The sequence below is a fragment of the Artemia franciscana genome, chromosome 13 (genome assembly GCF_032884065.1).
Source record: "Artemia franciscana chromosome 13, ASM3288406v1, whole genome shotgun sequence".
Lineage (NCBI taxonomy): Eukaryota > Metazoa > Arthropoda > Branchiopoda > Anostraca > Artemiidae > Artemia > Artemia franciscana.
Genome location: NC_088875.1, coordinates 10214389 through 10271988, shown reverse-complemented (window position 1 = coordinate 10271988; position 57600 = coordinate 10214389). Strand labels below are relative to the sequence as shown.

At 34.6% G+C, this 57600-nt stretch overlaps 2 protein-coding genes across 3 annotated transcripts; one reads left to right on the top strand and one right to left on the bottom strand.

Annotated features, from left to right (window-relative positions):
• The first annotated feature begins 433 nt into the window (after positions 1–433).
• Positions 434–14312, top strand: LOC136034497 (tRNA N(3)-methylcytidine methyltransferase METTL6-like). Of its 2 annotated transcripts, none has more exons than XM_065715711.1 (4): positions 434–885; positions 4490–4720; positions 7373–7561; positions 13595–14312. In XM_065715711.1, the coding sequence occupies exons 1-3, from the start codon at positions 464–466 to the stop codon at positions 7536–7538; spliced, it is 819 nt and encodes a 272-aa protein (XP_065571783.1). In that variant the 5' UTR covers positions 434–463; the 3' UTR covers positions 7539–7561; positions 13595–14312. The 2 variants fall into 2 exon arrangements, with proteins under 2 accessions (XP_065571783.1, XP_065571784.1); XM_065715712.1 differs by lacking the exon at positions 13595–14312 and adding an exon at positions 8995–12580.
• A 6487-nt stretch (positions 14313–20799) lies between these two features.
• LOC136034496 (zinc finger CCCH domain-containing protein 15 homolog) lies at positions 20800–49955 on the bottom strand. The gene is made up of 8 exons (XM_065715710.1): positions 49798–49955; positions 44547–44754; positions 35121–35359; positions 31534–31653; positions 30194–30400; positions 28116–28241; positions 24362–24473; positions 20800–20979 (listed from the first exon to the last, which is right to left on the bottom strand). The coding sequence occupies exons 1-8, from the start codon at positions 49864–49866 to the stop codon at positions 20873–20875; spliced, it is 1188 nt and encodes a 395-aa protein (XP_065571782.1). The 5' UTR covers positions 49867–49955; the 3' UTR covers positions 20800–20872.
• Positions 49956–57600: the final 7645 nt, after the last annotated feature.

Sequence of the window (57600 nt, the reverse complement as noted above, 5' to 3'; positions counted from 1 at the left end):
TTCAATACCTTAAAGAGTCAACCTATCTTGTCCATTATAAACTTTTTAAGTTTGAGTGGCCAAATTATTTAGAATTGCTTGAGTGGTCTTGCCATAACTTTTAGAGCTTGGATAAGCGATCCAAATAAACGGTAGAAAATTAAAAGCCGACATCTACTTTCCCTGAAATCTTAAAAAACCTTGTAACTTCCTTTGTTTTGTGCCAGAGATATTTAGTTTTAGGAAAACTTACATCATTAACAAATGTAAGTCGGTTTATTTTGATTAAATGGAGCAGAATTTTCTTTTTAAATTCAGGAAAGGGTTCTTCCTAAAAACCTTAGGAAGGTTTATATATATATATATATATATATATATATATATATATATATATATATATATATATATATATATATATATATATATAGCTATACAGAAACGTAGGGTGCTCTAAGAAAATATTGAGAACGGTTTGCATTTTAGCATGGGTGACCTGTCAGATGAATATACAAGAGAACCAAGAACTTTGACAGAAGATGAGGAAAAATTACTTGCCAAACAAGATGAGAGCTTAGTTGGGAGCTTCAAAGCAACTAAATTTGTTAAGGAGTCAAAGAAACACTGGGATCTATTCTATAAAAGGAATGAAGAACGATTTTTCAGGGACAGAAATTGGACGTTGCGTGAATTCTATGAGTTGAGGGGAAATAGTTCCAGCTCAAATATGGTGCTCCTGGAGGTTGGATGCGGTGTTGGTAATTTCATTTTTCCATTGATGAGAGAAGGGTTAGCGGATTTCATTTATGCCTGTGATATTAGTTTCAAGGCCATAGAATTAGTAAAGGAGAACAAAGAGTATAATCCTGGGATTATTAATGCTTTCCAGATTGATGTCTCCACAACAAGGTAAGCAACCACAAACAGAAGCATCACCTATGACGGGGGGCAATGTTTTCAGCCATTGCCACTATTGTACTGACTCATTTGCCTTTTTTTCTTTTGCCTAAACAGGCTTTTTGAAATATATGACTTATAGTTGGTGAAAGAAGATCAGGCTCTGTTGGTAAAGAAAGAAAAGAAAAAGTAATTTTAATAGTAATATTATGGAATTCACTCGGTAAAAATTACCAGGCAGCTGGCAAATTTTATTGTTGTCCCTTCTCCTGAAAATTTTAGCGAGTGACACCCTGACTACAAAGTGTGCCTCAGAATTGCTGAATTTGTAATTATGCATGGACTAATATCTTAAAGTACTTGGTTGCCTCAAAATCCTGAAGTTTTTAGGTCAGTACCCCATTGTTGTCAGTATTGCCACGTTGAACCCAAAAAAAATAAAGAAATTAATTAGTTGAATTTGACAACATTTTTTTGTCCATAAAAAATTTAAGTATTATTAATTTGTTGATTCCTAGAGACTACTACATTTTTAGAAAAGCTGCAAATTTTTAGCATGTTTGAAGCCACGTGTTTTCAGCTTATTTTGGCTGATTGTCAATTTAGCGTCTACTTTTATCAAAAACCACCTAACTGCACATGGAGGTCTTTTTGATTGAAAATTAAATATTTTTTCTATTTTTAAAATATAGATGATTATGTAAGTTTTTAAGCTACCACTTCACCAGTTCAAACAATCAGACTTAATTTTCTTGGTCCTTGGTACTTTAAAACCCATGTTTTCTTCTCAGTGTATCTTGGGAAGTGTCCAAAAAACAATCAGGGGGAGTTTCTCTATTTTCCAGTGGCCTATTATACTCTCTGTCTATTGGATTATTTTAAGTTCACAAATTGGTTTTTACATTAGTTGCTATTCTCTGGGTGGTTTTTCTGGCTATATCTATTTCTTCAAGATTTCATCAGTTTATTGTTCTTTGCAACTAGTAATTCATAATAGGTTGAATAGATGCCTCAACAAATATATGGCGTGTTCCTGAGGAAAGACTTGTTTTCATTATCGTAGCAGAAAATTGTTAGTGAGGATTTTCTGATGGTTGGGTTTCTACAGGTCAACATTAAACCGGTATTTTGCTAGCAGTTTCTAATAAAATTCTCCAACAATTTGAGATATTGAGAAAATGGCTAAAGAATTTTCAGACTAAGTTTAACAAACAAGTTAAAATTTACATTTTTTTTCTGTCAGAGTAAATGATTTTGTGTTTTACCGTTCTTTATTTGTTTGAAGTTTGAAATCTTACTTTAATTTTTTTTTATTTGGAGACTTCATTTTTAAATTTTCTATCTATTTATATATTTATCCACATGGTAACTGTCAGTGACAATTTGGGTGACAGAAACATACCTTAGAACCCAAGATCCTCTTGGTCCTTTGATATGTCGGGTCTTTGAATGTTTGTTGTTGAAACATGCCCACACAGGGAGGAATGAGGGAAATCCTCCTTCATTTTTGATTCTTCAGCTAAGGTTTGGGCCTGTGTGCAACAATACTCATCTCCTTCCTATTTAACTTTCGTTTTATATACAATTTATCAAAAAGATACAATTAGTAGTTAAAATCAGGTGATAGAATCTTATCAAAATGTCTCCAATGTCTATCATAGAAATTGTATGAAATATCAGCACTAAACCTTACTCGCAAATTGTTTTTTTTTTTATTTCTGATGTCTTCGTTTCATTTCGGATTGTTACCTTTGTGTAGCAATACTTCTCAAAGAACCTGAACGACATCTGATTTTTGTATAGTTATTATGAGTATTTGTATGAACTGTTAAGTCATACCCAAATAAGACAGAGTCAAGCTTATTATCATGGTGTGTGTCATTAGTTATTTTGTTAAGTTTTACTGTCGTTTACGTTTCATTTTTATATTCATTTTGATTAAATAATTGCTTTTCAACTTCTTTGTTTCTTATTTTGCCTCCCTAAAACTAGTCATAATTATAAAACTGAGATAATTTAACAGTCTTCCTTTTCTCCTTCTGCCTCTTTATTTTTTTTTATTTATTTTTTTTTATGTGTTTGTGCTGTTGCATTGGTGATTTCTCTTTTCATGATATAAAATACACAGAGCTATCTAAAAAATTTCATGGGTTTGTTAATTTCCTATTTAAATGGCGAAAGTTCAGTTGTGGCTCAGTCTACCCTGAGACAGTTGAGGTAGGAGACTGGCTTTCTAAAATGAAAATAAAAACAATCGTAACAAAGTTAAAAACAAATGTAAGTTTTCATTTCGGCTGTTAACATGTAGAACCAATGATGGGTTAACTATAAAATTTTGTAATTTTTATTTTAAATTTTATATTTTATAGCTATATTTTATCAACCATATTTTATAACTAAACTATTTATATATTAAACTGTACTATAACTATTACTATATTATATAACTATTGTACGAATAGATTACAACAGAACATATAACTTGTCTGTCCAATCCTAAAACAGTGCATCAATACTTTTTCTCTATTTTAAGTTTAGGATGGCTTCTTGCGTAAATTCTCGCTTTTTGTGCTGAATCGACCGACATAGGCAGAGTTACCGTGTCTACGGTTTATCTCTAACCATAAGTGGCCATTTACACGGGGCTTAGGCATAGTCGTAGTCGCGCCTAGGTTCCAAGCTTTTTCGTTTACACGGAGCGTTCTTTCTTGAACCTGCTTCGACGAGACCGACCAATCATGGCTTATGAATTTGGTACAAGAATTGAAAGTTGAAAAATATGGATAAGGAGGTCCAGGCGTTTGTGTGAAGTTTTGTCTGGATTGGGACCATATATGCTTATGGCAAGCCAAGCTTGGAAAACAAAAAGAAGGATGTGGACAAGCGAAATCTTCATTAGTTGGCAGAAACCTAGGCTTAGTTGCTGGTGAGTGGATCCGAATTAAACTATTATTACGCCTAGGACTGAGACCCGTGTGAACGGGAGTTTTTGCCAAGATTTGCGACTACGACTAAGTCCCGTGTGAATGGTCACTAAAATACACAACTCTGTATATAAGAATGGTTCTAGTGGACTAAGTTCCGTTGCATATCATCCTTAAATCTAATTAGAGGAAATATATTGAAACGCTCCTTAGCGATCTACCAAAAAGACTATTTTCTTGAGAATCTAGTCAAGATTTTCAAACAAATCTTTCAAAGCAATTCAGCATGAAAAACTAGTCAAAGAACTATTCATTATCACTTTTTCAAAGCAACAAGTCCAGTCTTCGTGCAAAATTATTGAGGCTGTCTTATAGGTTTTGAATATGTCAATAACTGTCCTTGGTGCTTATTCATGAAGGGGGAGGGGGATTGTTTGTTTAGGAAGGGAGGGGGAACAAAATGTATTTTAGAACTCTAAGGAAGAGGAAGTTCCGTTTTTCCTATTTTTTTCAGTGAAAGTCGCAAAAAAACGCTATTTTCCAAAGATACTACCAAAAAAGGTATCTTTTGAAATCCAGGGAAAATGTCCCCCCCCTCATTTGGAATCACTGCACTTTTTTGAAACTAGATAGCTAAATTAATTTCTTGATTTTGTGGAAATCCATGTATTGTATTTAATTTTGTTTCTTAGGTTGGAGACAGTTATACAGCCTGGGCAAGCCAATGTTGCTAGTGTTATTTTTGTATTGTCAGCAATAGATCCAAGTCGCCACATGTTTGTTTTGGAAAACATTTTTAACCAATTGGCTGTTAATGGTCTTCTCCTTTTTCGTGACTATGGGATTACTGATATGGCTCAAATACGATTTGGACGTGGTACAAAAATAGCAGATAATCACTATTTGCGCCATGATGGCACACAGTAAGTTTTTTCCGTTTGGCTTGAGCCACAATTTGACAGAATTTACTTATATCTGGCTGCATTGTGCTTTCAAAAAAATTGCTCTAATTTTTGTTAAGGTAATCTAAAGGCCCTTTCAGATTGAAGTTTAGATTATGACAGATCCCTGCTTAGCAAGGTTTAGGTAATTCTTGAGTCAATAGGATCAGTACATGATAAGATAATTACAGATTTAGGTAGAGCCAGCCACCAAAACTCGTTTTTAAAAACTTTTAAGAGTCTAGCAAATTCTTAGCTGTATAGAACACAACTGTTAAGGATTTAGACATATAGTGGTTGGGGATTTTATTCCAGTAATGAGTTTATGCGGAACCGCCTCCATGCTAATCCAAACAAGAAGAAGAAGAAGAAAATACGGTAGTTCTGTTGTGGCGCAGTGGGATTCGTTCCTGTTGGTAATCCAGGACCCATAGCTCGAAGTGAGCTGCCACAACCCACTGCAAGGCTTGGAATTAGATTCTGATTCTGGGATTGTGCAAAAGTGTCACCATACTAATCCAATTCCCAAATTTTCATATCAGATCATTGAAATTGTTGTTGCTTCGTTTAAAATTTGACAATGTTAGTAATTTTCGAAAAACAATTTGTAAAGTTGCTGATGGTGTCTTTGGGTTGAAAGTTGGGACTGCAGCTAGGAATATTAGTGAAAAAGCTTTATGTTCAATAGAGAGGAGAAGGGGTTTATTTAAGAATTATCTGAGTGCTAGATCATATAGAAACAAAAGGAATGTAAAGAAAGTGGAGAAAGCATTAAAATATGGACTAAGGAGGTGTGAAGTGGAGGCCATGGGTAAAATTGCTGAATGCAGCTAGACGGCATAACAGTAAAATATTGTATTGGCATGCTAATAAATTGAAAGGGAGTAGTCAATCCGGACTTGTCCCAGCTAAAGATAGGAACGAGGCCACAGTTAATGATAAGGGAAGAGTTAAAGAAAGATGGGCAGAGCATTTTCAGAATTTGCTAAACCGAGATAGAGTTGTAAGAAAAGATATAGAGGAAAATGAAAAAGTTTGTGATACCTTGGATGTGAAGGAAGATTTGTTTTATGAGGAAGAATTAGCAACAGTACTAAAACGATTAAAGAATAATAACAAATTATTGAAAAAGGTGAAGTACCTAGCGATCTTAGGAAAATTTTAATTAAACCAGAGTATAAGAAAAGTGACAAGTGGTAATTAAAGTGATAAGTGATAAGAGTAATTAAAGTGATAAGGGTATAAGTGATAATAGTACACAGTATAAGTAATTATCGAGGCATTAGTCTGGTCTTTGTTGGTAACAAATTACTTAGTAATATGATACTTTTTAGACTTAGAGATACTGTAGACGAAGTTTTAAGAGAAGAACAGTGCGGTTTTAGAAAAGGTAGAGGATGTGTTGACCAAATTTAGGCTCTTAGGCTAATAATTGAGATGTGCCTGAGTTGTCAAACACCTTTGGTTCTCAGTTTTATCGATTATGAGCAAGCTTTCGATTCTGTTGATAGACGAGCTTTAGCCAAGGTTTTATGCTTGTATGAGATACCAGGCAAATATATTAAAGTTAATTATTGCTATCTACGGAAATACCACTGCTGCGGCTAAGGTAGGAAATGAGGTTAGCAACTTGGGGACGAAAAACTCTCCTGGACATACATTATGCTGATGATTTAAGCATCCTAGATGAAAGTGTGAGCAAAATGAAAGAACTTTTAGAGGTTTTGCGAGTTCTGGGTGCTAGAATAGGTTCGAAAATTGACGTTAAGAAGACTAAGTCACTAAGACTAGGAATAAGTGAAGATTAAAAGGTGACGTTGGGTAATGAAAAGGTTAATCAGATGGTCAGCTTCACTTACCTTGGTGGCATTATTGGCAAAGAAGGTGGGAGCAGTGAAGATGTTAAAAGTAGAATAGCCAGGGCTCGGGGTGTTTTTCAAGTCGTCAAACCAAGGTTAGAATATTGGAGGCTACAGTGATGACAGTGGTCAAATACGGCCCTGAAGCATGGGCGCTCAAAAAAGTGGGTGAAGATTTACTAATTGTTTTCCAGAGAAATAGCGTACTGATTGTTCTGGGTACCCGGCTGACTGACCTTATTTCAAACAGTAGTTTGTACGAAAAGTGTGGTTCAGTACTACTTTCTAGGGTTATAATGAGAGAAAGGTTGAGATGGCTAGGGTAGGTTCTGTGGACGAAGGATTGCCGAAGATTGTCCTTTTCAGCCAACCGTCTAGGATTAAACAGAAAGCAGGTCATCCTTGTTTTGGGGTGGGAGGATGTCATAAAGAAAGATTTAAAGGAAATGGAAACTTCCTGGGAGGGTGTAAAGAGGGAGGCCTTGAATAGATTGGGATGGAGGAGGAGCGTGTGTAGCTATGGTGGCCTCAGGCGGCTTAGTGCTGTGGTGAGTTGCTGGTTGTAGTAGAAGTAGTAATTCAATCTTGTTACTTTGAGTTAAATAGTCTTCTATTAATTAGGTATTTTATTTAATCTTCTCTACCAAATTTTGCGCCTTTTGTACCCGTGTCTTCTGTCTCAATAGATATTCTAGTCATAATTATTGCAAATTTTTATTTCAAGATGATTTATGTTAAAAAAAAAATCGAATAAGTAAAAAATGTAATTTTTTAGGTCTTACTTTTTCTCAATCGAGTACTTGACGATAATGGCAGAAAGTGTTGGCTTTAAAACTGAAAGCTGTGTATACGTCAATAGAAGAACTGTCAACAAAAAAGAAGAAATAGACAAGCCTCGAGTCTTCCTACAGGCTAAATTCAGGAAAGAGCCTACTAGTTAAATACTAGTTAAGTAGTAAAATAAGTAAGTAAAAAATAAGAAGTAAAGATCCGTTAGTAGGAGCACATAAGTACCATCCTTAGGGCTGGGGAGGAGGGAATTAGTATTTTTGGTCTAACAGTAAAAAAATCTGGTCATTGATTGATGATTCTTTTTAAGTGCAACAGCTCAATTTCGTGGTTTGACAACCGGTACAAATTGGTTTTTCGTGTATTTTCTTCCGTGATTCCATTATTTTTATTCGTGATATCATTCATTGGTGATTCCATTATTTTCTTTGGTGATTCCATTACTTTTCTAGAATTGATTTTCATCTGAAACTTTCGTTCATTAAAACGAAAGTTTTAATTGGAGGAAAATATAGTTAGTTTATTTCGGTATTAATTAAAAAAAAAAAAAGTTTTTTTTTCAAAAGAAAGTGAGGAGAAAAATCAAAACTTCAAAAGAAAACAAATTCTTGGCTAAATGAGAATCCCTGCTGAACCCCTCGCCCTTTGCGCCAAAGTTTTTGCCGAAATTATTTAAAGAAGACTGCTGAAATAGAAAGGTCATTGCACTAGAATATATATTTTTGTAAATATATTAGTATAATTTAATTTTTGATATATTTTTGATGTAATTTTGATATAATTTTTAAATATAATATTTTTTTTAATAAAAATAGTTTTTAATAGAATAAGAAGTGTTTTTGTTCTTAAACCACTGTAAAACTTTGGCATGAAGAGCTGGTACTCAGGAGGGGTGGACTTCCTAAATACGGAAACATTTCTGTTTGTTTTAAGTTTTAATGTCCCCAATTACCATCTATTTCTTTTTAAATCCGATTTCTGATCGTTTTTCCAACATTGCCCAACTCTATCCAACCTTCGCTGACTCTTGTCAAATTATATTGGTAACGTAAAAATTTGCCGTAGGATTGACATTATTTCTCTGGCGCTTAATTTGTTTCGTGTAGTAGTAAGGGACTAAAGCGATTGAATGTATCTAAAAAAAAGGAATGACAAGAGATTAGCTAATATAAATATGAAACTCATTTTAATTCGCTAATGAATTGTCTGAGTTGCTAAGGTTATCTCCTTTTCGTAAATGGAGCAAACTTTCTAAGGCTCATAACTTTTGTTGGTTAACTTTACACTTAACGAATTTTCTATTTTTTAATCCATAAAAATTCGATTCATATAATGCTACCTAAACTTTTTTTTAAGTTCAAATTACTGTAAGTATTAGTCATTCTATACTTACAGTTCATTATCTCGTAACTGTTTATTATATACAAAATAAACATAATATCGAATATTTTCATTTAAACATCAATAAAAAATTTCCTGGTAACGCTTGTTTCCCCCTCCTGGAGAATCCCCTAACGACACTCAAGCTCCTTCTCCACCTTTCAAACTGTTTTGCCACTCAACTTTATTACTATTATTCAGTTTTATTATTATTATTCATTGTTACAGGTATCCTTTTCACCATAGACGTCTACCTACTTTTATTCTTCTTTTTGCACTGAGGAGGTTCGGGTGGAGGTTTGGCATTCTGGCAAATTTGCATTTTACTCCTTTTCCTGACTTTGAATTGTCATATAAATTACCATTTAAGCATGTAAATTTAATATTTAATGTTACAAATAAAAGATTGTACTACAATAAAAAGGAAGCTTTCATCTTATAGCATCTTTATTCGGGCTTCTGACGATGTGGCACCTTAATGAATCGCTTTACGTCGTCTATAATAAACTTTTTTAGTTCGTGTAGCCAAGATATTGAGAATAGGTTCGTGGTCTTGTCATAACTTGCCGAGCTTGGATAAGAGACCCGAATGAATAAACACTTTCCTAGAAATCTTAGGAAAACCAGTTAACTTCTCTCGGCTCATGCCGGAGATAGATATATTCAGATTTAATGAAATTCACATCATTAGGAAGTGTGAATTTAGTTAAGTCAGCAGCCCCCCCCCTTAACTACGCAAAACCCCACCGGCCCTCTTCCGTAATAATTGGTACAAAATTATGCACTACCATAAATACTTTTATCAAACATCAAGTGAATCGGCTTGGTTAAATGTAGTAATTCTCTTATTTGGACTACTCGATTCTTTAAGAACGAATGTTCCCTCGTGTGTTTTTCTTGCCTCAGAAACTTGTATGTTTAAAAGGATTTGAGTCGATGGGCTCTCTCATAGTTTTGAATCGATAGCAACTTGCCCTCTTGGACTTAAAAGAAAGATTCATTCTACTATGACCCACAATTTTCATGTTCGAATAACTAACTGTCTTCGCACTTTCAAGTTTCACAATCTTTTTTAAAAAAAATATTCCAGTTTTTAGACTTAATTTTGACAAACTGACATGTCAAAAGCTTTCCATTTTGAGCTTCTCCACTTTCTTGAGAGCCCCTGATACTGGGAAGCTCAAAATATTGTTTCTCAATAGTTTTAGGCTGATGGGCTATCTTTCAGTTTTCAGTCGATAGCAACTTTGTCCTCTTTGTGTCAGAATTGTTGTTTGCTGCCACAAAGTGCCAAAAAGCACTAGTATGCTACTGATTAATTCAAAGGGGATAGCCTGTTTAGGTCTGTAAAATACGTTTTTGAATGTCATCTTTAGAAAACTTTTAAAAGCTTTTTTTTCGTGTATTTAGGCAGACGATTTCTTAATGAAGGAATAACAAAGTGCATATTCGATGACTTGTTTGAGAGGTCATTATATAATTGAATAATGAATTTACTACTAGTTGAGATTCTTTTGTATCGCCTATTATTGTTCTAGAATTATGATTTTATGTAAATTCTTTCCAATCAGTGTTTTGACTACGATATTGGGGTTTTAACATTTTTGGAAACTAAGGAAACAGACACTGATGATAGAAAGACGAGAGCCCTCACTGACATTAGAAGCCATAAAGGATACGGTCAAAGCCAACTAAGGGGGGTCACATTCTTTTCAAGCCCTTTAACTCTTTCGGCCCTTTTAACCTTTTCATCCTTTTAGCCTTTTGTACCCCTTTTTACCCTTTACTTTATGCAACTACAAATTCTGTGATGAATTAGTATTTTTCTGTAACTATATAATACTTTGTTTACATTTGAACTTTGAAAAAAACTCTCCTTACTTTTAAGGAAACTTTGTTTGGAACTTTCATATTGCAACTGCAAATTATGTAACAATTTTTTTGGAACTTTGGATTGCAAAATGCTTTTATTTCAATATAAGTACCTTTCGTTCTATATCTTGAAACAAATTTTTTATTTTTTGTTTGTTTTCTAGATAAGTATTTTAGTTGGTTTTTGCGGCGCCGAATGGTTTATTTTCATCCCATGCAAGATGGAATTCCATTCATGTCCGAACAGTCATGGATCCCTTTTTGAAAAAAGAAAACAGTTTCAAAGATGAATAATATGTCACATTTCCAGCTTTGTTTCAAATTTCTGCAACCCTTAGAATTAATCTTAATAATATAACAACTCAAAGTCATCAAGTTTCAAAAACTTTAACAATTTTTTCTATATTTTCACACTTCTAACACTTTTAATCTTTATATTCTACAGTACAATAGATTCGTATTTTATGGAAAGTCGACCTTCTTTAATATTCGATAAGTCATAGAAATCCGGTTTAACAGTTTTCCAATTCAAACCTCCACATTTTGCAATTTTTATTAAATTTCGTACCTTCCCGCTTTTGATACTTACAATTTTTTAATTTTGACTGCACAATGCCCTTTTCACACTTCTAAAATTAAATTTTTATATTTTCACATCATAACGCCTTCATATTCTCCAGAATCTTAGCTTTTTTGCAAGTTATACGATTCTCATATCTAAGTCTGATAATTTGACAACTCAAAGCCTTAACTTTTAGGAATTTTGACAAATTTTGTATTTTCACACTTCCGACTAAAAATTTTTATATTCAAATGACACAATGCCTTCACACTATCTAGTATCACAATTTATTTTATTTTGTTTCGATTCTTAGACTTAATTCTGAACATTTGAAAATTTGACACGTTATAATTTTAAGGATTTCACCTTTTGTTTTACAAAATTTCATGAATCCTAATAATTGACTCAAATCTCAAGTTTGATGAACAGATTTCAGAAGTTATTCGAAGGGTAAATTACCAATTATCATGTGAAAGGCACACATTCACGAAGTTCAACCTTCGTTCACTGATATCACTTTGTGTGTCAACTGTAAGTCAGATACCTCAGAAAAGACCTGCGAATATGCACAACATTATCTCTTTCAGAGGAAACTCTTACTGGAGCAAGAAGGGAGATTTTTCTAGAAACAGAACGTGGGGAGTACGGGGGGGGGGGTTAAATGTTCACTAGGGAAAAGAGAAGTTGTACGAGGATTATACGCGGCATTGTGGGCAAAACGCAAGGGAATTTGTGGCGCAAGGAAATATAGAAGAACCTTCATCCCTCACATAGTTGAAATTTTAAATCAATACCCCCCCCTTTCTCACTCCACATTTATCTTATAGGTTTAGTGTATATTTTGCAATTGCGAACTTTGTAATTGCTAGCTAGACTTTTGTTTAAATTTGTTTTCCCTGTTTTAATTTTGCGAGCTTTTATCTTTTTTATTGATTGCTTTTGATTTTATTGATTTTGACTTTTTTATTGATTGCAATTTTATGATTTTATATGACATTGACCATTGCTTAAAATTTTGCTTTTTTGTACTGACACTAAAGTGCGAATTCGGCCCTTTGGGGCTTGTGATAGCCGCTTTGTTGAATTAAACCTAATCTTGCCAAGAAAAAATGCAGAAGAGTATAGGTCTAAGACAACTGTCTTGTGGGACTCCACTTATCACAGGCATAGGGGATGATAAAGCATCACCTACTGCTGCTTCCCGGGTAGTTTTATTTGCAACAAAATATATTATCCATGCTTTTGTTCGTGGGTCAATAGCATATAGATAACTTTTCTTGTTGAGACGTTGGATGGAAAAATTTTCAAATTCTTTGGAAAAATCTTTGAAATGCAATCAAATATAACTCCATTATCTGCCATTGGAAAAAAAAACACAAATCGCTTCCATGAGTTGCGTTTTGCATAAAAATCGTTTTACGAAAGCCGTGCTGAACTGTGTGCCATAAGTTATTTCTTAAAACAAACAGGAAATGTTTCGAAAACCAGTGTCAAGATATCTGACGATAATGGGCGAATGCTGGGGTCCAGTGACGTCAATGCATTTCTCACCTCAATTTGTACCACTTTTCCAGTCGTCACCCCCCCCCAGGAGGAAGCCTCGTTTCTTGATGGTTGCCCCAACGAAGGCACAATAGCACTTGGTGAATTTGAGGCTTATGGCGAAATCAGGAAAGCGAAGACAAACGTATCTCCATTCCCAGGCAAAATCTTGTCTTTATTCTTGTCTTTAAAGCAATATGTCTTTATTCTACTTGCCGGAATCTTCTCAATTATGCAAGAGAAAATCAATGTGAAAATAAAATTAATTTCTATATATTATTCTATCTTTATTCTATATTCTACTATCTTTATTCTACTGTCGTTCTCTCTACTCTCTTTATTCAACTTGCCGGAATCTTCTCAATTATGCAAGAGAAAATCAATGTGAAAATAAAATTACTTTCTATATATTATTCTATCTTTATTCTATATTCTACTGTCTTTATTCTACTTGCCGGAATCTTCTCAATTATGCAAGAGAAAATCAATGTGTCTGAAATTAGTCTGTAATTTTTAAACTGAGAATTTGGAACTTTGTTTTACAATGGCCTTTTTCGACCACACTGCCTTTCTATGACGAACAAATAAGAGTTCAAATAGGGATTGTCCCTTTTATTAGACAGTGAAAAACTTATACAAAAGCTCTGGATGACATATTGATTCATCATTATCAACAGAAAAACTAAAGCTGATGATGATGATTGCTCAATATATCATTAAAATATCCAGTGCTTATGTATATGTATTTCACTGTCTAGCAAAAGGACCTATCCCTATTTGAACTCTTATTTGTTCGTGTGGTGGCAGCTTGGTCTTCGAAAAAATGTCGAAATGATGGTTTTCTTTTTCCAGTTTGAAGGAAAAGCGATCAATGCCAAAACCTTTCCGGTATCAACATTACGAGTCGTCAGGTAGGCTTACTGGACTTTGAGTCAAATTTGGAGAAGTAAATTGAGTCTGCGATTCCGCTAATGTTTGTGTGAATACTGAACAGAGTACACTATTATAAACTTATGATTTCTCATGATCATCATCATTAAGAGAAAGAGCTCTAGGATGTGTAAAAGAAGTGGCTGAAGGGGAATTTGAAGCTTAGTTTCTTATTGAATACGTCGAAAAATTTTTTGATAATCTTTAGACTGATGCAATAACATTTCACTCAACTTTTTGGTGATTTAGACAAAAAAATGGCTGCTCTGTTTCTCGCTCTTGTATAATCTGACAGCCTCTCTCAAAGAGTGACTACTCCGGTATGCTCTTGCATAATTTAACCATGAATAAGCGGTTTTGAATTATATATGCTCACGCCATCTATAATTCCGTTCTTTTGGCATTTGTGTGACATACCGAGAAAGTATCTATCTATTGTTGTAGAACTTTCTATACGTAAATTTTGGTACATATCAATTCCTCCATTCTTTAAGGAGCTGCCTAATCAATTTTTTTTTTTTATCATCAACTTTTAATATATATTTTCTTTTTTTTTTGCTACCTAGAGTTTAATACGTTTTTTTTGTGTTTTCCCAGTTTTATAAAAAAAATTGTGATAAATAAATTTCAACGATTGGTTTTTTTTCTGTCCACCAAGTTTTATGCAACTAGTTGTTTTTTTACCTAAATTTATTAGGCAAATATTATTTATTACAACTTGATTTTATTACTAAGTAATTTTAACACAACTTTTTCTTTTATCCACTAATTTTTAAAACAACCTTTTTTTTGCCAACTAGATATTAAATATTAACTTTTTACAGCGCTCATAACATCATCTCAGGTTGACTTTAAGAGCTCGGATTCCCTGAGATGGTTTTCTCAAGGCTATCGAAAATAGCCCACAAGTCGTAATCGACAGAATATATCTTATTTGAAATTAGAGCGTAAGGCTCAATAATACTGTTGGTCCCCTACACAGGTAGTGGTAGGAGTACCTTATATACTCTGCATTAGTAAAAATCTGCAGACACAGCTTTGCTTAACTCCTGAGAGTATTCTAAAGTGTTATGTCAGGCTTTAAGTTGTATGGAAACAACCCTCAGTGTTCAGATACATAGCAGAAATTATTTTGATGGGATACCGTAGCAGGTGGCTAGAAGCTGAGCATATGGATGTCTCAAAGGGAGAAGAGGGGTAGAAAGGAGACATTGATTTTTTCTTCAAATACTAAATTATGTAAAATTAAAAGGGTACTACACAGACTACTATACCGTAGCAGTTGGCTAGAAGCTGAGTATATGGATGTCTCAAAGGGAGAAGAGGGGTAGAAAAGATACATTGCTTTTTTCTTCAAATACTAAATTATGTACAATTAAAAGGGTACTACACAGACTAATACCGAGCGTGGTACCTTGAAGTGGCGATTAAATAACAGCGGCCCTGGGAGATAACAAGTATGAGGTTTCTCTGGGATGGCTTCTTCACGCCATAAGAAAATACCTACAAGTAGCAATTGGTATATTTTCTTTTCAATTGGGAATGGTGTGTAAACCTCAGTTTCACTTTTGCCCCTATTAGATGCTCCCACAACCACTATATTGCTAAAAAGGCTTCACAATGTCCCTGATAGGAGAATTAGACCTAACTATGGAGTTATTAGGTCCGAAATTGGCAATTCTGTTTGTATGAATGTAAAGCATGCAATAAAATTTTGTCTCCAAAGAATATTTTAACTCGTCACGTGAGGGCTTACAATGGTGAACGACCATATGATTGTGAATCCTTGTGTGATTACCACGCACTCTCATGTGATTACTTAAATTACTACGACCAGAACCCAATTAACACAGCTAAGACTGACACATCTCCCACAACTCCTAAATAACAATAGATCCTCAGGTGGAGACTCATTACCACTCGAAATCTATAAAGCTCTTCCTCCTCATCAGTCCAGGAGCTCCATTAGATAATATGTGGAGTCTGTGAAAAGGAATATTTACAATTTGACAAGTTTTTGAACCAGTATTTAAATGAAGAGACATTGCAGAATACTAGAACAATTGAGGAATATTCTTAATTGATATAGAGGCATAAAGTTTAGTTACTATATTGCTAAACAGTTTTTGTAGTGATAGAAGATATTAAACCTAACCCTGGAGGCTCTAGATCTGGGGTTGGCTGTTCTGATCAGATATTCAGCTTAAGACTGACTCTAGAGCCCAGAATGGCCCTAAGGATGCAAATCATCCAGTAAAATATTTTCTCAAAGGAATATTTTGACTCGTCACACGAGGGTATATAGTGGTGAATAACATTGTATACCTTCATGTGACGAGGAGTCAAAACATTCACCCTCACTTGAAAACGTAAATTACTACGACTAGATTCGAATTACAACAGCTATTGCCGACCTCTGAAGTTATTATATTGTCAGACGACTCCTAGAGAACAATAAATCTTCAGGTGGATATTTGATACCACCCGGAATCTACAAACCTCTTCCTCCAGGAAAAGTCACCAGGAAGGCTTCAAGTCTTAGATTGGGTGCTCTGACCAGATATTCAGCTTAAGATATAACTGGAAGGTCTTTTTTAGATATAAATGTCAACGTTTCCGATAACAACAAATTACTTTTCAAATAACCAATAAAGTGGATTATTTCAACTCTGATTTAATTAATGTCTCGTTTCCAGAAAGTATTCTACATTCGAATGCCACTTACTCAGCCTTTTATCCACAGTTATTTAGGAATGCATGAATATGCAATTATTACGTAGACTGGGGGGGGGGGCTAATTACACTCCATCACTTTTGATTCTTAAAGGGGAACTAGAAGTTCCAATTATTAACTACATAAGTCTCCTCTAAAGTTTATACAGCCATCCCTTCCATAAAAACCTTAAACACCCCCCCTAGGTGTAACTTACAACCCTTACCACCAGGCTCTAGGGTTCGTTTCAACCCAAAAAGCCTTTTTATGTGATACTTAAACTATTTTGAATAAATGGCTATCTCAAATTTTCTATTAGGTGCATTTCGGGACAACACGAGGTGCGTATGTGGGGGGGGGGATAATTGCCTTCCGATCATTTTGACATAAAAAGAGTGCTAAAGCTTCTGATTACCAATCCAATGAGTCCCCTCCAAATTTTATGTGACTACGCTTTCTATAAAAACTTTATATGCCCTAGAGCAGTAGTTGGCAAAGTGCGGCTCCAGTACCGCACGTGGCTCTTTTGTTCCTAAGTGCGGCCCTGGTACAAATATTCACGAAAGGTACAATAATATTTCATTAAAAAAAAAAAATGGTAAGAAAAAATTGCTTCTTATTTTAAAAACTTAAAACTCCTCTATAAATCGAGAACATGTGTAATTTTTGTTTAAGTTAAAAGATTTTAAGAACGAAGTAGATTTTTGAAAGGAATTAAAGAGTTACCATTGTCTTTCAAACCATTAAAATTAGAATAATTCAGATTTGTTTGAATACAAATACACAGCATATAGAAGATCTGAAACTGGTTTCGGCTTTATCAATAGCAGTGAACGAGTCCTGTGATATAAATGATGCAGCACAAGTTCCACTTTTTTTTAGATTTATGTCTCACTCAGACCCCAAAGGAGAGCTTTCAGGATTATTACCACTCAAAGGTCAGACACTTGAGAAGATATCGCAAGTGCTGTAATTGAGTATATGGATAAGCATCACATTCCCCCCGATAAAATTGTTTTTATTATCAACAGAGATGGCCAGAAGTATGACCGGCATAAGAAAAAGGGTGTTACTATTTTGAAAAGAAAAAATAATCACGAAATACTTGTTTATCATTTATCAAGAAGTACCTGGTGCGCAAATATTCTTGGAAGAAATTTGTAAATTTAAGGAATTAGTGGTTAGAATTATCAACTCAATTTTACCTAATGTTCTTAATCACAGCTAATTCCAAGATTTTTTATTTGAAATGGTGAGTGAAAACGCTGGTCTTCTGCTTCATACCAAGTTGGTTATTAAGAGGGGACGATTCAAAACGTTTTTTTTTTCCAGAAATTAGTGCATTTTTCTTTGAGAAGGGCGTTCAATATCCAGAGCTAACCAACGATTAGTATATCCAAAACTTTTATGTCATAGTACCGTTCGGCATTATCATCATCAAAACGTTACGCATCACCAAAATCAGCTTAATGGTAAACTACAAGGGAAAGGAAACTTAATTTTTTACATGTTAGAAGAAGCAATAACATTCGAAAAAAAATCCATTTTTGCTCAGAATATTTGAAGGGAAATATTGTTTCACTTTCCAAGCCTGATGAAGAATTGCCAAGAAAATAGTTCCTCTATTGACAAATACCATTTTAAAACCATAATTTCAAACATGAGGGTAGCTTTTGTCAGCAGGTTTCAAGAATTTAAAAACACCCGAACAACTTTAGCATTTGTCAAAAATCTTCTTAATGCTACGATAACCAAGTTGACATATTCTCATTTGAAATTGGTAGTTTGAAATACAGTTGCTGGATTTAAAAAACAAGGAGGTATAGCACTCTAAATTCAAACTTCTTGTGTTGGATGGAAATAGCGGAGAAGAAAAAATGTGATCTTAGTTCAAAACACAAGTGGTCTGATTTGAACTACCTAGAGAAGGAAGACAAAAGCAGTTTCAACGCTTAGAATAGTAATCTGATTCTTGCCATCAGCAGAAATAGCTCGCGTTTGCCGTTCTTTCCCTTTTCGGTTCCGGATATATATGCGAACAATTTTTTTCAAGTATGAACATTGTCAAGAGTAAACTGAGAAGTCGTCTTATTGATGAGAAGTTGGGATCATGCCAAAATTAAAAACACACAAACCTGATTGAAGTTTACAAGGAGATGCAAGCATATTGGTCGCATTAGTAAATATTTATTAGGTATGAAATCTAGTTTTATTTAGTGAAGCGTACTACTTATTTAGTGCAAAAAAAGGTTTACTAAACAAGCAGATTTGGCTCTAAATTCTCTAAAAATTGTTGTAATGTTCATATTTGGCTCTTTGACTAATAAGTATGCCGACCACTGCCCTAGGGCACAGCTTACAACTATTGCCCCGAGGAATGGGGGGAGGGGTTTGTTGTCCTTAAAGACATAATTTCCGAACCTCTCAAATACGTTGAACAAAATGGCTATCTCAAAATTTTGATTGGAAGTGTTTCCAATCAAAATTTTGATTCTTACGACAACACTTTCTATATAAACCTTAAATAACCCCAGGGCATAACTTACTATCTTTGTCTCGAGGGTTGTCATGCTCAAAGACATTTCAACTACGTTGAACAAAACAGATATCTCAAAATTTTAATTGGATGTGTTTGGAGAAATGATGGGCGTGGGAAGAGGGTTAGTTGCCCTCAAATCACTTTCGAGTATTAAAAAGGGTACTAACCCTTTCGATTTCCGATCGAAAAAGCCCTTTTAGAAGTTTCTATGACAACTCCTCCGATAGGAAGTGCTCCGGTCTAAAAATTAAATATATAACACATTGTGCCAACATCATTCTTTACTTAGGCTGCGCTATTCCGCGGCCTACGATAATTTAGGTATGCAAGGATTTGTAGCAATTATATGGATTTTAGAAATAAATGTTAAATTTTAAACACAAAATAATTTCAAGATGTTGTCTAGCGAAAAAAGTTGCTTGGCAATTCAAATTTAGCTTTCAATATAATCAGCTTTTAAGTAAATATACATAAAATTACGTTAAGGAGTTTTTTTTTTGTAATGCGTTTTGTGCACTTTATATGCTATCGTGAAAGAACGAGATTGGAGAATGTCGACTTTCCCAGTTACCTTTCCCAATACCTTGCTCTTTACGCTAAAGTTTTTTTTTACGCTTTCAAAGGAGCTATTTATTCTGGTTAAACGGCCTTTGTGACTCAGAGGCCACTCTTAAAAGAGCTGGAACAAAATTCAAACTTTAGAGTAAAGAGCGAGGTATTGACTAGGGAGCGAAACCCCTCATATATGGAATAATTTCTGTTCGTTTTAATTTTTAATGTTGCTGTTTTTATTTTATTTAGTTCTCTCTAAAAAATGACTTGAAAGCCGAATTTAGTAAGCAAAAGTATTATTATTCCACTATGTACTTAATTATTTAGATACAGTGTCAAAAATTTCCATTTTCATTTCGCGGTTTTCTGCTTCTAAACTATGTAGTAAAAGAGGATCTGTAATGAATATGCAAAATAAATTGGATATTTACTTTAGCTACACCTTCGATGGAAATCGACATTTCGGCAATGACGTTTACGGTTTATATAGTTACTACTTGAAGTTAATCACTCGAGTTTTCTACTATAGTATACAAAAGAAATTACATTTTTTTTGAATGAATTGTTTTTAGAAAAAGAAATTATAAATTAAACAAGTATTTGATATAGCGTAACCGGCTTATCTTTAGTTTTAAAAATATCTTCTATAATCACACACAACAAAAAATAGTCAGTTTGAATGGTGCTTCTAACGATGAAACGTTTTCAATTGTCGACGGCGATTTGGGCTGAACAGTATGCACCTCCTCCCAAGAAGAAAGTATTGGCGAGCTGTTTTGTGATCATGAAAAATGTTTTCGATGGCAATTCTAGGGAAGTCCTCGATTTACATCTGTCTTCTCATCACACCTAACTATTCTTGAAGCATACGTCCCCAATCAGCGAGCCATTCATACACACTCACATAAGGTTATACAAACAAAAGGCTCACAAACAAATTAAGTAAAAGGAAATATTATAAATTTATAACATCAAAATCAAGGTCAAATAAAAAAAAATATTTAAATAGTCAATAAAAAATTGAAAATTAAGACTTATTTGAATGTTATGCCCAAATCATTGCTTTGTGCATTCCTATTAGACTGAATTTTCTTTCATTACAAAAACAAAACTTATATTGACTCGTCTTGATATCAGAAATATTTTGATGTAGATACAAATTCTACGAAATCCTCCAACTTTCCCGATCAGTTTTTGGTACTATACGCACTCAATGAGTCAACCAAACACATAAAATTGCTTACGGAAACAGACACACACAAATAGATCAAATGAAAGAAAATAATGGAATATTATAATATCAAATGGAAGCAAAACACGCTGTTTCAAGTAAATGAATATTATTCGTAGTTTTCTTGACAGAACAGTAACCAAAAAGAAGAAAATAACAATTGAATCAATCTTCTTCGTCTATATCTAAAGTCTCTAGTTCTTCTTCAAGGTCCTGTAAATCAACATCCTCTATAGCAAATACAGCCTCGTCAATCGGAACACTATCAGCATCTGCAAAAAAAAAATGAATATTTAAACCAGAGAAGGGGACTAAATTAAGGTAAGTATGTAGTTTTTGGAGCAGTGAAATATCATATTAAAACGTCATGTAGCAAAATGAAAATATATTTTGTCGATTGATCCCAACTGAAATCTATTTACACCTGAAAGCCCCAATTGTCTAAAAAAATCCCTTTTCGTTGTTTCGGAATTCCGAAGTTTTTAGGAGAGTACCAATTTTTTTTAATTCTGCCACACTGGACCATAAAAATTAAAAAGTCAAATTTGATGCTTTTCGTGAGCAAAATTCAAATATAGACAATCTGTTGATTCCCACATCCTTACTGAAACTGCACCCTTATTTACTGATTTTTACATTCCAGTGTCTTTTCTTTTTAATTTGTCTGCTACAATTAAAATTTCATAACTGCCTATGAAGGACTTTTTCATGAAAAACTGGTACCTAATTTTTCAATTTCATTGGTATTTGAAGAGAAGAATACCCGGGCTCCAAAGCACCGAATGAACTAGTTTTATTTAAAACTAAGCTACAAACCAAAATATTACTACTTTAAGTCTAAGAAGCACTTGGACCAAAGGAGAATTAACCTAACTAAATACAAGAAACTATTTTTTGGTTTTTCAACACGGATAGCTTAGTTTTTAAAGACAGTAGATTCCATTCTACTGTCGTGCTAGCCTTACAACCGATAAACTAAAAATAGAATCAATCTAAAAATTAATTAAAATCTTAAAAGAACATAGCCTACATAGTTATACAAAAATCACTGTCTTGTGCTTTATAGTTTAGTCTTTTTGGTGTTAGCTAAGTTTTCAAAGACCGTGGATTCCATCCTACTCTTTGGGGTTAGCTTAATAATCGTTAAGCTAAAACATATTCAAATTTAAATATACTTAATACCGTAAAGATACTTTCAAAACCTAAAACATTTAAACATATCTAAAGCCTAAGTAGTTATACAATGACAGCTTGATTCTTCAACAATATTTTATTTGCTGTTGGATGATTTTTGTGAAGACCACAGATTTCATTCTACCGTCACGGATTAGACTAATAATCGTTAAACTAAAACGAACTCAACCTAAAAAGTACTTCTACCCCCCTAAAAGTAACTTTCTCTAACCATTTCTACAACAATAAATATTCACCTCTTCATCGATTTTTTTCTTTTAGCTCATCTCCCCAAGACCGTCGATTACATTCTAATGTCTTGAATTGCGTTCGATTAAAAAACCTTATTTAATTAACAAATCTTCTTTTTTTGTTTTTTTTTTCGCTGTTATTTGCCAGAAAGTGAACTAAGAAACGTTTACCAAGTCTTTGGAAATAGAACGGAAAGTTTGGCAGAAAATTCGAAGTTGCTAACTTAGTAGCTAACGTAGTTGCGTAACTTAGTCATACAATCTTATTTTTTCTTATTTAGAAAGTTGATAGAATTCTGTGCAATTTATACATTTGAGATTCACGAAATTAACGTGTTTAAATGAAAATTCTCATATATTTTGTTTGATATTTCTTACTGATGAAAGATGATTAATATTTTACACTTTATATGGATATCCCCAGTGCAAACTGCCAAGGACATATCGAGGACGTGTTCGGGGGGAGGGTGGTTAAAAAACCCATAGATCGAACCTTGCTGTAGCAACACACTGCAGGGCCGATGTAGGGACCTTATTAGTCAATAAGTGTAGGTAATCCGATTACTTAGTTCAAAAGGTCCTAGAAGACCATATGTGACTTACGATCAAATCAAGTAATCCACCAGTTGAGTAGTGTCTTTACTTGGTGCTAAGCTAAATAGCGTAAAAAAATACCATATTGGGCTTACAAAATAGCCAACCGTCATGTAACTCCTTCTTTCCATGATGGGCTTAGGTCTAGCAAAAACTCTCTCATTTAAATGTTATAAATATGCATCCAATAGAATTTGGTATTTACCCCAAAAAAATAATCGCAAGTTTTATATCGCACTTAACCGACTGCTTTTAGCTTCCTTTTGTTTGTAATTTATTTAATACTGACGAGAAACAACGAATTTAGCTCTTTTAGACCTTGTGACTATGAAAATCTTTTTCAAATTAATTTGAACATAATCCAATCCAGCTAGCATCCGATTCAAACTGTACATTTAACAAGAGCTAAGACCTCATATGGCACTTGTGACGAGGCAAGAAGAGCTAAGAGCCAAGAGCTATTATAGTATGAGCTATAACAAAATTCTAACAATCAATAGATTGATTTAAAAGGAAAATCAGAGGCTTAATGCCGGTCAGGATTTAAAATAAGAGCTCTGAGTCGTGATGAACCACCCCCCCCCCCCAATTCGACCAAAGAGAGAAGATCCGGTCATGTCAGTCACGTATCTTAAGACAGGTTTTTATTCTTCCCATGCAGTTTCATCCTGATCTCTCGCTTTAAGTATTTTCTAAGATTTCCGGTCCCCCCCAATGACGCTGGATCCGGCTGAGATTTAAAATAAGAGATCTGAGTTACGAGGTCCTTCGAAATATGAAGTTTCATGAAGATCCGATCTCTCCTTCGCAAGTTAAAAATACGTCATTTTTTCTAATTTTTCAGAATTAACACCCCCCCCCCTCATATAGCGGATCTGTTCCAATTATGTAAGTCACGTATCTAAGACTTCGGCTTATTTTTTCCACCAAGTTTTATCCCGATCCCTCCAATCTAAGCGTTTTCCATGATTTTAGGTTCCCCCACAGTAAACTCCCCCCAATGTCACCAGATCCGGTCGGGATTTGAAATAAGAGCTTTGAGACACGATATCCCTCTAAATATCAAATTTCATTGAGATCCGATCACCCGTTAGTAAGTTAAAAATACCTCATTTTTTTCAAATTTTTCAGAATTAACCCCCCCCCTAACTACCCCAAAGAGAGCGGATCCGTTCTGGTTACGTCAATCATGTATCGAGGACTTGTGCTTATTTTTCCCACCAAGTTTCATCCCGATCCCTCCACTTTAAGTGTTTTCCAAGATTTTAGGTTTCCCCCTCCCAACCTCCCCCCCAATGTCACCAGATCCAAAGTCGGGATTTAAAACAACAGCTCTGAGACACGATATCCTTCCAAACATCAAATTTCATTAAGATCTGATCAACCGTTCGTAAGTTAAAAATACTTCAATTTTTTCCGAATTAACGGGGTCCCTACTCCCACCCAGATGGTCAAATAGCGAAAACGACTATTTCTAATTTAATCTGGTCCGGTCCCTGATACGCCTGCCAAAGTTCATCGTCCTAGCTTACCTGGAAGTGCCTAAAGTAGCAAAACCGGGACAAGACAGATCAACAGAATTTGCGATTGCTATGGGTCACTTGGTTAATACCAAGTGACATAAAAAGAGACCAACCTGTTGATGAGCCAGCATGAGCTTCCACCTTTTTGGCCGAACTACTTTGAGTCCCAGTTCCATCCGTCTCAGCGGCAGCCGCAGAAAGTTCATCTAAGGTAATTTCTCGATACTGAAATTAAAATACGTTTAACACATTTAAAAAAAAGAAGAAAAATCCAATGCAATCATTTTGGTACCTTCACTTAAGCGTCCTCAACGAAAAATGGAGAATAACAACAAAAGCAGAAATTTCGAAGGAAATTTCTGTTGAGCAGAAATTTCGAAGGAAATAAAAAAAAAATTCTAAAATTAAGGAAATTCTAAAAGAGAAGAAAATAAAAATGTAATTCTTCTTTTCAATTATGAATTATTCTCGTTTTTGCTTTCTTCCTTACAATTTCTCGCTTTATCAGCTTTTCTCGATTAGCAAATTTCTATATTAGCAAACTTTGGTCTCAGTTTTTATTTAGTCTAAAATCAGGGCTCTAATAAGTTTACAAACTTTTTTGTTTACGTCAAATCATTTTTTAAAGTTTACTTTAAATAAATTACCGAGTAAAATAAATTAACGAGTAAATTTCTCTTCTATTAAAAGTTAGGCTCGAAGTTTTTCGGAGTATTCTTAAGTCCCTCTAGAAATTCCAGGCTTCTGTGAGCTAGCCTTTTTGTTCGTATGAGTGCAACACTTAATATATGTGCAACATATGCACTTAATATGTGCAGCAATAATTAATGTGTGCAGCAATAATTAACCTTAATTATTATATTATACCTTAATTAATTATAATTAATATGTGCAGCAATAATTAATAATTGTACTAGTAAATACAGGATTAGTAATAATGAATCAGAACAGTACAGATAAGGTAGATCAGAAGGTGAATGTTTCAATGGTAGAAAAATTGTAATGCACTGAAATATAGTGAAAGCTCTTTCGCGAGGGTTAGATAAAAAATAGCTTACTCTCTCCTCCTTCCAACGTGTAATTAAGTTCCCTTTGCTTTTCGAAACGTTTTAACTCAAGCCATGAGAAGAATTGGAATATTCTCACTAAACCACGTATTAAATTTGTCACCTGTAGGTGTTGTCAGCTGTGTGGGTGTGTGGGGTCAATTACTCCGACAGACAAGGCATCCCTTCGATTTCCAGTACCGGAACTTTTTTAAGCTACTGGATATTTGGCAAATGCTTAGTAGGCTATTTCCATAAAGGTTTGTTGCTTCAGGGCATCTTCAAAGACGCTAGTAAAGTGGGAAACCACCACTTGTCAAAAAAATTATCTTAGTACCCCCTCAAAATTCACAAGGCATTCGGGGGGGGGGACTTTCCTGAGGGAATTCTCCAAGACGCTGGTCTATTGTTTACTTAAATTTTAATGAAGATGACGTAGTTTTGAAGGTCAACTTGTTTTGATTCCAAAAAGCATTGTGGTCTGACGACAATAGATTTGATTCTAGAAAACCTTTGTAATCCGAGCACAATGGTTTTCCCGCTACTTGGATTACGCAAAATTATGTTGATGTGCAGGGTTTTACGTTTCACTACACAAAATGAGATTTAATAAAACCTACAGCCTGGGCTAAATATTAATATAAAATCGCTTGCCTATAGGCTTCAGGCATACAAACAAAAAGCCAACGTGGATCCAAAAACCAGCTGCCATTTAAAAGTATCTGGAGAAGCGAAATTGTTTTTAAATTTAGTGTTTAGCTAGGTGTAAAACTTGGCATGCTTAATGAGTAAATCCCCTTTTTATCTGTAAAATTCATTTACTTTCAGTTCATTTAGTTTAAATTAATTAGTTTTTTCGATTATTTTCCTGAGATTTTGGCGATCCATTGTATTTTATTTACCGCGGAAAGAAACTTTCATTAAAGAGACAAACAATATAATAAGTTTTATAAAGTCAAGAAATGATAATAAATGTCTGTTGTAGGAGCGGTGGATTGCAGGATCTTAGGAGGTGGATTGCAGGTGGATTGAAAGAGGAGTGGCTGTAGCATTCACTGCTTTTATTTGGAACAAAAAATTAAACAAAATGTGAGATTTTAAAAGGTCTCCAATAGAATCTAGATACATTTTATACGAAACTTTAATACAAAAAATAATTAAAACACATTTTCATGTACGTTTTCTCTCGGTCAGTCATTTATTAATGCAAAACTTGATCAAATTAATAATTATACTTAGAAGTATCAGATCAGTAATGATAGGCCAGAACAGTCAGCCAGGACATTCAGAAGGCGTTACGGTTGAGGGTATAAGAGCAAGGCAACGGGGCAAGGGCATATTCAAAATTTTGGTTCAGGAGAGGGGGTTTCAAAAATAAAAAAACAAATCAAAAACTTGTTTCTATACTTTTTGTTACGTTTTATCAGGGGTAGGTTAAAACCCCGTAGCCTCCCCCCTCACTACTTGATACAACCATGGATGGGCGTAAGATATATGTTTTCTGATAAATATGCGATGTTGTGACAACCCAGTAACTTTCATAAACACCAAGATATTAATACTATTTGATCTATTCATACCCAGAAGCAAAATTATGATATCAGCTAGAATTTTCGTTTCGAAGTAACCTTATTCACATTATAGAATCGGATAAATTTCCTTCTTTCAATGTTATTGAATTAATTTAAAATATATTTTTAAATCTAAAACCATCAATTAAAACACGCTTGATGCCATGTTTTTTACCTGTTCAGTCTTCGAAATTGAATTCCAATATGAGAACGAAATTTTTTAAACCTGCCTCAGCGTAGGCAGGTCGACGTGCCTCAGCGTAGGTCAGAAACTTCTCAACTCAAAACAACAGGTTTCGGTTTTTACATAAAAATCAAAGAGGTTGGTCCCTGGTGCATTTGCCGTTGAGGCAGACGGAGCAGGGACTTGCTGGTTAAGGGGGAAATCACAAAAATTGTGATCTAAGACTGAAAATTCTCCAAGTCCGGGAGACCTTGGTTCTATTTATGGGAGTTTTACTCCCCCATTATTCCTTTCTTTAATTGTAAATATTTCATTTTGACAGTTAATTTGACACTGATTTTAATTGCTTTTGATTTTAAAGCATTTGACTTAGAATACGAATTTGACTTAACAACAGGTTTCGTTTTTTACATAAAAATCAAAGAGGTTGGTCCCTGGTGCATTTGCCGTTGAGGCAGACGGAGCAGGGACTTGAACCTCTTCTCGTACTTTTAAGCCATGAACATTATCTCAGAACCAAAATTTGGAATAAAAAAGGATTTAGGCCTACTCTTCTTAAGCTATTATCATGACTAGCTGGAACTTCCACCCATCACTTTTCTATTACGTCACGATGAGCTTAACTGGGAAACCATTCCAATCAATTTCTACAATTAGCCATGACTTAATGCTCACAACTATTCCATTTTAATTCAAAAATCAACGGATAAATTTTTAATGAAATTATCTACTTCTCCTTTTTTTATTACAATATTTGCATTTTTTCTTTTCTTTTTTTTTGTCATGGACGTTTACAAGGGTTTCAGCCACAAAGAAAAGGATCAATCACTTATCACAACCCTAATTATTAATCATTAATCCACAATCACGTGTGCTTGAATTCAATTGGTACACATCTCGCGGTGCATTCTCGAAAGCCAATCTAAAAAAGTACTTTATTTCTGAATGGACAAATATCCCGCCTTTAAAAAAAAAATTAAATTCCAGGGGATAAGTTCTACCGTGTGAAATTTTAGCCAGGAAGAAGAACAGAAGGTTTCGAGTCACATGGTATTTGATTACTTACCACAGTTTCGGAATCATCTTCACCGTCACGTTCATATTGCGCTGTGTCAAATGCTTCATCATCATCACCATAGCCATCTGCAGCAGCCATATCCGGGTTGAACGTGAACATCTCACGACCAGAAAGCTTAAAAAAACGAAAATAAAAGGTCGAGCCTTTTGTAAAATATAAGTTATATCACAGACAAGCCCAGCTGAGAGAGAACGATTGATTATAATATTACTAGCAAGTAGTAACAGATTCTATAATAACAATAACCATTAATGATATAACTCATGTAATTAGAGACAATAAAACAAGAGCAGTCGAAGAAGAAGAAAGTGGCGCTACAATGGATGATGCGCAAATGTAAACACAAAATTTAAAGAAGAGTCGGATTGAAGAAAACAGAAACGTTTGTTTAGCTGGATCTTCACTCTGGAACCTTCCCACAGACATAAAAAACAGCCAATGTTATACGCACTCTATAATAATAATAAAAAAAAAGTACAGCAATCCAAAAATCTAGGGCTCATGTAGGCCCATCAGCCTTTTATTCTGAATTTTTGAAGTCTAAGACCGCTTCCAACCATTCATCTCGTCATTGCCGGGAATCAAACAACCTTTAGAAGACCACCAAAATGGATTGCACCAAAAACTCTCAACCTCAGGCTGCCTAATGTCTCAGTGTCAGGAGTGGATCAAGCTACTGAGAAAGGGACACAGAATCAGGATACCGTCATTCGGTTTGTCAAATCTTTTGACAAAATATGGCACCGTGACCAGCTGAAAAACTTGATCTCCGCATGGTGAAACAAAACCAGGAGTTCAATCTTAGCTGCATCAGCTTGCCACAGGGCCCATAACTTGATTCCGGTGATGAGAGTATGCTAAAGAGTATCCATAATAAGCAAAAGAAGAAGAAGAAACAAAGAGAGTCTGGCTAGTCATGAACTAGCCAGAAGATAAGCTTTACTGTGATGGGTCTGATGCAAGCTAAAATCTCCATATTAGCTAATCATTGTTTAATTGGCCTCACGGAAAAATCAAGAGAGATTTGTAGGAATTAGATAGGAATCTCAAGTGCTTCAAAACAAGCTTAACTCAAGTTTATAAAAATATAGATTTTAATTAAAAATGAAAGGTTCATTAGACACAGCCTCAGATTTTCTAAAAGTAAGCATGTTTTTGGTTTTAAAATTTTCATTTAACCATCCCGTCAGTATCCAGAGCATATGTTATTCAGAAATGAATAAATATACCTACTGTGAATTATAGACAAAAAAGTGGCATTGTAGCGAATGTTGTTGTTCTTATTTTTTTTGTGAAATTCTATATGGCAATAGATCTTTTTCTTTTTCGCAGAGATGAACACAATGTATTTTTTTATTTCCCTACTTTTTTTTATCAGATGTAAAATCATTTAATAATGAAATTTATTTACTAGTAGTACTTGTTAAGTTTATACCAAAAACTTAGACAATATTAAAAATATACTGAGAGGGACCAAGTTGAAGTTTAGTGGAGAGCCCTTATAAGAATTGGAACTCAATAAACCAATTAAGTTTAAAAAAAGAAGAAATGTTTTTCTGTCAACTCTATTATTATTTTCAAGGAAGAATCTCTTCCCCAATCTTTTGGAATTTCAGACTTTCTTTAGTTTTATTTTTCCCATCGAGGTATATTCCTGGTTGCTCTCCTCTTTTTTCGAAAAAGAATGAAAACTGAAATCGTGCGAGAAATAGTGTGAGGGCACTGGACAGGGCCGTTATCTTTTAATGATAGAAAAAATTAAAGATTTGAATAACTAACCAATGCCGTATCCAAGACCGCCTCCCCCTAAAATTTCTGCTCGACTCATAAAAGGAACGAAAATACATTTAAACAGATTTTGGATGCGTTTTGTCAATATTTTGAACCATTACCCCCCCCCCCCAAAAAAAAAAATCCTGGATATGGCCGTGAACACAAACTCAAATTATTTCAGAACAAATTGATGATAGACCAAGACTGCCAACGAAGTAATAAATTGTAAACGCTTGAATTAACTCCGCATAAAAAAAAAACACCGATTAATAAAAAGCAAAATGCTGACTTACCCCAACGTTTCTTCCAGCTTTATATTCTGCTTTTTTCTTGTCTGATTCTTTTTTTGTTTTCTCTTCCTTTTCCTTAAGTTTACGTTTCTTCCATGCCAAAAATGTTTCTAATGTCACCTTAGTCTGCTTTAGACCTAGGTTGGCTCTTTCACGTTCCACCAACTCTTCAATAGATAGTTCATCCTTTTTATCGTCTTTTTTCTTGTCCTACTCAAAGGCAAAAGTTTTCAAACTTGAGTACTACAGCAAGGTGGATAAGTTCAAAAAAAAGAGGAGAGAGAAGAAGAACAAAAGTAAACCGAAAAAGCAGAAAAAAACTTCCCAAATTTATCCACAACAGCAAAATATGAAATATTAAAAAAGAGAAAAAAAATAAGAACAAAAGAGAAGAAAAGAAAGAGAAAAAAAAACAAAAGTAAACCAAAAAAGCCGAAAAACCAAACATTCAAATTTCTCCAACAGGAGCAAAATAGAAAAGTTGAAAAAAGAGAAGAAAAAGAGCAAAAGTAAAAGAGAAGAAGAGAGAGAGAGAAAAAGAGAAGAAGAAAAGCAAACCGAAAAAGCAGAAAAACAGAACTTTCCAAATTTATTCACATGAGTAAATTGAAAAGTTTAAAAAAGAGAAGAAGAACAAAAGTAAAAGAGGAGAATAAAAAGTGAAAAAAAGAAGGATAAAAGTAAACCAAAAAAGCAGAAACTTCAAAATAACAAAACAAAGAACGAATCGTTTCTGGGGATTCAAAGTTTTCTGTAGATTTTCGGCAGTTTCTGCATCTTCCTTTCTGTAAGAAGGATTTAGACTTCGGTAAATCTCCCAAATATCGGTAAAAGTGGAAACACTGCAGTGCAGTGCAGCTATTCTCAGTGCAGCTATTCCCCTAATAATTAAAACCACTTCAACAATTAAAAACGGAGCTTTGAGAAAATCTTTAACCTTCAAAAAGGTCACCCCATAAAGAGGTCATTGATTTCTGATTTTTTACATAGGCTAAGAGACGAGATGAGAAGTCGTTTGTGAAAGGATGCTTTGGCCATGAGAGATACGATAAAAAGAATTTTGATATTAAAAACCTATTTCCAACTATTTCTGTAAACCATGAAAGAGCACATAACACCAATTTTAAAAAAGAGAAATACATTCTAAATATCCAAGGAGCAAAATAAGAGAGGAGAAAGAGGACTGAAATAATCGATAGAATTTATTTGGACGGGGAGAGTAGTTAGAAGAGGACGCAATAGTAACTTTTCCAAAATAAGCAAAATGCGCAAATTTTTGAACTGCCACAAAAATCACCTCTAAGTTATTAGAAAAAGAAAAGAAAAATGGAAGTGATACTAACCTTTTTAAGCGTAAATCCAGGCGGCAGTGCGTGCTTGTAAATGCAGCTTGCGCCGTTGGGGCATTCCCAAAACCAACCGTATTTGTTGTTTTCAACTGCAGTCAAGAAAAATTTGCAAATCTAAAATTAATACATTAAAAACAATTTCATCAATGTTCTCTACACACAACTTATTATTTTTATAAGCGCTAGAAGCTTTACACTTTAGGTTTTTTAACTCTCTTTCTTCAGTCCTTACTACGAATCATTTTTTTGCTTTACGAAAAAATTTTTTTTGCTTTACGAATAACTTTTCCCCCGTAACTCCCTTATTATTTTTTAGCCTTACAGGATTCATAACTCATTCTAATACTGTTCAGTGCTACAGAGAATTGAAATATGGTAGAAATATTTTGTCCTTTGTGGACAATGATGAACGATTTTTGCTGAAAATATCTTAATAAAATATATTTCTGGGTTTTATGTAAAGCATAAAGGTGCATTTTGGCCATAATCATTTGAGGAGAATGGATCGTTAGGATCAATTTTTGTTTTGAGGGAACAAAACCACACCCCCTGAGTGTAGGCATCCAATCGGATAATTAAACATAATTAAAACAGCTGCTGATGGCTCATGGCATAGAAAACCACCAAATAATGGTCAAGCACAATCACTAATGTATTAAGCTTGGCAGTTTAGTGGCAAACAACACAGAAAAAAAATTAAGAAAATAGAGAGCAAAACGAAAACCAAGAATATGAAAAAAGTAGAAAGAGACCAAGACATAAAAAGCTAGTTCCTTGAAAAAAAATTAACACATTGAAGTAATGGTCATGCTGGTAAAGATCTACGAATTCTACCATAAGCTAAAATTGTGTGTGGTGAATAAGGTAAGACAGAATTGTGAAGGTTAAGAAAAACCACTAGACTCAAGAGTTAGTGTAAACGAACGTAACAAGACAAAGGCGAGCAACTTATCCCTAATCTATGAGGTTGTTAAAACACAAAGATGAGGTTGTTAAAAAGCCGAAGAAAATCCAATGATTTTGTTATTTAAATATAGATTTTACTGATTGAAATTTCAACTTTCAAGTAAACAAAGAGACTTAATCGGACATAAGAACGAAGAAATGAGCCTCTCCTCTATATGCCGTATCTCAATGTTTTTCAGAAAATAATGACGCTTCTCAATGTTCTTCAGAAAATAAAAAAATTTCGAATAAAGAAAGGGTTTAAATGGAGAAGTTCCTGGAATGCCTATTTTTGGAGGCACAGAACTGTGAAGGCTAAGAAAAATCAGTAGATAAGAGTTACTCTAAAGAAACGTTGTAATACAAAGGAGGGTAAAGTCCCTCAAATCTATGAGGTTGCTAAAAAGCTGAAGATTGCCAAAGATGAGGTTGTTACAGAGAATCAAATGGTTTTGCTACTTCAAATATGGATTATAGTGATTACTATTGACATCACAATCTTCAAATAAATAGAGGAACTTAATCATGAACGAGAACGAAGGAATGAACCTGTCTTCTATATGGCATAATATGAAAAAAACTTCGTTTTCTTAAAGAGTTGAGGCTGCGTCCCAAAGTCAAACCTTAAAACGCACAGGAATTAGGAAAGGCAGTAGGGGGGCTGCCGCCCCCCAAACACCCCGCTTTTAAAGACTCTTTTGTACAAGTTTTTTGTTGTGGGGGGCTGCTGCCCCCCTAACCCCCCGCTCTTGGCTTCGGAAAGGCCCTCTTTTAATTAACAAAAAATTGAAATGAATGAATAATGGAATAACTTCGAAAAATGTTAAACACAAGAGGACAGGAGAACCATTGCGCCGAAACTAGTAATTAGTAACAATGAAGTCCCCCCACAACAAAAAACCTGTACAAAAGAGTCTTTAAAAGCGGGGTGTTTGGGGGGCGGCAGCCCCCCTACTGCCTCTCCTAATTCCTGTACGTTTTAAGGTTCGACTTTGGGACGCAGCCTCTTTAACTCTTTAAGAAAACGAAGTTTTTTTCATATTATTTCTGTACGTTTTTCTACAATCCATGGTGGATGTAATTTAATAATAATTTTCCATGTTTATTTTCTCGCTTTCTGTATCAATAAATTCAAACTGACAAAATTATCTAATTTTGATAATTTTAATAGTTTAGCAGCTTAATTAAAAATTTAGTAGCTAGTGGGTTTTACCCACCCGCCTCCGGTTTATGGGCCCAGCGCGCTTCCGCTGCGCCAAGTTGCTGTTATGCTTGTTATCAAACAAGTTATTACAATAGAAAATTTCACCAACGGCTTCAATTAGGAAATCAATTTAAATGGTTCTTTTAACTTGCTTCCATCAAGCCTTACCCCCGCTTCAGTATAAATTCTTGTGAACATTCCAGTATGTAATTCTGATCACATGTTTCCATGTTTATTTTCTCCCTTTCTGTATCAATAAATTCAAACTGACAAAATTACCTAATTTTACAAATTTTAAAAAGTTAGCAGCTAGCGGTTTCGATCCACCGACCTCTGGGTTATGGGCGCAGCACGCTTCCGCTGCGCCAAGCCGCTGTTAGTGTAAGAATTTTTCAAACAAGTGATGTTATTACAAGAGAAAATTTTACCTTCAATGGGGAAATTGGGTTTTGCTAAGCTAGAAAATCGGGGGGTTAAGATTTTCCTACGAAAGTTTCCAGGAAAATTACTCGGAGAATTCCGCGTCGAATGAGTCTTCGTACACCCAGATCCGATGTCGGCTGTGACCTGTAGGCGTGGCAGAAAAAAAGAATATGAACATTAAGTGGCTATGCGTGGTTTCTGGAAAACAGGGAAGGAGTTATCGGATCGAGCTGAAATTTCGCGGATAAGCTCCTGAGCCCTAGAGGATCTTAACTTGTGAATTTCAGCCCGATCGAACAACGTTAAAGGGGGGCTGGTGTTGGTGGGTCGATACTTTCGGCCAGATTTTCCCCATGAAGGAAAAGTCGGAGGGGGGTGAAATTTGGCATGTTTCTTAGTTGGAGCTCGGGCTACGAAATGCATCCCTCCCCATCCCTCTGCGACCACTGGAACCGAAGATCGCTTAACATTGTCGTGGTTCGCCTCTTTAAAGAGGCACGAGTGTGCCTCCTTGATTTCTCAATGTTCTTGGGTAAAATAACAACTTTGTTAAATGAGGTTTTAGTTATAAAAAACACTTCATAAAAGAACGTTTCATCCCCCCTTTCTGTTTCTTCTTAAAAATTTAGTGTGTTAACATGTGATGTAGACATATTCCAGATACACAGAGAGGAAGAGACCTCAATCTACGAAAGAAAGAGAGAAAAAAGAAAGAGAGGTGTTTCTTTAACATTAATATGAGGATACAACTCTCAGTCTCAATCTTGATTTTGAATTACCTGACTCATGAATCGGAAATATCGTGCTTCAGAAAAATCAGAAATACCATATAGTCAACACACGTTAACTAACAGCAAAATCTTGGAGAAACTTAGTCTAAATCATTAAAGCTAATATACCTAAACAATCACATGAGAGGAGACATAGAGATAAAAACGAAAAAGAGAGACAGAGAAGGAGAGAAGGACAAAGGGAGGGAGAGGGAGAAGAGATGAGGAGGGACACTTACAATATTTGTCGTTGGAATTTTCTTGTTAGCTTCTCCATGCTTTTTCTCCACGACCTCTTGCAGTTTTGCTTCGTCCCAATCACCAGATTGCCCATCTTCTTCTACACGCAAGTCAACGTACATGCTTCTTTTTTCTCCTTTCCTTTCAATGGAAAGGTCATGAGAGAACTTGCACTTATCCCCTTTACCACAGGTCCCTTGCTTAAAGAAAGCACACAAAACAGATTTAGGATCAGCACCTAGAAAAAGATTAATTAAGATCCACTCCTACAAATTAGTCTGGCAAGTATTATGTATCAAAATATAGAACAAATTAGAACAAATTCACAGTATTAGACTAACTACAAAGAATACATTCTTCAGTCCGTTGGACTATTCAATCTGTTCAATGAGTGAATTCATAAAAATCATAAAATCACCTGGATTTTATGATCCCTCCCGCCAAAAAAATTTTCATGTGGACGAATACCATCCCAATGAGATCAGCTCCTTACCGTGACAATTGCGTCCCAGCCCTTCCTCCAATGAGAACAAACATAGCCCTAGGCTATATACAGAATTTGGTGATTCTGATGGTTTGCACTGTTTTCTAGGACTTAATTAATATCGGCACTTGGTTCATAACATAAAATATTCTCAACTAAATAAATATTAAGAATAAAAAAAATCAACGAAGTTTTGTATATAACTGAGGAATAGAGGTCGTATTTATTTGAGTACAGGTATATTCGGCCTCATTCAAGTCCCTGGACTATAAGTGCCCAGGGGACGTGTTGATCATGTGACGATCCTAAAACTCGGTAGCCCGCCTGAGACTCAAAGCGGGCAGGCCTATTAAGCTTCGGTTACTTGTTCGCCTGTGAGTCCAGGCAAATTAAGTCCCCCGTTTTGCATACAAGTCCAGTGGACATTCTCCGTTATGTGCCTCATCCAAGTCCCCTGGATTATATTTGACCAATTTTCACGGTTGCAATCATTATATATGGAAAAGTGTTGAGTGGGGAATCGAATGTTATTACCATACTCTGTTTGAAGTATTTCCTTCAGAACAGGAATGTTAAGAATCTTAAGACCTTATTTACGCCCCTCCCCCTAATGGTGCTAGATATATCCTAGGCTATATACAAAATTTAGTGGTTCTGATGATTCGTATTATTTTTTTCTTCCTTATTTCTCAGCAACAGTTAGTTAATAACATGAAGTAATCGCAACTTGAAAAAAATCATACTCAGAAAAGTTGTTTATACAGCTAAGGGCCATATCTGGACCCATTAAGTTTGTACAAAATTTTCACAGTTGCCAGCACTGTATCAGGAAAGAGTGTTGAATAGGGAATCGAATGATTAGATTAGATTAATTTATTTCAAAAACATGTATACAAAACATTTTGCTGCACCTGCTAAGAAAGCCCCTTTGGGCTTGTTGGCAGCAGGTGGCAGTCATCTCTACTCTACATATTACTACATACAAAGATTCTACTTATGACACTCACGCATTATTACTATTCTTTTGCAAGGAAGAATCTCTTAACAACAGCTTTGAAGGAAGCCAAATGACTCGAATTTCTTATTTCAATTGGAATAATATCCCATACAGAGGGGGCGAAATTTCTAATCACGAAAGAAGCTCTAGCCGTATTTCTAAATGGGTGTACCAGATTTGATGCCCCTCGTGTATTGTGGCTATGAAGATCACAATTAATGGAGAAAAAATTTTCGAAAGAAGAGGGAAGTATATTATTAATAAATTTATATGTGAAAATACTAACTTGGTAGTCTCTTGTTTTTGAAATATCAAAAAGTTGATTCTTAGTATAAAGTTCATTAATATTATGAGTAAATAAAGTTTTAGGTGATAAAAGTTTAACGGCTTTATTTTGGATTTTTTTATAACATGATACAAAATTACTAGCCCATAAAGAGCAACCATAGCAAATATACGGGTAAAAAATAGCAAAATAAAGTAACCAAAGAATTTTATAGGATACTAGGTTTTTAACTCGGCGAAGCACACCCAGAGATCTGGACAACTTTGAAGCTATAATATTTGAATGTGTTTTCCATGATAGATTTTCATCAATCATAAAACCTAAATACTTTGTTACCTTTACTCTTTTTATTTGATTTCCGTTTATTATTAATTCTAAATTAGTTTCAATACTAGATATCCGAGAAAATAAAATGTAGTTAGTTTTACTATAATTTAATGTCAAAAGATTGAAATCTGCCCACTCAATAAACTCGGTCATTGCCTTTATCATTTTATCAAAAAGTAGATCAACTGATGGAGCAGCTACAAGTAAAAGAGTATCGTCTGCAAAAAGGATTATACCAGCCTCTGACAAATAATACTTAATCCGATCAATAAATATTAAAAATAAAAGAGGACCTAGTATAGAGCCCTGGGGTACTCCGCAAGTTATCGTACTAGCTTCAGAAGTAAAACACCCATTCACCACAACCTGCTTTCGGTCACTTAAATAAGATTCAAACCAAGACAAACTCTTTCCGGTAACACCGATTTTTTCCAGCTCAAGTAATAACTGTTTATGGTCAATCGTATCAAAAGCCTTTTTCAAATCCAGGAATAAAGCAGCTGGAATCAGACCCGCTTCAAACGACGTATTTACCCAGTCAACAAGTTTAATGGTTGCCATTTCTGTGGACATTTTTTTTCTAAAACCAAATTGAGTATTTATAAGAATTGTATTATTTTCAACGTAATCAGTTAGCCTGGATCCTATCACCTTTTCATATATTTTTGAAAAAAAAAGGAGGGATAGAAATGGGTCTTTTGTTTGAAGGGTCGTCTCTCTTACCTCCTTTGTGCAATGGTATTATTTTAGCCACCTTCAAAACTTCCGGGAAAATTCCTTTTTCCATAGACTTATTAATCAAATTACATACAACTGGTGTTATAACCGATTTAACTCATTTAGCAATCTTAAGAGAAATCCCGTCTACACCACTTGAGTTTGATTGGATTCTACTGATAATTGTACTCACTTCACTTATGCTACAAGCATTAAAAACCAGCTGATTTTCTACTGGAATTTCCGACTGAACTATTTTGGGAGGCCGCTTAATTCTTTTCCGAGCATCGTCACAAAGTTTCGCTCCCTCACTAGAAAAATAATCACATAAATAATTCGCAACATCATTTGGGGTAGTCAAATTCCCCCTCTCTGTTTGTAATTTATTAATAACTTCTATTTTACCCTTTTGACCTGGGAGTGAATTTACCGTTTTCCATGTTTTTTTCATGTCAAATTTATGCTTCATTAATTCATTTTGTAAATACATTTTTTCAGCTTTCCGTTTTAATCCGTTTAAAGTATTCCGGTAATTTTTAAACTGCTGAAAATTAATGACAGATGGTTCCCCTAGGTATATTTTATACAATTCATTTTTCCGACTTATAGAATTTAGAATGCCCTGTGTAATCCATGGTTTCTTAGGGAATTTCGTACTACCTCTTTTAAGTCTTCTTAGAGGACACGTATCATTCAATATCTTTGTAAATATTGCAACAAAAATATCATACGCAACCGACGGGTTATCTTCTTCAAAAACTGGAGTAAAATCTGCATCATCCATTTCTCTCTCAAATTTTTTTAAATTATCATTTCTTAAATCACGAAAATATGTTTTATTTATTCGACCACTCTTATTTATAATCCTGTAAGATTTTTTTATTTTACTAAGAAGAAAAAGATGGTCGGATCCATCCGTGAGTAGAACATCAGCATACGAACTTTCAAGCAGCTTTCCATCCACAAATATATTATCGATAAGAGTCGCAGACTTATCAGTTACTCGTGTAGGAATAGTTACCAGGGGGTACTGGAATGATGAAATCATAGAGTTAAGAAAATCTAGGCGGCTTGTACTTTTAAGGAGGTCAATATTGAAATCCCCCATTACTACTTTATATTTATGATCATTACTAAATTTTTCCATTAAATGCTCCATTTCCTCAATAAAAACATCCTCATTAAATGACGGTGTCTTATAAACTAAATCAACAACTACATTTTTATCAGATTTATCTTCTATTTCAATAAAAAGAGTCTCAAGTCTTCCTTCAAGCCAAAGTGTGAGATCCTCCCTTACCCAATACGAAACTCCTTCCTTTATCAACAAAGCCAGACCGCCTCGCTCCATAACCTGTCGTTCTTTTCTTTCACTAACATATCCTGGAAACTGGAAATCCCACACTGAAAAAGTATCCCTATTCGATACAAACGTCTCACATAGTCCTATTACTAACGGTGTTTCTTGCATATCACTTAATATGTTACACAGTGTAGGGTATGCAGTCCTAAGGCCTTGGCAATTCCAAAATACAAAAATAGTATCTTCTTTGACCGACCATTTCTTCAGCGACTGACTATCCAAAAAATTACTAGCTTTCATTGCTTGAGTATTATTTCCTTCACTTAAACTATCATTTGCAATAGGGGTGGATAATAATTGGTCAACAGACAGCCAATTACTTTCTAAGTCTGAAAGCCTGTCGGTCATACTATTCATGATAATACTCTAGTATGCTCAATAGTGCGAACTCTTTGATATCTTAATGACGAAACAAACAAAAAAGTTTTTGACACGAGATTAGCGAAACAAAGCAGCCAACCCCAAATAAACGAAAGAACTGAGGATGGGTTCAACATGTCAGTACTGGTCACTGATCAGGTCATTCAGTGACCTAATTTTCAAGATGGCTGAACTGTTTTCCGGTTTGGCTAGCACACGGCCACCATCAGTCCAAACATTCCGAGCTCCAAATTTGTCGCGTGCCAGATTCAGCAGTTGCTTACGTTTTGGCGTTAAATACTCAGATATAAATACTTTCGATCGGGCGAGCTTCTTTTTGTTCATGAACACGCGCTTTGCACACTCAGATGAATGAAAAGTGACGAGAACCGGCGGAATAACATTTTCCGCTGATCTAACTCGAGTACGTAGGCGCTCAGTTGACTTGATGTCACTAGCAAGCACACGGATCTCCATCTTAGCATTGAATAGCTCTAGAACGCTATTGGGCAGCGTTTCTCCACCTATCTGAGACAGTCCATGGATTAGAAGAACGTTCGATCTTCTTTCCTGTTCCAAATCGTTGTTGCGGTATTCTAGAATTTCGATGCGATTTTCTAGCGCCGTTATTTGAGCTTGAAACCCCTTGAGCATCTTTTCAATATTTGCAAATTTTGAACTGTAATCGAGACTTATTGCATCATAGATCTCGGTAACAATAGTGTTAATTGCTTGTTCACTGATCACGCCTTTGTCGCCTGAACATTTCTCAATCACCTGTTTGTGAATATCCTGACGAAGATTTTCTTTCAATTTGGCAATTTCACTCTGCGCGTTTACTAGGGTAGACGAGAGTGAAGATACACTGTTTGTCGAAGTAGCACCAGCAATTCTCATTATTTCTTGATACACACCCGGAAATGTGGCTAGGTCAGTAAAAGCACCTTGAACTCCTTTCGACTTTTTCTTTGAAGCTTCGGGGAAATTTTCTTCGAACGGCAAAATGAATCCCTCACTCAGTGATGCTTTTTCGTGTGATCCGTAGCAAAATACTTGATAAGATTTTCCCTTCTTCGATGCAGTTATACCAACTATTCGAACAGGCCACAAAGGGTAGCCGTAGAATTTGCCAAACGCAACGTCATTAACACTGTAAGACATCGCAAACTTGATAATGTCTAATTTCCTGAGCTTCCAACAAAATGGGAAGTGCGGGACCCGGTACACCTGTCCCCAGCAGTTTAAGTACAAAAGTACGACCGGCACCACTACGGCTCTTCTGTACCGTTCCCGCTCTCTTCTGCAGTTGGAGAGCTCGACAAATTAAATTTTTTGCGCCAAAATAGGTTGATGTGGCAACACTGCTGGCTGATTAGTTGGCGTTTCCTGATTTTGATAAATTCTAAATGTCCAAACTTTTAATTAACAGGTATTTGTTAAGTAAAAATAATTTCAAATTACTTGTAAAGAATAAGAGTCCGTAAATTTCCACTTGATTAAGCACAATTTATTTTATTTTCCTGTTCAGCCACTAAATTCAGTGCTAAAATCAATGCTTAATTTTGAATTTCACTAAATTGTCGATAAATATCGGATAGTCTTAATTAAATTCGCACTGCTTTATCCCAACCTATATTATATAGGTCACTGATCATGAAAATATGTATAAGAAAATCCACAGTTCCCAAGGGAATTTTCACTCAGTAGCAAAATAATCCGCTTATTCAAATTATAATCCTTTGGTCACTGAATTAATTTATCAAAATATTAGCTGTAGGTTAGGTAGAGACTATAATCCTTTTGCAATAAGTTATATCCTAAAAAGGTCCTCACACCATGAACTCTGAATCAAGACTGAATGTTTTTACTCTTTTGTTATTAAAGTGTTTCCTTCACAACAAGAATTTTGGCAAGACATCCATTGCTCAGGCCTTTGAAATAGTGTCGAAAATAAATACAAGAAGATGCCAAGGAGAGCAACTCAGGCAGTAACAAAGATAAGAGATAAGCTTTATAATGAACGTTTGAATGAGCTGATATTACCTACACTGGTTTACCAACGAAGAAGAGCTGATACGCCTATGACATATAAGCTTACTTCACACCCCCACCCCTGATTCATTTGTCAGCTTCCCAAAATATTGGCACTGACAGGAGGGGACATTCCAAGTAGTTCAAACCATCTGTCAAAATTCGACACTGACAACAGTTTTCCTCCTGTCATGTAGTCAACCACTGGAATAGTCTCTTAGATACAACAGTCACAGCGCCTACTGATGAAGCTTTCAAGAAGTTACTAGATGTCGAAAGGAATGATGTTTCCTGGCAGTACCAGTGTGATGCACTTGATGAATAATTCAATTCAATTTATTTATAGCCCATCTTTTACAAAAAGAGGGGGAAACGCCCTTAAGATGGAGTAATAAAAAAATGAAAAATTAAAGAAAAGGCTATAAATAAATACAAATCAAACCAACACTAAGAGAAAATCAAATAAACAATGCAGACCAAGGATGAGATACTATCAACATAGAAGAACGACAGCCTTCTATCAATAACACATATAGGCAAAACTAGGCAGAATAATCATTCACATAATCAAGAATGGAGCAATCAACAGAACAAGACTCATCTTAATTTGCTCCAAAAGCGTGAATAAAGGTAATCAAGAGAAGAGCCATTTTTATGCACATGTCAGTTATACTATTGACATTATTTTAGATGGGTATTCAAAGGACTATTTATTTTCATAAATATATCATAGGAAGATTTTAACCAACCAAAATTTACAGGTAAACATTGTTTGGTTTAGCTAGAAAATTTACCCTCTTCAGTCAGACCTTAGCATAAATGGACTTTGAACAGCTTTATATTATGGACAGGAGAATTTCCAGTGCATGTCAGTGTTATTCTAGGCGCATTTTTTCCTTTGCAAAAACAGGTTAAAAGAGACAAGACATCAGCAAGAATCAGACAAATGTTCATTGAAAAACTAACCATAATGTGAATTTATAATTACAAGAATAAATTCCCCTGCATTAATTATCTGCCCAAACGTAAGTTGTACCTTTACTTTTGTATTTTGGCATGCCCTAATGTAGGGAGGCATGCGGATTTTAAGAGGAAGGGGGGGGGGGGTACAAATACAGGAAAGTAGTTTGTGCCCTGTTTTCTGAACTTTCGAGAGGGGATTCTAGCAAGGAGGTGTACAAAATATTGTTTTTTTGCTATTTTGTATGCCAAACTTAAGAAATTGTTTTCAGTAGCCTTATTCTAAAATATTTAAAAACCTACTAAAAAATTCAGCATATAGTGAAATCTGGAATATATATAAAAACAGTTCCAGCGATCATTTCATTGCATTGAGAAATTTTAATGAACATTTTTTTATTGTTTGTTTCAGTCATCTAATAAATCTTTAGTACTATGCTGGAGTCTCTTGACGAGGAGGAACTTAGATTCCAAAACAAGTAAAACCTACTAAAATATTTTATATATAGTGAAAACTGGAATATATATAAAAATAGTTAAGTCAATCATTCCATTGCATTTAAAAATTTAACTGAAAATGTTTTTATGGTTTGTTTCAGTCATCTAATAATTTTTAGTACTATGCTGGAATCTCTTGACAAAAATACACAAGTCACAAAGTGAGTAAGTAAGGCAGTTTAGCTATAACCCGCAATAACAAGAAAAAAAAGTGGAGTAAAGACTTGTGGCTTAACATAATATGAATTTACTTCTTGTTACTTCAACTACAGTGAGCTAATTTATCAAAGTGTTCTATGACAGTAATTTAAAATCATCTCCACTATTATATAACTAAAGTTATTGATTAATAGCAAGATTTAAACAGCCATTACTACCAAACTTATAAATTTACATTAAACACTCCACAATTAGTAGGCCCAGACCTATAACCAGGCCCTTTTGTAACTTCAGATGGACTCAATATACTGATTATCTTTTAGAGCATTTATTGAAAATGCAATTGTTCTTGTAGCATTGAGATATAGAAGTCAAACTTTTGTGTATAAGGGGAGAGAGGGTTGAAGAATATGACAGCCTCCCTCAATTAGGGCAATAATATCATATCTGTATACTTTCAATTTTATCATTGCTCCTTTCTTTCCTTTGAAAAAAAGTAATCTTATAGTTAGTTGACTTTTAATATCACATTTAGACTTATCATAGATAAGAGTGAGCCTGCCATCCCCCCACAGTCGGCTCTTTATGTTACAGTTTAGCTTTTGAATACCAATACTTTGAGAACAAAGGCCTAATTAAGTGTGTTTTTTTTTACTGAATAAAATGTGACTTTTCTAAATATGAAGAAGGCTGCCACCCCCTAAAACCTCTGCTATATATGCCAAAATTTAATATTCCATCAACATTTTCCAATACTTAAAAAGTACTATTTTCAATTAAAATACCATTTCTGCAATAGAAGAGAAATCGTTTGTGGTCTAGAAATACACTTTTGAGTCTTTAATCTTTAGTGTTTTAAGTTTTTATATTGATTTAACTGCTTAGCTTCTAACTAATGTCTTTCTATAGCTAATAATGTATTTCTTTGCAAGAAAGACAATAATTATTGTATCAAAGTATGGGCAATGAGAAACTGATTTGCTTTATAATTATAGATTCAATTATCCACTGGCAACAAAAATTAGCAAGCAAAAGAAGTAAACAAGATGGCACTAGACTTTATAATTGAGTGGTGCTGATCTCTGTTTCATGGCCCTTCAGCCAGGAAGCACCATGGAGGGGGGGGGAGCTATCTTGCAAACCCTTCCTGTTGACTTCCCTGGATTTCTCTACATACCCATTAAGAGGTGGGTTAACTCTAAAAAAAAAATTAGCAAGGAAGAAGGAATAACCATTGACCAACCTTTTTCTAATTTCTGGACAGGTTTAAACAGTTCATTCATTTCCTTCTTCCTCTTCTCATCTTCTTCTTTTTTTTGCTTTTCCAGCCTTCTCTTCTCTTCCAGTTTCCTTGCTTCTGCACTTCCACCATGTTGAACTTGAGTTTGGACTTGTTGGATATATCTCTGATTCTTTGCACCTTTTTTATTTTTTAGTCCAAATGTTTTGTCCTAGAATGCAAGCATTCTATCAATAGATATAGTACTTTAAAACTCAGACTTACTGAAGAGGGAGGAATGGAAAGCAGAAAACAAGCCAGCCTAGCATATCAGCTAAACTAGCCAAGTACTGAAAAAGTTAAAAGTAATTCTTACAAGTAATTTTTTTATGTATATTCAAAATAAGGTTATTAATAAATTTATTGCTGCACCTTAAAGAGTGGGAAGTTTGAGGAGTAAAATAAAGGTACCTTTGCAATCTTCATGGTCATAGATGTTTACAATCCCCCCTCCCTTGCATACTCCTCCTTAGTAAGCAAAAATTGAAGAATCTATTTTCTTTAAAGCTTCTAAATGGGAAAAATTGCATACTCCACACTTAGTAAGCAAAAATTGAAGAATCTATTTTTTTTAAGCTTCTAAATGAGGAAAATAACTTCTAATCATTTTCCTTTTCATAAAAATAATAAAAATTTTATGTTCACATTTCTAAAAGTGGTGAAACCTGACACTTGAATTTGTTAGTTAAATGACAATGTTATGCGTCTCTGTAGGACTGAAAACCTATATTAAATGTAGTATTTGTAACAAAAAATATCAAATTCTTTAATTTCATCACAAAATTCAACAAACATCTCTTTGTAAGGTTCATTGTGTAAACTTAAGCAAAATCAGAAAAGAAACAGAGCAACAATTAATTGAAACGTTTTTCTTGTGGAAGGGAAGAGTTAAGTTGAAATTTAAACTGAACAAAAATCATTGTTGTCCAGATTATATGAGATATATCTAAAAAATTATCAAAAAATAGAATGACTTGTGGTATTTTCTAATATTGAGAACTAAACTTCCTAGAATTTTTTTTTTTCTTAAGAATTACAATTGTATACTGAAAGTCACAAATATTATGGTCAGTGAAAGATTATTGAAATACTGATTATTGAGCCTATGTATTAGTCTTTTATTTTCTGTATGTTGCTCATGAGATTTTCTGATTTTAGAGAATATCCTACTTTTGTGGATTAGATATTAGAGAATATTAAAACTCAGCTTAATTCAGCAAGTCTACATAGAAATAATTTTTGTTTGTTCTATCATTCAACTGAACTTTTTGGTTAATTTGTAGTGGTAGACCACAAAAAAAAAAGCTAACAAAATAAAAGCTGTATCATCAGATTTCCTATTTTATGCTGTTCCCAAATATCATGTTTGCTTTTCTGACAATAAACCCCCAACCCCCATTATGGTATTTGATGTAACACAAGGATACATACCTTAAATTACCTCCTGTGGAACATCTTGTGGTGGTGAGATATGACTATGGTTCAGCATCCCAGGTTAGCCTGCACTCTGCATTGGCCCAGTCCTGATCAACTTCTTTCTTGAATGAATCTATGGTCTGGGACTGGATGGTGGCTTTGGAGAGGCTGTTCCAGTGAGGGACAGCACATACAGAGAAGAAGTGCTGGCACTCACATTGATGGCAATGGATAACTTGCAGCTTCTTTGTGTGACCTCTTGTAGTACTTGCAAGGGATGAGGAGAAAACTTGACTTGAGAGGTCATTTTCGAGCAGTTTGCAAGTAGCATTTGCATCTCCTCTCTTCCTTTGACAGACTAGGGTTGGGAGTTTGAGGGACATGAGGTGTTCCTGACATGGCTTGTCTCCCAAAATGAGCTTTGAAGCTCATCATTAGACACTTGAGGGCTTAATGTCCCTTTTATAATGTACCTGTACTTGTACTTGTTTCAAGACACAAGCTTTTCAGCTCTCCCTGGTGCTATGATCTGGCAGACAGTTGAGTGCCAAGCTGCTTGGTTGTGTGTGTATAGTGCACATATTTCAAGCCATTGCTTGTCCCATCTTTGGTCACATCATCAGAAACCACCAATCAGCTTTAAGCCCATCTTGAGTGTGTTAAGCCAGGTCTTGACTTGTCCAGCCTGCTTTTTCTTCCAGTGTGCAAGGAGTTTGCAGTATAGCACCTTTTTAGTGAGGGTGTCATCTGACCTCCACAAACATGGCCAAACCAAGTTAGGCAGCGTTTTCTTATGATAGTCTCAACTTAGGAAGAACCTGTGGAGACAGAGAGACATCCTACCAAAAACAAAAATCCAGATCTTTGAAGCAACTGTCTGCTCTGTACTCCTTTACAGATGCAAGGCATGGCCCCTGAAAGCAGTGGATGTTCATGTTCTCAAAGTATTTGAGACTCTTGTCTGAGACAAATCTGTGTCTCCCTCTAAGACAGAATTACTTTTACTTAAGTCCTGTACTGCCTTTGTGGCTGTATTGGGGCTTCTTCTCTTCTGAACAAATGATGAATGTGGTGACAGTAGTTTGATCTATCTTGTGCTAGATGAAGTAGCTGGGGGAGGTTATTGGCTGGAAAGTTGTCAGTCCATCTCTTATGAGGTTGGCCTCTGGGGCATGTGCCGTGAACCTGTCCTTTGAATGTGACTTTTGGGAGCTGGTTGGCTAACATTTGCTGGATATGGCCAAGCCAGCGGAGTTGCTGGCTTCTGACCCAGTCCATGATAGTGCAGGGACAACAGAGTAGTTTTTGGAGGTCTTCATTTGAGACTCAGTCAATGTAGGTGATCCCTGCAATGCATCTAAGACAGACATAGCAACATCAAAATTCGTAGACAATGCTGACTTCTCCATCAAAGACCTTGACTACACAAATGAGATTGTCTTTGCTAGAAAACAATATAGATCATGTGCAAGCCATGCTGTGTAATGTTGCTGCTACTGCAGATTTGGTTGGGCTGAAGATCAGTAAGGATAAAACCAAAATTCTGAGGAAGTTCTCACAAGGGGCATCTCTATCAGCCTCTATCTATCACAAGGGGCATCTCTATAAACCAGTTTTAACAAGATTTACACTAACACAGGTATATAAGCCATATCTAAATTAAGAGAAAAATATACCATCTTTTGAGGGTCTGTAAAGGGCTTAAGATTGAATTTGTAACAAAACAAATGTCATATTTGGAAACAAGATGAAATTCTGACTCTATAGATGAATTTGTTTCTTAGATGTTTTAATACTTTGTTAATATTTACATCTAATTTAAACTATCCTTTCTAAACTTGCCCAAATACAGGAGCAGAGCTCCAGAATTTTTATTGGGGAGACAAGAGGCATCCCCATCTGGAGAGTGAAGGGATATGGGCTATATAATAACATATTTATTTACAATTCTTGGGGAGGGGGTCAACTGCCTCCCCTATACACCTAATCAAATCAAAGACTCCCTCATTACACCCTCCCAGGAAGTTCCTACTTCCTTTAGATCTTTCTTTATGACATTCTCCAACCCCAGACAAGGAAAGCCTACTTTCCATTAAGCCATACATGGTTGGCCAAAAAAAGACAGTCTGTCATCCTTCATCCACAGAATGTGCCCTAGCCGTATTAACCATTCTTTCAGTATAGTCCTAGAAAGGAGGACTAAACAATATTTTTTGAACAGCCTACAATTTGAATACAGTCAGTCAGCTGGGTACCCAAAACAATGTGCAAGCAATTTCTCAGGAAAACATTTAGCAAGTGAAGCAGCCCACCTGATCAATCTTTTCATTACCCAATATCACCTTTTTGTTTTTACTTATTCCTAGCCAATGTCACCTCTTTATCTTAACTTATTCCTAGCCTTAGTGACTTAGTCTTCTGAACATAAATTTTCAACCCTATTCTAGCACCCTGAACTAGCAAAACCTCTAAGAGTTCATTCCTTTTGTTCACTTTCATCAAGGATGCTTAAATCATCAGCATAATCTAAGTCCAGGTGAGTTTTTCCTCCCCATTTGATTCTGTAGTCTCCCATTGCCTTTCCTGCACTCCTTAAGACAAAGTCTATCAAAATGATCTATATAAAGGGGGGTAGAATTCAACTCTGTTAAAAGTTCTGATTCAATACAAAACCAACTCCTAATCTTATTTCCTACTTTAGCTGCAGCAGCTATTTTAACTGAAGAAGTAAGTTTGTTCTTTACCTATTGGAATAATACTCTGTTAATCAAAATAATGGTAATTGTTTGGTTTCATCACAAGTTGTTTAAATTGGAAACTATACTGCAAAGTAGCATTGTTTCTATACTATAGCACTTAGAAATGCTAATTCTAGATGTGCATATATTTCTGGTTGACCCTTGTCCTCCAAGGGGTAAACTCATGGAGTAATATGCTTTGCTCTATAGGTAATGTTAATTGTAAGCAAAATTGGATGTTTGTTTTGTTCACAAACAGCTGGTTAGTTTAAACTTGAAAGTGAAAGTGAACCATCTTGGATATGAACAATAATAGATGCATGATTAATTAATTTTTGACTTGCTACTATACAGAAATTACCAGTGATAACTGAGATTGGTATTTAAAAATATAATTTCATTCATATTGTACAACCCTAACTTTTCCCTCAGCTTCAAAACCCTGTACACTTTATGCATTTTTAGTTTGCCCCATGGAGGAGGAGGGTCAACCAGAAATAGATGTACTACTTGAATTAGCATTTCTAAGTGCTAGTGATGAAACTAAATAATTACCAAAATAGCCTAATTACGATTGATTCAGTTATGGGTAACCTATGTAGCCTAAACAAGAGTGAAGCTATGGGTGGACAAGATTGGTACTAACAGCAGTACAAAAGTAGCCTAGTATCTAAAATAAGAGAAAATGGTAGTAGTAGCCAATCTAAAATACAAGTAACATTAAAAGTAAATCAATTATTATATTTAGAAAGAGCATAAAAAAATTTTTGAGTGTGATGTTCAACTTATTCATAGGTTAGTAATATAAACTGCCACAGATTTACCAAGCTGATATCCTACAGGCCTAGGCATAGCCAACAAATAACCTAAATTTAGCCTATCTGCGCAGTAGACCTAGGCTTTTAAAGTAATGGGTGGGAGAGTATAGTATGTGTGTCTTTCTAATAGTAAACTAGCTGAATATTCCAATAAGCTAATTTACCCAAGCTTTTGATCAGCCCAAGTTAGCCTAACAATTCATTTAAGTATTACTAGACTTGCCTAATCTGCCACGTACATACCTCAATGATCTTCTCCTTTTTCTTTTGTTCAACTTTCTTACTGGCCCCAGATGACCCTTTAGGAGGCATCTTGATAAAGAATTGGGCAACTGTTTTTAGATATGTGTATTTTTTAAGAAAATTCAATTGCCAAGCGTTACTTCTTCTAAGAAAAGAATGTAAGAGGGCGTCTGCATTTGGCGTTTTCTGAGTTACGTTCTCACACAACTGGTTTAAAGTGGGTTTCAGATGGGTTCCACAAAGATTGTTTTCAGATTCTCATTCTTCGACCTAGCAGTACATTAACCTAATGCCATTTAATCATTCCCCGTGTTCTTTTTACTTGTCCGATTACTTATCTGACTAATCCAAGCGTTTTATGAGACGCAAATGACGTCAGAGCTTACTCGGACTACCCCCTCGAATGCTCAAGATTACTTGTCCGTGAGCTTGCACTTTCTAACCCCGAAAAATAAAGATTATTGAGGATGAGTGACGTCAATGTTACATATTTTTTAAATGGGTAAACATGTGAAATCGTTAAGTCTAGAGAAAATACAAGGAAACTGTAAATAGTGGAAATAATTTTAGCTTTTCAGTGACCTGTAAATAATTTTATGCATATTCCTTAGGATATAAAGGGTTTTTGGTGTTCTAGGCCTGTCTTGCATAGGCTAAGCTTCATAAGGAGTCAGAAGAAAAGTTTTTTGGTTATTTAAAAGGTTGGTTCTTAGGAAGACAGATATCACATTGGTTAGTTAGTCAAATATTACTATATCAAACAGGCCTAGTTTCTAAACCCTATAATTTTTAGCTGAAAAAATTTAGAATGACTAGGCCAATATCTATAATTTTATATCTATACTAGCTGTTGGGGTGGCGCTTCGCGCCACCCCAACACCTAGTTGGTGGGGGCGCTTCGCGCCCCCCCCAAGCCCCCCCGCGCGCGTAATTCGTTACGCGCCATAATAGTTACGCGCCATTGTAGTTGTGTCCCTATGTCCCACCTGTGAAAATAGATATATATATATATATATATATATATATATATATATATATATATATATATATATATATATATATATATATATATATATATATATCCCCCTGTTTCCCCTGGTGTCCCCGTTGTAGTTGTGTCCCTGTGTCCCGGTCGTCATTTATATTCCCTGTGTCCCGGTTGTCATTTGTATCCTGGTGTCCCGGTCTGTATATACATTCGTTTTTTAGTTTTGTTTTTCTCCTTTATTTTTTTCCTTTTTTTCTTTTTTAGTTTATTTATTTTTTTAGATTTTTTAGTTTTTTTTATTAGTTTTTAGTTTTTTTTTCTTTTTAGTGTTTTTGTAGTTTTTACCTTCTTTTTAGTTTTATTAGTTTTTTTTTACTTATGTCCTGGTCGTCATTTATACTCCCTGTGTCCCGGTGGTTTTTTCTTTTTAGTTTTTTATTGGTTTTTACCTTTATTTTAGCTTATTTTCAGTTTTTTCCTTTTTTTTAGTTTTTTTTTTATTTTTAATTTTTTTTAGTTTTTTTACCTTTTTTTAGTTTTTTTAGTTTTTTAGCTTTTTTACTTTTTTTTATTAGTTTTTAGTTTTTTTTTGTAGTTTTTGCCTTTTTTTAGTTTTTTCAGTTTTTTTTTAGTTTTTTATTGGTTTTTACCTTTTAGTTTTTTTTTTTAGTTTTTTATTGGTTTTTACCTTTTTTTTAGTTTTTACTTTTTAGTTTTTTACCTTTTTTTAGTTTTTTTAGTTTTTTAGCTTTTTTATTTTTTTTATTAGTTTTTAGTTTTTTTGTAGTTTTTGCCTTTTTTTTAGTTTTTTTAGTTTTTTAGCTTTTTTATTTTTTTATTAGTTTTTAGTTTTTTTGGTAGTTTTTGCCTTTTTTTAGTTTTTTCAGTTTTGACGTCACCTGATCCAGTTTTTTCAGGTGACGTCACCTGATCCATCCACACACAGACAACTTATTTTTATATATATAGATATATATATATATATATATATATATTTACTAGTTGGTGGGGCGCTTCGTGCCCCCCAAGCCCCCCCGCGTGCATAAGTCGTTATGCGCCATATTAGTTACGCGCCATTGTAGTTGTGTCCCTATGTCCCACCTGTGAATAAAGATATATATATATATATATATATATATACGGATATATATATATCCGTTGATTTTTGAATTTAAAAAAGAGGGAATAGTTGTGGGAAAAGTGGAAGTCATGGCCAATTGTAGAAAAAAGCCAAGACAGATTGTTGAATTAAGTGGGCAGCCCAGTCAAGGGTTAATTTTATCCCTTTGATTGCTGTTGTTACTGTCTGCCATTTATGCTACACCTTTCCGTGCATGTGTGTCCTTTCACAAATGCCAAACTAGAGTTGTACCTGTTGGATGCATATATATGTTTTTAACTACGTAAAACTTGCGAATATACAACATTCTTTGCTGTCCCATCATCTGTGCATATAAATAGATTGTCAGGTTTACCAACTCTTGAACATGCAACGCATAATGGTCCATGGGAAAACAATCTGTATTCAGATCTATACCTCATGATTCTATTGATTGCCCTTGAGCTTTGTTGATGGTGATTGCTAATCAACCATTTCCTTTGTTGCCGTTGTCATTTATATATCCCCCTGTGCCCCCTGGCGTCCCCGTTGTAGTTGTGTCCCTGTGTCCAGGTCGTCATTTATATTCCCTGTGTCCCTGTCGTCATTTGTGTCCTGGTGTCCCAGTCTGTGATTTCTATTTGAGTGTCCCGGGCGTCATTTATATTCGTCAGGATATTGTAGGGCATTGTAGCATCAATGAGTTTAAGCAATTCTTGTCAACTGATTGTTTCACCTATAAAGAATATTATCTTGAGGTAAGAACTGATCACCGACCACAACGATTGCCACTTTGTTGATAGTTGCATATCAGGAGGCATCAATTCGATTGCTGTTTTTAAGCAGAAGCACTAAATTATTATTTTTGTGGAAAAGATGATATATATAAATATATATATATATTTTTTTTTTAGTTTTTTTGTAGTTTTTACCTTTTTTAGTTTTTTTCTTCTTTTGTATTAATGCTAAAGCCAAGGTTCAAACCTGGAGCCTCTCGGACCTAGAACCTGAAACATAACACTTTACCAACTCAGCTACTTTGGCGTGAATACATTCGTTTTGAGCAGCTTCCTCGGGTGTTGCCATTGTAGGTTCTTCAGTCATTTTACAATTAGAAATTTCTCTTTCAACAGTCTTCTTACAATTAAAAATTTGTCTTTGAACAATATTCTTAAATACCTGTGTCCTGGTCGTCATTTATATTGCCTGTGTCCCGGTCGTCATTTGTGTCCTGGTATCCCAGTCTGTAATTTCTCCTTGAGTGTCATGGTCGTTATTTATATTCCCTCTGTCCTGGTTGTCATTTGTGTCCCGGTCTGTAATTTCTCTTTGAGTGTTTTTTCTTTTTAGCATTTTTTAGTTTTTTACATTTTTTCTTTTTCAGTTTTCTTTTTCTTCTTTATTTTTCAGCTTCACTATGAAATACATATCGCCGAACCTTTGTTTTTTTTTAACTAAAATCTGGTATGCATTGATGACCTTATCCAAGTCATGATCCCAAACCCAATCATCATCGCTATCATTTTCAGTTTTGATATGTTTTGACTCTCGCTGTCCAGGTGGATCTTCATCTAACTGCGCGGTTTTGCGTTCTTTAGCCTCAAGCCTGTTTCCTTGCTGTTCTTTTGATTCCTCGGCACGCTTTCGTTTCTGACTTTCTCTATCAGCAGCAAGTTTTTTGGCATAGACTCTTTGAGCATTTTCATTGGCTTTTGCCATTGTAAGTTCATCAGTCATTTTAAACTTAAACATTAATAGATTTCTACGTGAACATATATGTCTTAAATATCTTTAATGATGTCACCGTCATAGCAAAAATGATGACAACTAACTTCATGACGCCAGTCGACACAGAAACATGACGTCACCTGATCCACAGACAGACAACTTATTTTTATAAATATAGATAGATATAATTCTAAAATTGTCAGGTAATTTTCTATTTTGAAATAAAAACTAAAAAATATTGCTCAGACAACATAAATATTTTTGATATTTACATAATAGCTTTAGTGGTTCTGGACTGAAAACTAAATATGCTAATCAAATTGGGAATTGCAATCTTTTAGGTTGAAAAGGCAGATCCATTGGAATCATGAGAATGCATGGAATAAGAAAAGCCTCACCCTCAAAAGGCCCTGTCAAGATTGTTGCCTCTATTACGTTATAACAGACATAACACGTCATTTGTGTCCCGGTGTCCCGGTCTGTAGTTTCGTTAGTCGACAAACATGACGTCAGACGACAAATAACTTCATGACGACATACAGCTCAATCCTTATAATGACGTCAGTCTACAAACATGACGTCAGTCAACACACAAACATGACGTCAGTCGACAGACAGGCAAACAACTTATTTATATATATATATATATATATATATATATATATATACTAGCTGTTGGGGTGGCGCTTCGCGCCACCCCAACACCTAGTTGGTGGGGGCGCTTCGCCCCCCCCCAAGCCCCCCCGCGCGCGTAAGTCGTTACGCGCCATAATAGTTACGCGCCATTGTAGTTGTGTCCCTATGTCCCACCTGTGAATATAGATAGATATATATATATATGGTTTTAACTACGTAAAACTTGCGAATATACAACATTCTTTGCTGTCCCATTGTCTTTGCATATAAATAGATTGTCAGGTTTACCGACTCTTGAACATGCAACATATAATGGTCCATGGGAAAACAATCTGTATTCAGATCTATACCTCATGATTCTAATGATTGCCCTTGAGCTTTGTTGATGGTGATTGCTAATCGACCATTCCCTGTCCCGGTGTCCCGGTCGTCATTTACATCCCCCTGTTTCCTCCGGTGTCCCCGTTGTAGTTGTGTCCCTGTGTCCCGGTCGTCATTTATATTCCCTGTGTCCCGGTCGTCATTTGTATCCCGGTGTCCCGGTCTGTATATACATTCGTTTTTTAGTTTTGTTTTTCTCCTTTATTTTTTTCCTTTTTTTTTCTTTTTTAGCTTATTTAGATTTTTAGATTTTTTAGTTTTTTTATTAGTTTTTAGTTTTTTTTTCTTTTTAGTTTTTTAGTCCCGGTCGTCATTTATATCCCCCTGTTTCCCCCGGTGTCCCCGTTGTAGTTGTGTCCCTGTGTCCCGGTCGTCATTTATATTCCCTGTGTCCCGGTCGTCATTTGTATCCCGGTGTACCGGTCTGTATATACATTCGTTTTTTAGTTTTGTTTTTCTCCTTTATTTTTTTCCTTTTTTTTTCTTTTTTAGTTTATTTAGATTTTTAGATTTTTTAGTTTTTTTATTAGTTTTTAGTTTTTTTTTTCTTTTTAGTTTTTTTGTAGTTTTTACCTTCTTTTTAGTTTTGTTAATTTTTTTTTTTACTTATGTCCTGGTCGTCATTTATACTCCCTATGTCCCGGTGCTTTGTTGATTGCTAATCGAACATTCCTTTTGACCTGGTCGCTTTCTCTTTGAGTGTCGTCATTTATTTTTTTCTTTTTTAGTTCTTTTAGTTTTTACCTTTTTTAGTTTTTTTTAGTTTTTTAGATGAAAATTTTTTTTAGTTTTTTCCTTTTTTTCTTTTTAGTTTTTATTGGTTTTTACCTTTATGTTAGCTTATTTTTCAGTTTTTTCCTTTTTTTTTTAGTTTTTTTTTATTTTTTATTTTTTTTAGTTTTTTACCTTTTTTTAGTTTTTTTAGTTTTTTAGCTTTTTTACTTTTTTTATTAGTTTTTAGTTTTTTTGTAGTTTTTGCCTTTTTTTAGTTTTTTCAGTTTTTTTTTAGTTTTTTATTGGTTTTTACCTTTATTTTAGCTTATTTTTCAGTTTTTTCCTTTTTTTTAGTTTTTTTTAGTTTTTAGTTTTTTTAGTTTTTTACCTTTTTTTAGTTTTTTTAGTTTTTTTAATTTTTTAGCTTTTTTATTTTTTTATTAGTTTTTAGTTTTTTTTGTAGTTTTTGCCTTTTTTTAGTTTTTTTAGTTTTTTAGCTTTTTTATTAGTTTTTAGTTTTTTTTTGTAGTTTTTGCCTTTTTTTAGTTTGACAACTTATTTTTATATATATAGATAGTTTTTTTTTTTACTTATGTCCTGGTCGTCATTTATACTCCCTGTGTCCCGGTGCTTTGTTGATTGCTAATCGAACATTCCTTTTGTCCTGGTCGCTTTCTCTTTGAGTGTCGTCATTTATTAGTTTTTTCCTTTTTTTCTTTTTAGTTTTTTATTGGTTTTTACCTTTATTTTAGCTTATTTTTCAGTTTTTTCCTTTTTTTTAGTTTTTTTTTTATTTTTTATTTTTTTTAGTTTTTTACCTTTTTTTAGTTTTTTTAGTTTTTTTAGTTTTTTAGCTTTTTTACTTCTTTTATTAGTTTTTAGTTTTTTTTGTAGTTTTTGCCTTTTTTTAGTTTTTTCAGTTTTTTTTTTAGTTTTTTATTGGTTTTTACCTTTATAGTTTTTTTAGTTTTTTAGCTTTTTTATTTTTTTTATTAGTTTTTAGTTTTTTTTGTAGTTTTTGCCTTTTTTTAGTTTTTTCAGTTTTGACGTCACCTGATCCAGTTTTTTCAGGTGACGTCACCTGACACATCCATCCACACATCCATCCACACATCCACAGACAGACAACTTATTTTTATATATATAGATAGATATATATATATATATATATATATATATATATATATATATATATATATATATATATGTTTTTAACTACGTAAAACTTGCAAATATACAACATTCTTCGCTGTCCCATTGTCTGTACATATAAATATATTGTCAGGTTTACCTACTCTTGAACATGCAACATATAATTGTCCATGGGAAAAACAATCCGTATTCAGACCTATACCTCATTATTCTAATGATTGCCCTTGAGCTTTGTTGAAGGTGATTGCTAATCAAACATTCCCTGTGTCCCCATCGTCATTTATACATCCCCCCTGTGCCCCCGACGTCCCCGTTGTAGTTGTGTCCCTGTGTCCCAGTCGTCATTCATGGTCGTCAAACATGACGTCAGTTGACACACAAACATGACGTCAGTCGACACACACGTCCCAGTTGTCATTTGTGTCCCGGTGTCCCAGTCTGTAATTTCTCTTTGAGTGTCCCGGTCGTCATTTATATTCCCTGTGTCACTTTTTTTATTTATTTTATTATTTTTTTGGGGAGTTTTCTTTTCCTCCTTTATTTTTCAGTTTTTTTCCTTTTTTTAGTTTTTTTTGTTTTTCAGTTTTTAGTTTTTTTTATGTTGCATGTTCAAGATTCGGTAAACCTGACAATCTATTTATATGTCCCCCAACAGTAGTTTTTATATATATAGATAGATTCGGTCGTTATTTGTTTCCCGCTGTCCCTGTCTGTAATTTCTCTTTGAGTGTCCCGGTCGTCATTTATATTCCCTGTTTCCTGGTGTCCTGGTCGTCATTTGTGTCCCGGTGTTCCGGTCTGTAATTTCATCAGTTGACAAACATGACGTCGTCATAACAAACATGACGATAACTAACTTCATGACGACATACAGCTCAATCCTAATGACGTCAGTCGACAGACAGACAAACAACTTATTTTTATATATATAGATATAAAAAAATAAGTTGTAAGTCTGTTACAATATGTCTGTTACGCCAGATTATATCTTCTATATATGTGAAAATAAGTTGTATGTATTTTTGTGTTGAGGGTTTGCATATGATGTCTAAAAAATGAAGAAGAAAAAGAAAACTGAAACTAAACATGTAAAAACTGGGAATTG

Bases quoted from the DNA above. Each gene is read 5' to 3' on its own strand.
- LOC136034497 (XM_065715711.1), top strand. From the start codon at position 464: ATGGGTGACCTGTCAGATGAATATACAAGAGAACCAAGAACTTTGACA. The intron at 886-4,489 runs GTAAGCAACCAC...TTTGTTTCTTAG, and splicing joins ATTGATGTCTCCACAACAAG to GTTGGAGACAGTTATACAGC. The intron at 4,721-7,372 runs GTAAGTTTTTTC...GTAATTTTTTAG, and splicing joins TTGCGCCATGATGGCACACA to GTCTTACTTTTTCTCAATCG.
- LOC136034496 (XM_065715710.1), bottom strand. From the start codon at position 49,866: ATGCCTCCTAAAGGGTCATCTGGGGCCAGTAAGAAAGTTGAACAAAAG. The intron at 44,755-49,797 runs GTATGTACGTGG...CTTGCATTCTAG, and splicing joins AAAAGGAGAAGATCATTGAG to GACAAAACATTTGGACTAAA. The intron at 24,474-28,115 runs GTAAGTAATCAA...TTTTAATTTCAG, and splicing joins AAGATGATTCCGAAACTGTG to TATCGAGAAATTACCTTAGA.